This window comes from Python bivittatus, unplaced genomic scaffold (genome assembly GCF_059951505.1).
Source record: "Python bivittatus isolate LINGU-HERP-01145 unplaced genomic scaffold, Pbiv_v1 ctg000340_np1212, whole genome shotgun sequence".
In the NCBI taxonomy this organism is placed as follows: Eukaryota; Metazoa; Chordata; class Lepidosauria; order Squamata; family Pythonidae; genus Python; species Python bivittatus.
The window spans coordinates 9,398,847-9,457,869 of NW_028277056.1; the positions used below are offsets into that span (position 1 = coordinate 9,398,847).

The 59,023-nt window shown below is 40.6% G+C and overlaps 1 long non-coding RNA gene across 1 annotated transcript; it reads left to right on the forward strand.

Annotated features, from left to right (window-relative positions):
- The first annotated feature begins 296 nt into the window (after positions 1-296).
- On the forward strand, positions 297-30,302 carry LOC112541705 (uncharacterized). The gene is made up of 3 exons (XR_003085675.2): positions 297-2,823; positions 3,246-7,010; positions 28,051-30,302. It is a non-coding gene; the product is annotated as an uncharacterized LOC112541705 (long non-coding RNA).
- The last annotated feature ends 28,721 nt before the right edge of the window (positions 30,303-59,023 follow it).

The window sequence follows — 59,023 nt, forward strand, 5'->3', positions numbered from 1 at the left end:
CATAATGCCTCTAATTATTGCTCTAGAGAGTCCTGGAAATTGTCCAACTTGAATTCTTCTGGCCAGCAAATATAACATACTTGGAATTCTTCTCTGCCTTGCCTCTTGTATAGTGTGCCTTGATGGAGGGCTATCGTTATGCATAAAAACACACATGCTCTCCTTGAGAAGGGAAGCATTTAAGGAGTGAAAAACATAAGGAAGATTGACAAGGCAACCAGCCCAAGGAGGATACTCACGTTGGAGACCTCAGGAGAACTGGGCAGTTCTCTGAAGGTTAGTGCCATAAAGGAGGAGAAGTGCTGGGATCAACATATTCATCTAACTGGTGGTAAAGTCATGGTGGGGGGTGGGAATGTGGCCTGGCTATTTCACATATAGTCATTTGGGTTATTTGTCGTAGGGATGGGTGAGGAATGTCATTCTGGGTTTTGCTCCATTTGTCAATTTCGCACATTTGTCACACTTGCTTGTCAAGCTGGGAAGTTATGCTAATGATTTGTAGGTGTTTTGGGTTGTATTTCCCAAACATGAGAATTTTTATTTGCAATCTTATTTGCAAAATGTATGTATCAGTTTTGGTTTCACCCCCTTTTTTTTTTCATTTTTGTGCACCTGTCACGTACAGTTCTTCATTTTCTCATAACTGTAAATTTGTCAAACCTGAAATGTCAAACCTGAATTTTCTGATTACATGCATTTTGGTGCACATTTTCCCCAATATATGCCACTTTATTTATAATTTTGCCAACACTTTCCTTAATGTAATGCATACAATACATGATTTTCATGAACATATGCATTTTTATACAGAGTTCCCTTAATAGATCTATCATCAAATGGTAAATTGCACTGGAATTTGGAAAGTGAAAATTTCAAATGAGAGCTACATTTTTATTATTTGAAAATATGGCATTAAATAAATTCACATTCAATGCAAATACCCAAGTTTCTCCCTCATCACTAATTATTAGCAGCACTGCTTCTAGATATTAGAGGATTCTAGAGAAAGCCACCTTTAAGATTCCACCCTTTGGGGAATCTAACTTATCACCAGTAATGTCACCTGCTCCTTTCTTCTGCTCCTCTGCTCTCATCCTGTAGATGTGGTTTATGATGGTTTTGTGTCTATTGATGGCTGATTTGCCTGAATGCCAAGCTTCCAGGAATTCCCTAACATTTTTGGATTTAACTTGGTCTAGGATGTTCACAACTTCCTAGTTGAAACTATGGTTGAGTCTGTCCATGTGTTGTGAGCCATCAATAGACACAGCCACCAATAGACACATAGATCAGGCATCAGTAAATCACAGACACACAAATCAGCCAATAGACACGTAGAAATAAACTATTTACACACCTTTCAAAAGAGACAATAAAAAAGCTAAGAAGGAAACAAAAAGTCTAGAACACATCCTCTCCAGCAGCCTACACCCAGATAAGCAGGGATTAACTCCAGGCAAACAATCAAGCAGAAAACAATACCCTAATCAAGGGAATATCAAGGAGGAAACCACACCCCCACCAACACCGGCAGGGCAAGCTACTGTATAGAAACAGGGAGCAAACCCCACACTCACTAGCACTGATGATGAAGGGAATGAAACATCAGGAATGAAACATCTGCAAGCAAACAACCAAACTCAGAGAGCACGAAGGACTCCACATTTCCATCCTCAGCCCCAATGCCAACCCTTGATTCCTTTCGCTCCAGAGAAGGAAGAAGACAACCCGATGGCTTAGAGCAAAGGAATCTGGCTTTGCAATTGAAGATCTTTTGAAAACCAAAATTGCTATGTGTGGTTGGATTCACACATTGTGCTAAGCCAAATATCACCTTCTGCTTATTGAACCTAGCCATTGTGGTTTCTAAATCCATGCAGGGGCAGGCAACCTTTTTGCAACTGGGCACCACAAATTTATTTCCAGCACTGGGCACAATTGCAATGTGGTTTAGGTCACTGGAGGAAGAATTAGGGCTTGTGGTGAGAACTTTGCACTTTCTAAACAAATAGCCGTGTTGACCCTAAGTGGAGATCTAATGCTTCGTTGTTGTGTAGTGATAAAGAAGATGGATTAAGATCAGAGAAACCCAAGTTCAGGACTTTTGTTAGCTTCCTGGGGGATTGGGGTCCAGTTTCTATCTCTCAGCCCAACCTGGAGAAAAGGGGATGAAGAAAGGGAGGATGTCTTTCTCAAATATATTTTTATAAAGCACAAAATATTACACCAAATAATCTGAGTGATTTATTGATCTGTACCCTGCAGGTTACCACCTTATAAGTAAACATGATATGAAAACCAGATCATAGGGACTGTTTAACAAACCATAATTAAAACAAACCATGACTTAGATCTCTGTTCTTCTCCCTAGCCACACAATTGGAGGATGCCACAATTAATGTAGCATTTACAATTAATTGCAATTAATTAATCAAAATTAATGCAATTCATGCAGAATTGGTGCCACTACATTATATGTAGTGACACTTTTTGTGCCAAGAGGCTAACAGCATTGTCCTGGAGTTGAAGCTTTTAGGGAGAAGAGGCAGGACTTGTTAATCATCAGATTTTGAGAGATGATGGAAAGAGTCAAATGCAGGCTCAGTCCTGCCTAATCCAACCTTGAGAGAACATAGATCTGCAAACTGGAATCTCACTCTTCAGAAATGTTCTAGTGTTTTCTTATAGTTCAAAAAAAAAATTCTTGTTTTACAGCAAGGTTAAAGACCATGAACTCACAAGTACTGTGGACATACGGATGAAGATCCTATCAGTTTGAAGTAGACGTTGGTTACAAGGAGAAATATAATGAACTGAGGGGTAATGTGCACGAAATGTAAACAACAAAGTGGTCAAAAGAGTTTTAACTTAACTGGAACAGACAGCTGTTGCTCCTTGTGGATCACGGCTCAGTAACTGAGGATCCCAGGACATCTGGGGCCAGCTGAAATTTCTGGGATCTCATTGGATCAGGTGGCACCCAGGCTTGGCTAAGCATCAGAGGATTTTAGAATTTAAAGAGTCCTGGTGTATATTAGTTACAACCATGCTACTTGGGGGTATCCAAACTTGGTAGAATAGATTAGAGGGTTTGAAATGAAATGCTGGTGATGGGGACAGACACTGTCCTTTACTCTCTGACCATCTACATGAGATCAAAAGACTGCATGATTTACCCCATGTCACTTCTGGTACGGGAGGAATATAATTTTACGATGCCTCTTACTATTCTTGTTTCTCAGTATGAGCTTCATTACCAAGAAGGAAAGAAGATGATGAAGAAGGATACGTATCACCTGTATTTGCACACCTCACTGGACCACAAACTAGCCTACAGTGTTACATGAACTCAGTCTGTACGATTATTTTATGGATTCAATATGGCATGCAGACTTAGAAAACTGGATTGAATAAACCATGGTTAAATTAAGCCTGCAGATTATTTTAGTTGAATGGAATTATATTTATATCTTTATGGTACTTTTTAATGTTTATATAGTAGTTATCCTTATAACAACCTAACAAGGTAGAACAATGCCAACTTCCTAATTTATCAAAATGCTGGAGGGAGAGAAGCTGAAGAATGAAAGTTAGTTGCCTCTAACAGCCATGGAGAATTTGTGGCTCTTCAAATGTTGTAGGACTATATCTCCAAGCATCCTTCAAAGTTGGCCAAATTGGCTAAGTTGGCAGGAACTGGAGGATTTGAAACTCAGGAACATCTGGAAGCCCATATATTCTCCACCCTTGGCCAAAACCAGGCTTCCTCTGTCTTAGGTACTCTCTAGATGTGGGGACTTCAATTCCAAGAATTCTCATCAATGCCTACTGGCTTAGAGTCATGAATACCAACATTAAATATAAATGCAGGATTTTTATGTAGAGGTTGGCCCAACCTTCCTCAGTTTAGTGCTGCAGCTCTGAGAATGGTGGAACCTTCGCAGGAGGACAAACCTGCTTTATTCCCTGTATTATATAATTACATAGTTTATATATAAAACTATATTTTGCAATTAAACCATCCAGTTAGTCTTTCTACTTGCTATTTTACCTAAGCTCCAGGCTACATTCTTTTCATCTGGATAGGCAACCTTCTTCCAGAACCTGGGACCAACATTGCCTGGATTTTCTTGTCACTTTCAAAAGCTGCCTCTGATTTCAAAAGTGGTTTGCCATTGCCTGCTTCCTAGTGACTGAGAGTGACTGGCCCAAGGTCACCCAGCTGGCTTTGTGCCCAAGGTAGGCCTAGAACTCAAAGTCTCCTGGTTTCTAACCTGGTGCCTCAACCACTACACCAAGCTGATTGTCCAATGGTACATACTTAGGTAAAAAAAACAGGTAGAGAGACTGTCTAATCTTTGGAGTCAACTTCAAAAGTTGAGCATCTCCCATTTTTGAAATGTACTTTCCTAGGTAAAAAGTATAAATTTGAGCATACTTTGGGGATATATTTGGAATGATTGCAAGGATAATGGATACTTTTATATAAATAATTTCTCAGCTGGTTGGACCACCGGAAAGCTTTCCTTTGCAATTTGGCCAGACACACCATATTCCTTTTATAAGAGCAAAGACACCAGACCTTTTGGGAACTGAGAGATATTCACTACTGCAAGAATTAAAGAACAGGCTGTGCTGATTTTCCTTACAAAATTATTAAACTACCAACAGTTTGGTTGTGCAACAGAGATGGAATTTGCCCATTCTTTTTAATATGGAAACAAGAAAAAAAGTTTGTTAATCATCTATCTTGTGGAATCTTCCCCTTGGCAAAAGATCACAATGAAATAATTTTTCTGGGGAGTATTATTATTTTAGAAAACATATTTGTAAATCATTTAGACCAGGCCTGGAGTTAAGAGGAGAGGGCATAAAGTACCATTTTTTTTTTTTCTGGGATTGTGCTTGGATTTTGTCAATCACCACAAAATTAATATGCAAATAATATCCAAAATTGACCTAATCCTGCTAATCCTCAATTTGCCACCTGGATTAAAGGAAAACAGTGCCATCTTTGGTGGCTCACAAATAGCATCAGGAGTTACAATTCACAAAGTGCTTCCTTTTAAAAAGGTTCCTTCTGCAGTTCACAATTTCATTTTATGATTTATATGGTGCTGATCATGGCTTCTGGCATTTAGGCTCTGCTTAGAGCTTAATAGTGATTTTCAAGCTTTTAAAACAAAATCATATATTCAGTTATTCACAATTTATAATATACTGGAAAATGGTAATTTCTATGGCACTTCCATATAATAAAATCAACAGAAGCATACTTACATTCATTTTCATTTTTTGACAAACATTCATTCTTCACACCAAACCAGATACTACACCAGTGTTTTAGTTTCTTAACATTTCTCCACCCAATTCCCCATCTTTAGAAAACAAATGTTCAATCCAACCATCATACCATCTTTGATCCCATACCTCTACCATCCATCATGGCTTTGAACAATCAAGTTTTTTACAAAATGCTTTTCAGGGAGATGGAGAAAGTGTGGATTAGACAGCCAGCCTTAGTTGTACTCCTATCACAAACAGCATTCTCTTCTAACAATAATGGTTCTAGTGATCAGTCCGGGCACATTTTAACCAGCAACTAAAATCCAGTTTTACGTCAAGCATGCTCAAGCCATTCTATGCAAGGTAGGATCTATACTCTAGAGAATCCATTGCAAGCCAAAATACAGTTGACCACTTCCCATTAACTTCAGGGTGAATGCAGTGTACTGATACACACTCAGGCTGTTTCAACACTGACAATGAGATTTAGGGATCGAAGCTACAAATTTGTCATCCAACACAAAGGACAACACAGAGAGAGCACAGGAAAAGCAGTCACTGCCATTCCCATCTCCTCCCTTAAGTAATATCCTCACTGTACATAATGCTGGAGCTGGTCCTGCTAGTACCAAACTTTGTCCAGCTTTTTATTATTATTATGGTTGGTCACATAGTCAGCCAGATGTTTAGACTGGATTTGGCATTTTTATCCACCCATCGAGTCCTTCCCAAGGACTTGGGATAGGCAGAAGTTGTTGTTTGATGGTGTTAAAGGTATTGTCGCAGGATGTAAGCTGATGCTCCAAGTCAAGCTGCCTTTTGCAATTGACTGATGGTGACTTTGTCAATGTCGATGGTCTTTAACTGGTACTCCAGATGTTTTGGGATTGCACCCAAGGCGCCTATAACTATTGGTACTATCTTTGCTTTCTTTTGCCACAGTCATTCTACTTCTATTTGCAGGTCTTTGTATTTTGTGATTTTCTCCAGCTCTTTCTCTTCTCTTCTGCTGTCTCCAGGTATTGCAAAGTCCACTATCCAGACTTTTTTGTCCTTCTTATCAACAGTTGTTAAGTCTGGGGTGTTGTGTGGCAGGTGCTTGTCTGTTTGAATCCTAGAGTCCCAGAGCACTTTAACTTCTTCATTTTCTATTACTTTGTCTGTTTTGTGGTCCCACCAGTTCTTGCTTGCAGGCAAATGGTATTTCTTGCAGATATTCCAATGCACCATTGTGGCTACTTTGTCATGCCGTTGTTTGTAGTCAGTCTGTGTGATCTTCTTGCAGCAGCTAACTAGGTGGTCCACTGTTTCTTCAGCTTCTTTGCAGAGGCGGCATTTGCTGTCTATTGCTGTCTTCTCAATTCTGGCTTTATATGCATTTGTTCTTAAGGCTTGTTCTTGTGTAGACAGAATTAGCCCCTCTGTCTCTTTCTTCAACTTTCCTGCTCTTAGCCATTGCCAGGCCTTGTTGTTATCTGTTTTGCCTGCTAGTTTTTTTGTGTACTGGGCATGTAATACTTTGCCTTGCCATGTCTCTTTTCTGTTCTTCATTTGGCCTTTCTTGTAGGCCAGTTTGGTCTCTTTGGTATTCATTAAGCCTTCATGGTATACTAGCTTCAGTGCATCCTCTTCACTGTCCTTCAGATATTCTTCCAATGCCCTTTTTTCTTCTTCAACTGTCTGGTGCACTTGCAACATTCCACACCCCCCTATGCTCCTTGGTAAGTAGAGTCTGTCAATGTCGCTGCATGGGTGAAAGGCATGATTCATTGCTGTTATTTTTCTGGTATTCCTATCTAGGGCTTTTAGTTATTATTAGTATTAGTATCGTTTTCTGGTTTGCACTATTCACTCACTCATTCATTTATTTATTTTTTTAGTTCAGACATATTTTCCATCTGGCCCTGAGGCCTCTTAGCAATGCTCTTCAGTTGGCTAGATAAGGGGATTTGGAATTTAAAACATACACACACACACACACACACGGGAGGGGGGGGGAACACTTGGCCCCTGAAATGTTTCCTCATTAACCTTATCTTAAGCTTCTCTATCCCAGCCTTTTAAGCTCTTCTATTCTCCAGCAGTTCAGCATTTAATAGCTCTTGATAAAGATGTCTGGTTGGGAATGTATTTATATAGTAAGGTAGTTATATACAATGACCTTAAATGGTCATTAGATTTCTCTCAACTACCTTTCCCTGATGATTAGGACAATTCTCTTTTATGGTTTCCTTCCTTCCTTCCTTCCTCCCTCCCTCCTCCCTTCCTCCCCCTCTCCCCCTCCCTCCCCTCTCCTTCCTTCCTTCCTTCCTCCCCCTCTACTCCTTCCTTCCTTCCTTCCTTCCTCCCCTCTCCTCCCTCCCTCCTTCCTTTCTCCCCCTCTCCTCTCTCCCCTCCCCTCTCCTTCCTTCCTCCCCCTCTACTCCCTCCCTCCCCTCTCCTCCCTCCCTCCCTCCCTCCCTCCCTTCCTTCCTTCCTCCCTCCCTCCCTCCCTCCCTCCCTCCCTCCCTCCCTCCCTTCCTTCCTTGATGTAAAAAGACATTTCCAGCTTTAACCCATCCACTTTTGAAGCGCTTATCAAGGAGAAACAATAATATGTGGTTTTCAGCCTAGCGGCCAACAAAAGAGTCCAATCACTGTTCTCTTGGCACAGCAATGTCTCTTTTGCATGGCTGCCTTTTCTTTGGGAAAAGCGAATCAGCCTGTGATCAATGTACCTAGGCAGGGGACCTCAATACGCATAGGAGTAACAATTGTTTTATCCAAAGGATAGGCTACTTTATGACAATACCTGTGTCATATTTGAATGACAGCTACAATGCAGCTCAGAGAAAAGAGTTTTTGAGCTGGACTTAAATCAGAAGGAGTTTTGTGAGCTGAGCCTTTTAATAAAGTTTGTAAGTCAGAAAAGGTGCTACCTGACACCTGATTTTTAGCTACTATAGACCCACACAGCATCCCTCCTACAAGGAACTGAACTTTCTAAAAAGTCTCAAAATTTAAATTAAATTTAATGAATTAACATTAAATTAATATTAAAAAGGCTTAGCTGAAAATATCTACATTCAGGATGGGTGATTGCAGGAAAATCATTCAGGTTTTTTTTTACACTGCTGCCTTCAGTGAGCAGTGAGTTCATTCCCAGAACTCCCAGAATTCCCTAGCCAGCATTCTGTTTCCTGGGAATTCTGGGAGTTGAAGTCCACACATCTTAAAGTTGCTGAGGTTGGGAAACACTGGTTTAAAACATTAATTTCACTGCATCTCCAACCATATAATGCAATAAAGTCATTTCTAAAATATTATTTCTTGTTGAACAGGATATAATCTAAAATGTATTGAAATTTTTGTTTTTTTTTAAACACATATCTTCTTTTTCACTCATCTGTTAATGACAGTTCTGCAAGCCAGCATGCAAAGGATTGTTGTAGATTACATGGATTTGAGATGTTTTACTTTCCAGATTCTTGGAATTATTATAGTGCTATTAAATAAGGATTGAGCAAGTCAGAGGTAATCTGAGTCAGACCCTAGTCCAACTACTGACTGGCAAGGTTTAGTACCATTCCCACGGGCCTTCTTGAGCTTTGCTCGGCAATGCAAGGGGTTGAGCCAAGAGCTTTCTAAATGTGAAGCAGATGCTCCATCCCACTGATCCATGATTTCATAGCACCAACTGCATGGAGATGAACTCTACAAGTAGATGTTAGAAATGACATTAATGCAATTGAGTACCAGAGGCTGGGGGTAAACATGCAGGAAAAAGGCATTACCCCCATGAGTGATATGGATGGGGGCAGACATTTTTCTAATAACACACCCTGTTGGAACACATCAATAGGAAGACCACCAGGATACATACATCCTGGAGAAGAGGTAAGCAAAACCACTATTTTTCAGTTATTTTAATGCAGTTGTGGACATGGGCACCCCTGTCCGTAACGGATAATACCGAAACCAGTTGAGAAGACAAGGGACTTCAAACACAAAAAAACTTCCTGATAGTATACATCATTTGCTACAGAGTGGTGGGGATGAACGTCCTTGATCTTTCAACCTGCTGTGAATGCTTTAGTTTGGATTGGGGTTCCTACATAGAATGGGGGAGTTTGATGGGACAATCCCTATGGCCTCTTCCAAACATATAATTCCATAATAGAATAGACTGGCTCAGAAGTCAAGGATTTACTTTTCTCCAGTGTTTTTATGCCTGACTACATAACCCACTTACCAAGGATGCTTTGATTCGAATTTCCTGTATTGCAGAGGTTGGAATTGCCTTTCTCTTGATGTTCCTCCCTGCTCTAGAATCCTGTGATTCCTCCATTTCCTGGAGGCCCTTGGCTAGCCTACTGTTGGCTAGTTTGATCCCACTAGACTCTCACGTTCTCGAAGGACTTGCATGAGATGGCAGAATTATATTATCTACAGTGGTCGTGGAAATTAATGGCAAAGAGTCCCAAAGGCAACCACCCTAAAATAAAGAACAAACATAAAGGGGTGTCTGTAAGGCTGAGGTCAAAGAGGTCAAGATGGCAGCCACTACCATGCAATCAAAGCCCTGGCTCTTTTTTCAGGTAATAGGTCATATGTAAAACAAGGGGCAGGGCTTTAATTGTGCAGTAATGGCTGCCATCTTGAGTTTTGTGACCCTTATCACAGATGTCCCCGCCACTATGACTCCAATCAGTTCAGCTACATTTTCATCTTTCCATTTCCCTAAAAACAGTTTTCTTGATGTTGTCTTGTATCACAAGACAAGATTCGTGATGCAGCATTTTGCAAGCATTCCTTTTTGGTGCTCTGTGTGTATGGGATGTTCTATTTTATTCAATAAACTAGAACATTATGAACTCTTTATATAATTGTGAGGAAGGATATCATCCAAGATATAATCTTTCCCAAACTAGTAACCCCAGATGCATTGGACTTAGATTCCCCCAATCCTTTACGTGAAGACCTGTCTCTCTAGAGAAGGCTCTAATGCTGGGAAAGGTGGAAGGAAAGAGAAGAAGAGGTTGACCAGCAGCAAAGTGGACAGACTCAGTTACAGTGGTAACTGTAACCACTGGAAGATTTGAAGGACCAGGTTGGGGACAGATCGTCATGGAGAAAATCTGCGTGGTCATTAGGAGTCAAAAACGAGTTGATTGCACATAATCAATCTTCAACCAGCATGCCCAACAATTATGTATGAAAAATATAGGTCTGTGCTGCTGGATTTTGGGAGCTGAAATCATATGTAAAGTGGCCGGTTTGAAGAGAGAAAGCCTCAACTGAACTTAATGGGACTTTCTTTCAAATAGGCACAGAGACCTTTGCACTGTCATTGTCTGAATCCTGAAATTTGTGAAAACCAACAGATGGCTAGGCAGCTGATTCTGTAATGCTTCACTAGACCAGGGGGATGGGAGGAAACATTTACAAAAAACCAGATTTTCCATAAAGATCCCCAATGTCTTTATTATATCCCCAGAACTCCCTCTTGTGGTGACTGTAATTTCACTCCTGTTTTGGCAGATGGGGAGGGCAGCATGCTCAGACTGGCTTAAAGAGCATCCAGGAGACTACACTTTATATATCTTGTTCTTAAATACTACCTTTATTTATTTATTTGGGAATAAAGAAAGATTTTTCTGTTTTGTGGGGGCCCAATAGTGGTTTTTCAGCCTAGTACAGATGGGTTTCTTTGTTTTCTTTTCAACAAGAACATTTATGGAAAGAAGGATCTGACACAGTGACTCTTACATAAAGAATCCATAATTGTAAATGTTCTGGTTTGCAAAACAAACTATATCCATCAGATGAGTGAAAAATGTGGGGCACACAACTCCTTCCCACCCAGTCAACCCACTTGATGGCTTCCTAGACCAGTGGAAGAGACCCTAATTCCTCTATCTTCCCATCGGTGCAGTTTATTCTCTGCTGTAAAGCTTGTGCCTCTTAATGCTAGGGTGAGAGTTTGTGGCAGTAGGTCTGTGCACCTAATATTTTTTTCCTGCATGTGTCATGCATATCTCCCATGTTTTCATCATTTCTTTGGTGTGTGTGTGCGTGTGTGTGTGTAACATGCTCACTAAATCTTACTTGTTTCAGTGCTACCACGCCTGGGCTGCAAAACTCCAGATAATCAGGAGATGACAAGGAAGAGTTAGAGGGTTCTATACCTCTTCGGTTGGCATCTAGTGGTCATCTAGAGTCTTGCAGGTCTCAAGACCTTATTTACAATCACTATTTGCCACCCAGCCCAGCCGTTAGACAAAGAGACAGTTGCCTTGGGCACCAGACAGTGAGAAGTGGCAGTCTGCCTGGCATAGCCTAAGGCAACTGTAGCCTTCAAGAATGGTGCCAGCTTGCCATTCTATCCTTTTTGTATATGGAATGGGGAAAGTTCCAGTTTGTTCTTTGCAGTGGGAAAGAATATGACTAGGCCCGAATCATTTGCCTGTTAATCTGGGAGCAAGCCCACCTGAGTCAACGGGACTTATATCCTGAATAGAAAGATACAGTATTTGCACTCTAAATCTGAATCTAACCCACTGATTTTAATGAGTCTGCTCAAGATACAACTATATTTGGATCCAACTGGAGAGTAAGCCTCATGAAACTCAGTGAGGCTTTCTTCTGAGGAGATATTTATCTGAGCTGCAAACCAGCAGAGGATTTATGAGATACATAGGGGTAAGCAATACAATTTTGCTGTTAAAAAGTGTCTGTGGGTCCAGAGAGATGTGGCAAGGAGCAACGGCACAGAACATTTATGTCAGAATCCTTGCGATCAACCAACTGTTTTGCTAGTTTGCTTGCTTTGTTTCCGCCATTACAGTGATGGCGGGGAGGAAGGTTGAGAGGTTGACTGTTAGGCGCAGATGGACTGTTATCTGGTTCTCAGGAATGCCCAAGGTCGTACCAGCATGAGACCTGGAGAGAATCCTCGACATGCGCAAAAGAGATTCAAAGACAGAAGGAGGGAGGTGAAATGGGAATGAGGTAAGAATGAATTTTGGCGTGCGCAGGACTCAGTACCAGCTATGCTTTAGAACTGTGCACTACTTTCCAATCAATGAGCTTTTCTTTGAACCTGCATTGGTTTCAGTGGGAGTTGCTTTCATTGGGAACTGAGTACCACGGTTCTTACAGTTAATGTAATTAAATAAGAGGCATAGTGTAGATGGCACCAAATTTGGCGATGAAAATATTCAAAGACTGGGAGAAAAGCCAACCACACACTAGCTGATAGTAAGAGAGAAGAGGCTTCTAGAAGACAAAGAGAATGAATTTCAAATGTGAAAGGTTTTTTACTGGGAGCTTTCTTTGATGGCTCAATCCATGGAATAATTCTGTCCTGTTCCAAAAAGATCTCCTTTTTAAATTATTCATTTTGTGGGTGAAAAAGCTCATGAATTTTATGTAGCACTTAAAAAGAGCTGCCAGTTCACCTGGAATATGGAATGAATTATGATTATTCTCCAATTCCATTAATCATCTGGCACAGCTGATGCTAGCTGGTTTTCATCTTCATGTTTTAAGCTTGATCAAAGGGCTTTGGAATTGTAAAAGTAGTGTCCAATTATATATGAGGTGCCAAACAATGCTGATTTTTTTTTCTTTTACAACAGGACTATCATAATTTGCTCCAAATTTAGGCAGTCAAACTTCTTTTTAAATTCTCATGGCATTTGTACTTAGTGCCCCAGTAACAACTGCTATTAACTGTTAACTTCTTCCAAAAGTTTGAGATTTCTACAATCTCTACTTGCAAATCCCAGTATTTTGTCATCTTTTCCAATTCCTTGACTTCCTTAATTATTATTATTATTATTTTAATAGTATTTGAATAGAGCTTTGGAGTGTTCAAAGAACTTGCTGTGCTTTCAGGGGCTGTAATTCTTATCGTGGTCTCCAAAGTTAAGTCAATATTATCTTGCATATTGTGAAGGAGGGGAAGGACAACGAAGAGCTGCTTGCTTTTAAAGCCACTGAGTGATGGTGGAGTTCAGAATCAAGATGTTCTGATTCATTGCTCAAATACTTGGGAACTGCACTATGACAGCAGGCTGAAAACTGAGCCATTTTTCAATCTGTTGGTATAAATGCCTTTCCCTTCATCTTCAAATGTGGGAGAACATCTTTCATTCGTTAGCTCAGACTGTAAAGCCAGATTCCAAGCAAGCACCTAACAGGAGTTTGAAAGAGATTATCTTGGGGCAAAAATAATTTCTGGAGCAGGATTTAGAGTTGCTGCTAGGTTACGGTTGATACTTTCTAATTTATCTGCTGCTTTGCTGCATCAACTTATCCTTCCTAAGATTGCTTTCAATCTGTTAGGCTTCTCAGATCACTGCTGGTAAAGGGTGCCTTAAAAAAGCTTGCTTAGGACCTCTCAAAATCTGGACCATCAAGTATAAAATTTTATTTATGGTCAGAGCTCAATATTCTGTGTAAAACATCAAACAACCACTATGTAATAAACTTAGATACTAAAAGAGATTGCCTTCTGACATGGCACAAACTTTAATTATGCCTAGGGTTTTCTGTCTGCAGCTGTGTTTGAACAGTATTTCGCTATCTTTTTTGTGATTTTTAAGAATACATCAGCTAAGAGAAAAAAAAGAGATCTACAAAGATGACTGATGACTATATGCCATCAAGTTGTTGTTGACTCTTAGAAACCACATAGGTAGATTTTCTCCATGGCGATCTGTGCCTAATCTGTTCTTCCAGGACTCTCAATGGTGCACTCATCACCACTGTAACTGAGTCCATCCACCTTGCTGATGGTCATCCTATTCTTTCCTTCCACCTTTCCCAGCATCAGAGCCTTTCCAGAGAGCTGGGTCTTTGCATAATGTGTCTGATGTAAAATAATTTGAGCCTAGTCATTTGTGCCTCCAGGGAAAACTCTGGGTTTATTTGATTGATGATTCATTGGTTTGTTTTCTTGGCTGTCCAGTATTCTCAGGAGTCTTCTCTAACACTCAAGTTCAAAGGTGTCTGTACTCTTCCTATCCTGCTTCTTCAAAGTCCAACTTTCACTTTCATAGAGTGTCACAGGGAATACCATGGCTTGCACAATTCTGATCTTTGTAGGTATTGTTAGTCCTGCAAGGTAGTCCAGACAAGAAGCACAACCAGGAGTACGAGCTCTATCTTTATTGTAAGGTTACATTAACAGAATCTTGCAAAACTGAAAACATTTCTCCCCTCCTTCCCTTCTACTCTCCAGAAAACTAGGGAGGGTCTCTTCTGAAACATTTCCCACGTCCTCCCCCCTTCTGTTGGCTGAGATATATTTCACATGCCAGTTGTCCAGCCTGTGGCTGTCCCTCCTGTCTCCCAAGGTCATTCCCACATACCATTACAGCTATAGATGCATGTTAATTCAGAGCCCCATGTAGGGTACAATGGACAAGGGTACATCAGCAGAGCCTGTGATGATGGCAATTCATTAAGTCAGACAAAAGCAAAATTTCTTCCTAGGAGTACTTAAAGGTCTGTTCCAAAGGATGGTGTCACAGGGGTGGGGAGCAAGCCTTGCACGTGTGGTGTACTTGAATACATAAATTTGGGCACAATCTCTGTTGCAGATTTTCAATGCAAAATTCTGAAACACATTAATAGCAACTGAACCCCACTGAATCCAGACAGTTAGAAACCTAGTTGTGGTCTCAGAAAGCAAGTTTATTTACCGATGTTAAGGATGAGAAGAAACCATGGTGAGGTGCCACCAAAGACAGTGGTCCCCCAAAGCAAGACATGAGTGTGAGGGTCAGAATTAGACCAGAGCATTCTAAATCCATTGGATTGTTCTCCAAAGACGTTCTCTTCTTCCACCAACATCAGTGGGTTCTGATTCCTCAACCCTACTTTGAACGCTGCCTCTTGCTCTCCTGAATCATTAAAAAAATGTATCCTTGGCAGAAAGAAAGAGCCAAACGCACACCACTCTGACTTTCCCAGGGTGACAGAGAAAGCCTCTCCACTATTACTAGGTTTTGCATGTTTGGAGATTCTCCAAACTGCCACTGAAAAACAGAACCAAGTTTCAGTCAAGAAGTTTCCCATGTCCCACCTGTATCTCTAACTTCAGGACCAGACTGGCTATTCTTTTTCTTCAATTCGCTGGGCATTCATCTTGGTCGGATCCTCACCTGCTGAAGGATCACCAAGTCATACTTGCTCTTCAGATTTGCTCCGCTCTAGTCTCCTTAATGGCACCACCTGGGAAGATTTACAGCACCCAATGCAGATGTATTTCAGAAAACACAAGTAGGCGCTCCCGGAAATGATCACGGTGACAATAATGATCACTGTAGCGCTAAAGGCTGGTGATACTGTGCCTTCCAAGACTGAGTGGAATCCTCCTGTTGCTGAGAAAGTCGGCAGTTCGGTGTTCTCTCCTAAGGACAAGAGAAACACAACACTGTCTGACTGTTGCAATAGGACATTGCTCTCTCCCACATGGTCTCCACAGTTCTAGGACAGTAATAGGCAACTGAGGTGAGGGCCCTCAATTCAGCCTCTGATCCCCCTGGTGATGAGGAGGCCAATCCATGATGTCACTGGGTCATTGGGTCACCAGGTCACAGCCAATTTTTTTGGGGGGGGGTGCCTTTGGGTTTTTAAGGAGGAGAATGGAAATGGGAGACTTCTGGAAGGCATACAGGGCCTATATCCATCCTTATAATTCCCCCAAGAGGCTGAAACTTGCCCTGAGAATAGCAAGTTTTGCGGGGCTTTTAAGAAATTATAATAGTTTCCCTTCCAGAGGTCTCGTGCTTCACTTTTAATTTATTTTGTGCTCAGAGTCTCATATGAGTGGGTGCTGTAAAAGCTGAAGGAGGAAATGAATGATGAATGCATACATATATACATACATACCAAAAAAGTTTATCTCTGGAACTTGCTGATTTTTGACCACCCATTCTTAGGGTGCTAGGCCCACAGACTGTGGGTTATCCTCTCCTAGAATAGAGTTACAGTAAATTGAATTTAGGATCTACTGGATCATGGAGAAAATCTGTCTATGTGACTGTTAGTAGTCAAAAACGACTTCATGGCACATAAGTCATCAATTAAGGTCTACTGGAAGAGAAGAACATAGTAGGGCAGAGATGTGAAATGATTTGTTTCTGGGAGTTAGACTTTTCTTAATGTCCTTTGACAACCATTGGACGTGTGGTTGGTGATTTCATGACATCCCCAAAGTGATGTTTTTGGATGAAACATGAATTTGCACAGAACAACCATAAAGTCCAGGCCAGGTTAATATCTGAATTGACTGATTATTCACTGATTAGTGACTGATCATTAACATATTTCCCATGTGATATCATGAAATCCCCAAAGTGAATGGGGCCAAAATGTTAGCTCACATTAAAACAAAACAGCTATGGTAGCCCAAGATCAGCATTAATGTGATTGAAAGAAGAACATGTCAAACATATCTAGAATAGTCTTCCCAAAGATGCGGGATCTTCAGATGTGTGGACTTCAATTCCCAGAATTCCTCAACCAGTAACATTGCCATGGCTGAGAATTCTAGTGGTCCATATCTGCAAGTGCTCAAGTTGCAGATATGGTTAATCTAGATCAGCATTTCTCAGTGTTAGCAACTTTAAGATGTACGGACTTCAACTCCCAAAATTCTCCAGCTTAAAGTCCACACATCTTAAAGTTACTGAGGTTGAGAAACGCTGATCCAGAGTGACTGATTTCAGTTGATGTAGCTTTACTTCTATTTAAACCCCAATTAAATCAACTTTACTTTTGTCCTGCTGCCCCCCCCCCCCACATTTTAAGGGGGTGGCACCATTGTGCAATTCAAAGAGTAAATGGTCTGAACATGAATTCTGGAAAGTTGCCAAGTGGGCAATGTTTGGGGGAGAGAGCAAAGGACGGTCGAGCACTCCCTTTTGGGAGACTGATCTAGACCCTTGTTGGGAAGGTTAACAGTGTGAGATGGTGGGAAAAGGGACAGGAACTTTTCATCCAGTAGACATTGTAGGAGGAGAACCAGGTTAGCCCAAAATCAATAGTTTGGAAACATCTTTTCAGACTAGCACATTTTAATAAAAGGCATATGCTTTTTGTGAGCAAATGCATCTGATGAAGTGAGCTAGAGTTCACAAAAAACTTAATAAAATGTCTTAGCTGAACAGATGCTCCCAGACTCCTCCTGATTTTTGATCCATACAAATCTCTATATTTATCTCTACCTTGATAGCCTTCCTCCATTAGGCAACCACGTTCATTACTTTCACAGCTGGACTTGCTTTTAACCTAGACAGAAGGGGGAAAACAGGAAAAAATAGCCTTTTCCTGAGCTTTTTGGAACTCCAGCGTCTTGCTGACCCCTAAGCTATGTTTTCCGAACTCAGCCTCAGATCTTTCCACCAGCCAATTTGTTCTGCAGGTCCTCCTTTCCAATCCTGCTGAGTTCTCGGTGGCAGATTCTTCCCAGGACTGTCTCTCCATCTGTGCCTGGATTCACACACCTACACTTCCTCCATTGCCCAACAGATCTGTGTTTTTAAAGATTTTCACCAGAAGGCAGCTGTGCCTGCTCTCTGGTGTCTTAATTAGGTAGGACACTTCTTGGTGTCTTTGTGACCCTTTGCATGGTGTCGGCAAATAGACAAAAACCCCTAACTTTGATTTTGAGTACAATGACCATATGTCCTTTATAAGCCCTTTGTTTCAAAAAGCGGTCCTTTCAATTTATTTTTCAAAAACTCACTTTTGTACTTTGTTTTGGTCATTTCACTTTTACTGTACAAATGGTACCACTTCATGTACAGTCCGATGGCAGAAATCCTTTTTATTACTTGCTTCTTATAACTTCATAGTTTTTTCTGCTTTTTGGATATTTTTATTAGAATATGCATTTTTGCAAAGTTTTTCTTGGTTTTACTCTTGACTTTTCCTTTGTAAAGCAACATTATAAACATAAACAATTTTTATTTTTTTTATCCTTATGAACCTCTTTCCGATTTGCCCCTTTTTTAGGTTTGTCCTTTATTTTTTCCAAGAAAATATGGTCACTGTAATTTGGAGATTAATCTGGGACCTTGAGACGAATTTGCAACATCCATGTCCATCAAGGCAGCTCTCCCTAACACAAACCCTCTGTTAACCCTCTGCACTTAGGCAACAAGTTCAATGGGAGGAAGTTAGTATAACTCCAAACAACCCAAGGGCTGTTTGGGATCAAAACTAACCCACTCTAATTTTCAATGTTGAGCAGGTTAGGTCAGTGGGCAGCCTAACTTCCTAGTGCACCAGTTAAGCTTCAGTCTTGTGCAAACACAGCAATGGCATCAGAAAAAACTCCGCCCTGCAACTGGGCAACAGAATCCGATTCTGAAAATTAAAAGGGAGCCCAGCGGTGGTGCAGCCCTCAAAGATTCAGAAAAAGACCAGGGTGTGCAAATCAGCAGAAGGGCAAATAGAAGAGTGTACTGAATATAAAGAAAGCAAAGGGCATGACGAGAATGTAATATCCAAACGGACAATTTTCAGGGGTGGCAGACTTCATTCCACGATGTAATCTTTCCCCAGAGTGAACAGAACCACGCCAGATGACATTGCAAGAAGAATTTGATTTTCAGTTCCCTGAGTACAGCCTCTAAGTGTGTGTGGGTGTGTATTTGTGGGTGGGGTGGAGAAGCAACCTTTTGGTGTCTGGAGGCCACAGTCGGCAGATTAATTATGAACATTATGAAAAGTAGTAGCTGTTGGTTGATATAGGCAAGGCTGGATTTTTCTTTCCTTCTGGAGATAGGGAGATTTGGGTTGCAAACAGCATTAAAGCAATTGAAGGAATTATACTAGTCTCCTGCCCCCGTATGCCAGGAAATTGTATTTCTAATTTCCAGCCAGAGGGTAGGCAGAGTAAAGGGGACTCTGCAAGCTGCAAATAAAAGAGTGTTTGGGCTGAAAACGTTTTTAGATAAACTACAGGCTGGAGAATTGGTGAGATTGCAGTGCGCTTTTATTTATTTACCTCCTGCCATTTTACTGAGTGCTCAAGGCAGCTTTTGTGGGAATCTCCATTTGTCCCCAGAACAACCATCCTGTGAGGTAGGGTGGGCTATAAAAACAAGTCACCCAGTGAGTTTCTGTGGCAGAGGGTGGACTTGAACCTGGGTCTCCCCAACTGAACACTTTAGCGATTAGACCATCCTGGCTCAAAGTTAAATATATACTCACAAATTCAACTTTTGTTGAAAAAGATAAGCAGATTGGATTGGGGGAAAAAAAAAGATTTAAAACAGGGTTGTGATTACAACTGGAGTGGCTATAGAAGTCGAGAGAGAGAGAGAGAGAGAGAGAGAGAGAGAGAATGAACTTCCATTTTTATGCAAATTAAATAATTCACTGATGACATGGTAGCTGGGGAAACCTGCTTCTATCTAGACTACCCATGGCTTGTAGTCATTTGAAAAGATAGATCAATCCAGATAAACTGGTAAACTGCAGAACGATGTGTAACAGGTTGATAGCAATAATTTTCACTATTACTAACATCCTAAAAGGTGCACTAGACATGGGTTGATGGATCCTTGGATTCTGCAATCAGAAAGTGGATCCCAGTCCTGCTTTAGAAAGTCTTCCTGACTTGTTTTAGAAAAAATGGTAGGCTGGGGACAAAAATAATATTATGCAAAGTCACAGAATGCCTCAGAAATGTGTGGAGTTATGCTAATGGGCGACGTGAAAAAGGAGGCTTGGAAGAATGGTGGGTGAAAAACTTTATAAACCGAGGAGTCTCCAGAAAATGAATGGAAATAAGAATAAAAGTGAGGAAATGACCTGAACTGCAACTCAGATGAAGGAATGCCGGAAGGCGTACTTTACAGTGCTGGTGATATGTCACTGGAAGTGAAGCTAATGCTGTAAATGTTTATGTCCTGAGAAACAAAATGATGCAGATGAAATAAAAAATGTTTGAAAAATAGTACGGCTGAAGGTTTAGACACATAACTGGAGACTTGTTAAACATGGGTGAGATTTGCTTGCAGAGTGGCTGTGTGGGTTGTTTATTGTGATTGTGAAGATGGCATCTGCGCCTGGCAATGAGAAGAATGCTGTTATCATTCCCCTATTCAAAGGGAAAAGGCAAAAACTGCAGGGGATTTAGCTTATGAAATTAACTGGGAAGGTGGTGTTTAGCAGAATTCAGACTGAAGGGGGACCAGAGGTCAGATTGAATGAAACTGGGGAAATGCAGTGCAACTCTACACTGGGCAGAGGGTGTGTCTATCAAATTATTGTTCAACAGGCCACTGCCCTAAGTATGAATGTTAAAAAGAAAGTTCATTCTGTATCTGTTGATTTAGAGAAAGCATTATCTTAACGGGAATAGGCTTGAATTATTTCATATTTTATATGAACACGAGGGCTGCTTGCTGGATGTAATAAGATGTGATAGAAGAGAATCATGCATTTGAGTAAATAGAATGCTCGCTGAATATTTATCATTGCACAGGGATTGTTTAGCATATTTATGGATAAAAATATAAGGAATGTTTATGCCTGTGATTAGGGGTATATTGAATGGCAATGTGAACATTCGTTGATGGAGAACCTGAGTAATTTTCTGCAAACAGATGTGTGGCAGCCAGAATAATTTACTCTGATGGTCTCAGGGTTAAAGGGTTTGTGTGTACGTGTCAGCCTTGTGAGGTAGTCCAGACAAGAAGCACATCCAGAAGTACTAGCTCTAACTTTATTGTAAGGTTACATGAACAGAATTGTGCAAGTCTGAAAGGACATGGCTCCCCCCTCACCTTTATAGCTTGAGAAACTAGGGAGGGTCCCTTCTGAGACATCTGCCATGCCCCCATTCCTGCTGCAGGTTCAGCTGCCTCTTATCTAACCATTGTCTACTCTGCAGCTCTTCTCCTGTCTCCCAAGGTCATGCCCACATGCCAATACAGTGTGTGTGTATGCCAAAACTAGGCTCAGTGTCAAGTAGTCCCCAAGAAACTTGTGCCTGATTAAAATGCCTGGATACAGACACATCTGCCTTGTAAGTGAAAATCTGTAAAGGCAGAAATCTTAAGCAACAGAACAGGGAGTTGTTGGCCATGTCTGGAATTGTTTTGTACAGCATGGACTGGAGGGACCTGGTGTGTCAAGGAACAGATGGAAGACGAATCTCCAGTTGGAGACAGAGCAGGGGCTAGCAAGACCCAAGGGAGAATTGTTGAGAAAATCTGCTGGTTGAAAAGTCTGTAGCTTTTGGAAGATTTGTCAGCAAAATCAGTCTGACAAAGGTGCTGGAATATAAGAAACCCAGGAAAGAATTATTTTTCCCTCTTCCCACCCCAGGCTATGACTCACCCCAGAAGTATTAAGAGAATCTACATGAGTCAGTGTGTGTGCGTGCAACAGATAAGAGACTCTAAAAAGCTCTATTTGGAATTGTCTGCGTAAAACTGTATTGTATGTATTGTTTGTTAAGCCAAGGCCAATTTAGAGGAGAAGAGCGAGTGTGTGTTGCTAACCATAATTAATTCCAAATTACCACGGTTTAGAACTGTCGTGATTCATGAGCTGAAAATGCAACTGATCTGCAAGCTCTAGTAATAAATGTCAAGGAGCAGAATGGAAAAATGGGACTAAGATGACATATAAAGAAGACCAAACTAATGACAATCGGTACAGCTACCACCCTGAGAACTTCAACTAACAATTCCTTTCAGACTCAACTATCAACAGTAAATGAACCAGCAGTCAAGAAATATGCTGCAGATTAGCACTTGGTAGGGCAGCCACGAAGGCCTTGAAAAAGATATTCAAATGCTGTGATGTGTCTCTACTACAAAGATCAGAATTGGGCAAGCCATAGTATTCCCTGTGACACTCTATGGAAGTGAAAGTTGGACTTTCAAGAAGCAGGACAGAAAGAGTCTTGATGCTTTTTAAATACTGGTGTTGGAGAAAATTGCTGAGAATACTGCGGACAGCCAAAGAAACAAACAGATGGATCATTGTACAAATCAAGCCAGAGTTCTTACTCAAGACACAAATGACCAGGCTCAAATTATCATATTTTGGACACATTACATGAAGACCTACACTTTGGACAGTCTATGATGCTGGGAAAGATGGAGAGAAAGAAAGGCAGCAGCCAGACAGATGGATTCAATTACAATGGGGACAGGTGCACTGTTGGAAGACTTGAAGGACCAGATTGGGGTCAGATCCTCCTGGAGAAAGTCTGTTTATATGATTCCTAAGAGTCATCGCTGATTTTGATAGTGCATAGTCAGTTGATCAAATGAGTGGTGAGAAACAAGAGTTGAACCCTTTCTCTCAAATTCCCTAAATGGCACCATGCTAAGGAATACAACATTGCTCTACTCTTGAAAAGTTGTGGGCAAAAGAATTTTGGCTGATCAAATCCCTTTTTTTTTCATGATTACATGGTGATGCATGCTTATCAAATTCATATTTGAAAAAGAAAAATGAAGTGGTTCATTCATCAGAGAAAATGGTCTATTAGATATGGTCTAAGTGGTCTGTTCACAGAATAGACTATGAATAGTCTATTCATCTATTCAAAGAATGGGGACATCCAGGTTAAATAATAATAAGCATTTTAAAAAGCACTTTTCCAACTATACACCTATAATATAATGAGTGTGTGCATATGTAACAAAGAGACACCAAGAAGGCAATAGCTGGGTGCTTTCAAAAGAATGAATACATTTTGAATTCCAGCATCAGGCACTTTAGCAAGCAGAGATGCAAAAACATTCAGCATTTAAATAAAAAGAGGGAGAAGTAAAATCTCATCACAGATTGTTGCAGAGAGACTATAGAACTGTAATGAAGTGTGTGTTTAGCAAAAATGTTGCCTGTGGAGAAGGAGGAGGGGAAAGAAAGGAATGAAAAGCAGGCTCAGAGTGGTCATTTGTATCTGCAGATGTTTCAAAAGGGGAAGGCAGTCAGAACGATGTGAGCATCAGGAGATCAGTCCAGCAGACCACAGTAAGATGACATTTGGAAGGCGGCATTGAGAAGATCCCTGCAACAGGGAAGGTCAAAGGCTAAGGCTGAAAGGAGAGGTTATTGTGAGACCTGGAAGACCTATTAGGGCAGGGTTTCTCAACCTTAGCAACTTAAGACATCTGGACTTCAACTCCCAGCATGCTGGCTGGAGGATTCTGGGAGTTGAAGTCCAGACATTGCCAAGGTTGAGGAACACTGCATTAGGGGAATTGGCTGAGCTCAAACCTGGAAAATCAAAAACCTGTAAGAGAGGAAATTTGATATTGGAAAGAAGAAAGGAAAGCAGACCAGAGGCTGCTGAGGGTATGCTCAGGTTAAGAACACGGTGGCCTAGTAGGGAAAAGAGAATCCTTATTCGCACAAGACCTTCTAGCCCATGTGGAATCTGGACATGTAATGAGATCCAAGAGGGAAGGCTTCTTTTGGGGAGCTATGCCAAGAAAACATCATTATCAGGGGCCCTGGGGGCGAGCCTCCTCAGAGATAGTCCTTCTGTTCTGGAACAGTTTACCCCAAGAGATGATGACATCATCCCTATTAGTATACTGGAGGTCCAGGAAGACCCATCCTAAGACCCACACAGCTGGGCAGGATCCAGGAAGCAAGATCTACACAGACTTCAATAAGGTGACTTTGACACTAGCATTTGGGCTCAATGCAGAATCTTGGGAACTGCAAGAGGAATTTCCAAGCTTCATTTATAGTCAGTTCATTAGGGTGGAGTCTCTCTGAATGCTTTGAAGTGCTTCTTCCCTGGTTTCTTGCCACCTAGCTGACTGCTGGTTATGAGATAAACTGTCAACTGACTCATCCAATCAAGATTCATCTCTTGATGGTTGATGTCTGCTCTCCCTACCATTCCTTTCCCCACCTGGAGGGCCTATGGAGAAGGAATGGGAGGATGATCTTAAAGAAGTGGGATCATGAGGATGACTCATTGGGTTCATTGTTATTTTTTTCTTTGTTTTAGATTATATGTTTTAATCTTAATTACCATACTGAGGTTTGTAAACTGTTCAGATTTCACAGGTTGATGCAGCCTGTGCAATCAATCAATCAGTCATAACATGCTTAAGTAGGTCTTGGAGAAAGGTAAGGGTGGCTAGAGAAATAGTGAATTGGCTTAAGTACTACTTAGCTTTATATATTCCTTTTTTTAAAAAAATCTTGTTATAATGCATTTATTAAAGTATGAAAAGGAACAGAATAAACAACTACATAAAAGAAAAAAGAAAGCAGAGATATAGTGGGTAAAGAATAAAATATCAGTAAACAGAGTGGTAAAATTTAAAATTCATTATTTCATTTATTCATTTGGTGTATAGAAACTAAGTTCATTACACCTTCTTAAGAAATAACTAGAAATCACTATAAAACTCTAAACATGATATTAATATTGTTGTCACCACAATTTGTCATTGTTCTAAAGATGGATGCACTTAATTGTGTAAAGGGGAAAGAAAAAAAGGGGTGGGGAGGGAAAAAAAAATTGGGACACTGCATATATAGTTTTAAATTTTCTTCCATTGCATCCAACTGATGATTGCATCAACATATTTATGAACACTGAAATTGCTTCTAATTGCTGTCTTTACATAAATTATTTCCCCCTTAAAAACCATTTAACTCCTTTAAGTACCTCAGTTTGCCTTGTTGGGTGATATACGATATACTGGGCAATCATTCTTGCTTAAATAGCTTTATGTATTCCTGAACGTAATCAGAATAGAGAAGAGTAAAGGATAGAAGGCAAGGTGACGTTTTTTCTCAATCAAAAAGCCTTCTCCATTTCATAGACCTTCAGGATAGGTTCACACACCAGGCTATTTTTTTAGTATTCCACTAGTAAAATAAAATGAACAGCCTTCGACAATACAAAATGAACAGCATTTCTCAACACTGGCACATCATGCAAACTCTATTCACATGTTTTCCATTCATGTATTTTTATTCTAGCAATCACACAACCTCTTTATACACACCTTATTCATGTCACATCCACTAGCATGTTTCCCACACCTGAAAAATGCTCTCCTGTTGCTATTAGGGTTTAGAAAAGTCTCTACAACAGGGTTCCTCAACCTCAACAACTTTAAGATGGGTGGACTTCAGCTCCCAGAATTCCCCAGCCAGCCATGCTCTGGGGATTCAATTCTGGGAGTTGAAGTCCACCCATCTTAAAGTTGCTGAGGTTGAGGAACCCTGCTCTACAAGATCCACTGGAGGCATATTAAAGTTACATTTTAGAGGGGGGTGAGGGATCAGTGGAAGTTTTCAAGCTGGTTTGCCCTTTCCTCTCCAGCAACACCTTCCCCCGATCCCCTCAGTCATTCTTATCTTATTACTGGTTAGCTGCTGATTGAATATTAGAGCTTTTTAGGGCTAGGAAGAAAGGGTAAGACAAGACCTGAGAAAGGAATCAGTAGCCTGCATAGACAGATGAGGATCCCATGTCGTCATGGGGAACATTTGGTCCAGAGGTCCCTGTGTATGAACACAGCTAGCTGTGATTTATTCCACAAAAGATGCTTGAATGAACCTTGGCTGAACTACATCATTTGCACATTAAGTTAGACCCCTGGTCCACCTAGTTCAGAATTGCCAACCCAGATTGGCAGTGACTTTCCCCTGTTTCAAGTAGGAAATCTTCTAGCTGAATCTGAGAATGTCTACATGATAAACAGGTGTTGTCCTGATGATCTACAGTCCCCCTGGGGATTTGGTGGATTGTTATAAATTTGGGGCAACTCATGTTAATTATAGTTACTTAATCTATAGGCTGCTTCAGTAAAACGTCTATTTATATTTGGGCGGAAGGGACACCTGTTGAATTTACTCCACTAATTTATGTGAATTGCAGAGCCATGTAATGGACGTTTTTAATTTTGTACCAATTTACAACTTGCATGTAATTTTGTTGGTGGTGATGGTTTTGTGCTTTTGAGTCCTAATGACTGCCTTCTGTTCAGTCGTTAAGCCGTGTCTGACTCTTCGTGACCCCATGAACCATATTGCGCCAGGCCTTCCTGTCCTTCACTGCCTCCCTGAGTTTGCTCAGTTTCATGCTCATTGCTTCAGTGATGCTCTCTAACCATCTCATCCTCTGCCGTCCCCTTCTCCTTTTGCCTTCAATCTTTCCCAGCATCAGGGTCTTTTCCAAAGAGTCCTCTCTTCGTATTAGGTGACCAAAGTATCTGAGCTTGAGCTTCAGTATCAATCCTTCCAATGAGCAGTCAGGGTTGATTTCCTTTAAGATTGACTGGTTTGACCTCCTAGCAGTCCAGGGGACTCTTAAGAGTCTTCTCCAGCACCATAGGAGACAAGTCCTGTGCTCCTGGACAAGTCCATATAGTTTTCTTGGCAACATTTTTTGAAGTTGTTTGCCACTGCCTTCTTCCTACAACTGGGAGAGACTGGCCCAAAGTCACCCAGCTGGTGTTGTGCCCTGGATTATTGATCATAATAAAGAATGCATGTACGCCTTCATGCCTAAGACAGGACTAGAACTCATGGTCTCCCAGGTTCTAGCCCACCGCCTTTAACCTCTAAACCAGTTTGGGTCTTTTCTTGTTGATGCAAATGACATAAAAATGTCAACTACAGGATTACACAAATGATATCAATTATGGCAGTTGTTCAAACTGTTTCAGAAACAGTGAACTTTGTTGTAATTTGAAATGAAATCCATTCTATTCAAAGTCTGCTGAATGGAGATCTGGAGAATCAACGTTTTACCGCAATTTGTATTTGAACAAGAAATGAGCTACGATTTTAAGAAGGCCAAAGCTAAATGGAAAACATGAAAGTAATAAGGACTATATCAGCTTTGCAGACAGGAATGAAATCTGTATCTATATCTATATCTATGCACATTACAGATCGATAATGTTATTTTGGGTTGGTTTGTTTTTCTCTTTGTTCTGCTTCATTAAATAAAGGCCAAATAAATAAAAAGTCTACAGACTGGAACAGGCAAGTCTGGGAAATAAAGAGAACATCAATAAAATGAAATGTAAGGTTGCCACCAATATAACTTTCCTGGAAATGTGCTGAGGAATTCATGGGGAAGCTGCTTAGTAAGCTGCTTAGAACAGTGTTGTCCAAACTTGGCCAGTTTAAGATGAGTGGACTTCAACTCCCAGAATTCCTCATCCAGCATGGCTGGCTGGGGAATTCTGGGAGTTGAAGTCCACTCGTCTTAAAGTGGCCAAGTTTGGACAACACTGGCTTAGAAGGAAAATGGGTCTGCCTAATATCCTCATTAGCCAGATGTCAGCCTCCAAAAAAGGGTGAAAACCACACTTAATGGGGAAAATAAATGTGGCATTGCCCAAAATATTATACAAAAAGAAGATAAATTAAGCACAAGAAAGCAGCCATGTTTTCTGATAACCAGCAAGGGCAACATCATCTTCCCAGGTGAGAAGGCCTATTAAAAGAGAGACCAATTTGCTGAGGAGAACATCACCTCCAGGTAGACAAGCCACAACAGGGCTTCTCCCCGAAAGCCATCTTGGGTGTATACGTCTATGTGAGTATGAACATGTAATATCGGCAATGCTTTAAGTATGAAATCCAGCTTGCGATCACAAGTATGAGCAGGGAACATACATCAGATAACCTGTGTATTTAAGGGAAGTCATATTTTGTATAAACAATTTTCTATCTAACTTATAGCTATAAAGTTGTGTTGCATTGAATTTGGTTTACTATTTGGCTCATGTCAATCTTTTTCTATAGATCCCACAATGCAAATGCGATCTATCGGCACCTTGTGGGAGGACACCTGATTCCCCCCCCCCAAAAAAGTGATGGCACTTTAGTGTTGGGCCTTCTCCAGAAGCAAAAGAGAAGCACCATCGCTCCCCTTTCTGCCTCACCCTCCTTGGGCTACACATAAGGATTCTGCTAGTCGGTTAACAGAAGGTTTTCCATGTACCACTATCTGCAAGGGAACAAGATATCTGCTGGACACACATTTATCCCATGGACTCTTGATTTCCAGGATAGTAGAAGAACCACTTTGAAAGATCTCCATCTTTTGACACCATTTATCCAGCTCTGCATTCCACTTACAGTTCAATGCCTGTCACGGCTGAGTCATTTTTCTCAAACTGTTTCAGCATTTCAGGATGAAATTGTCACTTTGGCTAATTGCTACACTGATGTGAATCTTCTCTATTGTTCCTGGGGATATGTGATTATCTGAAAGGCCTGGGGAGCAGAAAGTCAAATACCCAAATGAAAATGTTAGATGATTTTCCTTCCTTCTTTCCTTCCTCCCAAAGCCCAGAGTGTTTTTTGAAACAGTAACAATAAAAATACAGTAAGGACTGTAAAACAATAATATTCAAAAAACAATTAAACGACTAAGCTATTAAGGAAACACATATCTATCAAATGACATAATTATCATTTATTTAGTAAGATCATGGTTCTGGGACAATATTTATGCAACTTGATGGCCTGCAGATCGCCTTGTTGACTGTACATTCTGGAGTTGTAGTTGAAATATAACTTGAAAGTACAGTGGTACCTCGGGATACGAACTTAATCCGTTCCGTGACTCTGGTTGCAACTCGAGTTGGTCTCAAGTCGAGGTAAAGTTTCCCATAGGGTTCAATGTAAATCCGGTTAATCCGTTCCGCCCTCCGAATTTGGTCGCAACCCGAGGCGAATTTCCCCATAGGGTTCAATGTAAATCCGGTTAATCCGTTCCGCCCTCCGCCCGAATTTGGTCACAACCCGAGGCAATTTCCTCTTCAGAGCCTGACTCCCGCCAAGCCTGCTCTGCATTTTCTTTGGAGCCATGCTAACACGCACACCAAAAACCTTCACAAAACACTGCAAAACACACCACGAGCCTCACCGAACATCTCCTTGCTACCGCGACCTCGCCCACAGGAAGCCGTGACTGCGTGACAGCAGGGAAAATGGCCGCGGATCCGGTTTGTAAGTAGAGGCAAGTTCATAACCCGAGGTAAAATTTTCCTGCCGAAGCTGGTCGTAACCCGAAATGTTTGTTAGTAGAGGCGTTCGTATCCCGAGGTACCACTGTATCACCTTGGGAAGTTTAGTTGAGTTGAGATCAGCATAATATGAATCATGCTCATTTAATGAATGTGAAGAGTTCTTTTCACTTTTCCTAAAGGTAGTATTTCAGGGGGAGTTCTTTGCTTTTCTGCAGTTGTTGCAGAAACACACAAACGAGCAAGTCTGTCTGGGGCTAGGGTTCTTTCTCCCCCTCCCTGGATCTTCTTCTGGTTCACTGCCAACTAGCTAGTATCTTTTCAGTGTAATTGTGTTGTTTCAGATCGCTATTATTGGAGACAATGAACATCAGTTCTTTGTAAATAATGGCATAGCAGAGGCCATAACGTTGAAATCAAAAGTTGGCAACCCATCAGCTTCTAGCTTTAGAATAATCCCTAGATATTTCAATCATTTCAAAGATGGCAAAGTTTTGCAAATGGGAATTGCAAAAACATGAAAGAGGACAATGGATGAAAAAGGAACTACTAACCCAGTTGGGTAGCAACGGGCCTCATCATTCTACACTTCCTTGCTCAAACTGGGATAGATGTGAGTAGAAATGGTGGGCTCAAGTGAGACAGCCATTGCATTCATACTACACACTAAGCCATGGTTTGCTTAATTCAAGAGTATTGGATTTGCGCAGGTAAACCACAATATTAGCAGGCTTATAACCAGAGTTACGAATGCAAACTAGAGAGTTACTCTACCAATGGAACTATTCATCATTTGCAGACCATGGTGAAAGTTACTATTTATTGGTGAATGCATTTAGACTGATATGTCATCTTTTAAAACAGGGCAATTTTTCAATGCTTGGGGGCTGTGTATTACCTGGAGACCTGAAAACCGTAAATAGGCATGGCAGTGATCCAAATTTGACAGGCACACATCACATTCCTTGGTAAATTTTCTGTTTTTTGTTTTCCCTAGGTTTTTGCTAATGAGAATGAAGGTCCCCTCCCCTCCCCTCCCCTCCCCTCCCCTCCCCTCCCCTCCCCTCCCCTCCCTTCCCTTCCCCTCCCCTCCCTTCCCTTCCCTTCCCTTCCCTTCCCTTCCCTTCCCTTCCCTTCCCTTGGGTTTGGGTGCTTACACTAACAGGATATCTGAAGACAGGGACTCCATAAAAAGATAAACTTCATAATGTTGCTTGCTTTCATATATCCAGCCGATTCATGTGCAGATTAAAACAAAAATCCAAATCTACTGTAATATGCGAAAAGATGGGGCCACCACAGAAAAAGCCCCATTACTTGTTGCTGTGAAACTTCTCAGTGACTGACCAAAGGACACTTCTCTTATTTACAAGGAGTTTCTTTTTGTGTATAAGAAAGGGGGAAAAAACTTATTCTAATGATAATTAAGCTCCTGGCTGATAGATCATGCAATACTGAGTGGTTTAAAAAAAAAAAAGGTTTCGATGGGGAGCTAATTAGATAAAAGTGGTTGAAAATAGACATTTCTACTGTGACATTTTGCAGCTCTAACTAGCATTCAGTGATTCTTTTTGTGGCTTGTTCTTAAACATTGGTTTTTAAGACATATTTTAAGATGCAACAGTAGACATTTCTACTGTGACATTTTGTAGCTCTTATTAGCATTCAGTAATTCTTTTTATGGCTTGTTCTTAAAATAAACATTGGTTTTTAAGACATATCTCCCATTCAAAGCCCAGAGGAAGGAAGGAATAAATTAAAAATACAAATAAAAACCCAAGGCAATCAGATGCTAGATAAAATCTGCTACAGTTCTCTAGAAGTCAAGAATAGAAAAAGATGAGAGGCAGGGGGCAGAGAGGGGTGGGAAACTGCCTAACAAAGCACATCTCCCAAGCAGTCAAAGTTTTGACTTTCACCTTTGAAAAAGAAAGGAAGAAGATTGACAGGAAGAAAACCTGGAACAAATTGAACAAATGAAGCAATAAAAACCTTTTCTACCATAAAGTGTTTCTAATTTAATCAGCTGGAAACCACAGTCACTCTTGATCTAATGCGGACTGTGTACTGGAAAAATTTGTGACATGCAGCGTTAATTTTTTTTTTAAAGTTACTGATTTCTTATGCAGCTAAATTCTCTGTATAGGTCTTGGAAGCTATCAGCTGGTTGCCATAGTAAGTAAGCCCCCCCCCCCAAAGTTCTGTTACTGAGTTATATCCAAGTTTCTTAACTTGGCCCCCACCCACTAGAACTCTGGGTATTGCCATCCAACCCTTCTAGAAGGACGTTGCCTAGTTGGAGCCCTCTAGATGACCTGATTCCAAGCATTCTGAGTTGGCATAAATATGATATGAACTCCGATGAATCCCTTCTGCTTCAAGATCAGGCCAAAATCCAACAAGTAATGCATTCCATGGCTCCAGGGCTAGAGAAGACACCTTCTGTTGTATTTTGTCTACCACAAAGCTTGGCTGAAGCATAGAGATCCTGTTAGGAAAAAGTGGACAATACAATTTCTCTATTTTCCAGAGGATGGAGGACTTGAGGATGGAAACATTATTTTTATTTCCTAGGAGGGAAAAAGGATTACAATGGACAGAACCCACAGGACAGTCATATGAAGGTTGGAAGGATCCTTGAAGATCAGCTAGTCCACCAATGCCATCTACAACAACAGCATCCTTAACAGATAACCATCCAGCCTCTAAACACCTCCAGTGAAGGAGAATCCATCACATCTCAACAACCTACCATTGTTGAACAGATTATTAGGAAAATCTTCCTGATCTCCCACCAAAATCTGCTTCTTGTAAGTTAAAGGCATTGCTTCTTATTCCATGTTCTGGAACAATTTTGAATTATTTTGCTCCATCTTGTACAGGTACTTGAAGAAAGCTGTTATGTTTCCTTAGTATTCTCCAGGCTACACATATCAACATTTAGGCCCCTTACCATTTAGGTGGTTCTCTTCTGGACAAGTTCCAGTTTGTTAGTATCCTTCTGTTAGAAGGTTGGTGCATGTAGACATTTTTAAATATTAAGACATTTAGATGTTTAAACATTTATCTTTATAATAAAAGCAGGCCTAGCAAAATGCCAATATTCCCTTTCCTGTATGTATGGTTAACTGTATTTTAGATTATCAAAAGGTTGCATTCTTGAGGATGAGACCTTTAACACTTTTCAAAATCTCAAGGATGTGTTAATTGCTGACATGGTTTGCCTCTTCCTGACTGGAAAGGCAGCAACTCATGTAAGCAGATAAACTGTCTTGACCTGATAGTCTCTTCTTGTTCAGATGACCCCTCACAAAGAAAGATAAGCGGTCCTGACCTTGTTTCTCAGGGATGTATGTTTACATATGGCTGTTAACACTCAAGGCGATAGAAATTAGTTTACATACAGAAAGGAAGAACCTTATTTGGCATCAGAGAAAGGGGTCCTGGGTAAGGGGAGGAGTATGGATCAAGGTAACTGGCTTTGATTGGATCAGAAAGTCATGACATCTTAACGTGGGTTTGAATGTAACAGAAGGTATATAAGGTACTGTGGGGAGGGGGCCCAGCGCAGCCGCCCACCTAACTGCCTGCTGTCATTGCTTCTGCACTTGGGTGAAGAATAAATCTCCTAACTTCATGCAATTTGTCAGTGTCTTTACTCCCGGCTCAGAAACGGACTTGGTAAGATAACTTTTTCTTCCAACACTTCTTAAAATATGGTGTCCAAAAATGGATGGAATATTCCAGGTACAGTCTGGCCAAAACAGGCTGGAACATCAACATCTTCAGATCAAAGAAATCTCCAACTGAGTACTGCTTCCAGATGGTTTGATGTGGATTGTGCCACTACTAAGAAGCAATTAAGAGATTTATACCTAGCATACAGAAAGGCTAATTTACAACAGCTTCCCCACAGGGACTGTGATTGTAAGATACTATTACATCAGAAGAAACAGAAAGCAGAGAGAAATTCATTATTAATAAATGTTTCTTTGTACAAAGATTCTAAAACTTTTGGCATTTAATTTCCATTGCTGTATACCATCTAAGATCTAGCAAAATTATTTCAAATCAATTTTTATGGAACAGGTGCAACCTATTGTGAGTACAGTTAGTCCTCACTTAATGACTGCCCTGTTTAACGATCGTTTGAGGTTATGACGGTGCTGAAAAAGTAACTATGACTGGCGAAATCACGAACAAAGTGGACTGTGGGGAAAAGTGACATCGTAAGTCCATTGTGGTTACATGATGTGTCGCTTAATGACCACATCGCTTAGTGACAGAGTTGCCAGATGCAATTGTAGTTGTTAAGTGAGGACTACCTGTATAGCAAACTATATCAGATCAAAGCTGTTTACCCGTTCAGTGTCTGAGGAAGAGATAGTTGAGTTTATTTAAAAGTAAAATCTGGTAAGGCTCCCATCAAACTTCTCAAATAAAACCTAGATTAGTGGGGGCCTATTTACTGCCTGGTTTAATCCCCCCAGGCTGGAACAGAGCTATGAGAGTTCTGTTATATAAAAAGGGGAAAAGGGAAGACCCTGTTAATTAGAGGCTGATTAGCTTGCTATCAGTCTTGGGAAAATGCTATGCTATTAACTTCCTACTTGGAGGAACACTCTGTTTTAACAAATGCTCAAGCTGCTTTCAGAAAAGCCAGATCCACAACTGATCTGTGTTTATATTAGCCTATCCGGCAGGAAAATATTTTATTTTCCTGAAAAGCAAAATATCTGTTGCTTTTATAGATTTTAAGGCCACCTTTGATTTTTCTTTAGATTTCTTTTATCCTGCCTTTATTTTTTTTATAAATAACTCAAAATGGTAAACATACCTAATACTCTTTCCTCCTCCTATTTTCCCCACAACAACAACCCTGTGAGGTGAGTTGGGCTGATAGAACCCAACCTTGGGTTACAGTACATTAGAGAATTTGGTTCCTGAGAGACTTTGCTGCATCTTATGTATTTAATACAGGCATTATATCAAGACAGTATAATGCAGGTTAGATGCAACAGAAAATGCTTATTTACAAGTGATATAGTAATGAATAAGGTTGTATTCTGCCACAGTGCTATTTAATATCTATGTCCGTGATTTGGAGATCACATTACTTCAAGGAGATGGCCACTGTCTGTTATTAGCCAAAAAGGAAAATATGTGCTTTGTTATAGGAAGGTGATGCTATTCTTTCATGTTCTAGACTGAGTTTGAAATACCAACTGGAGTCAGTAATCAAGTACAATCAAATGATAAAAACTAACATTTTCATTTTTGAGGAAAAGTTCAAAAAGTGTATCTGGAAAATTCAAGATTATATGATTATTCAAACTGGGAATTTTGGTTATAAGTTATCCATGCTAGCTGAATCAAGTAATGGTTTCTTCAGAACAGGTTGTACCCACGGCCTCTTTCAAGACAGATGACATAACCCATTCATGCAAAGAAGCAGTCAACATTGCCGAAACCCAGCCTCCTTTTATTTTCCTGGACCAGTGTTTCTCAACCTTATTAACTTTAAGTTGTCTGGACTTCAACTCCCAGAATTCCCCAGCCAGTATGCTGGCTGGGGAATTCTGGGAGTTGAAGTCCAGACATCTTAAAGTTTCCAAGGTTGAGGAACACTGCCCTGGATGCTTTTACCAACCAGAAAGGACCTGCATTAACGTAAATATAATTTCCAAATCGTGGAAATAATGCTTCCACTCTCATCTGCTTTGGTTGACCTTACCTCAAGTACTGTGTCTAGTTCTGTGCATCATATTTTAAGAAGGATTTAGAAAAATTAGAATAGATTCACAGAAGGGCAACAAAGATGCTCAGGAGACTAGAAACCAAATCTTAAGAAGAGAGATTAAAGGAACTGAGTATGCTCAGCCTTGGGAAAAGACAACAGACCGGAGGTATGATAATACTCTTCAAATATCTGAAAGATGTCAGGTAGAAGGTCAAGATCTGGTTTCCCTCAATCCTGAGTGCAGGACACAGAGTAATGGATTGAAGGAACAGGAAGGCCAATTTTGATAAATGTTAGAAAACTTAGTGGAACTCAAAGAGATGGTGGGATCCCCTTCACCGGGTGCATTCAAACGACAACCATCTATCTGGACAATTTAATTTGGATTTCTGCACTGAGCAGGGGTTGCCTCATTGGTGCCCTTCAACTCTATGATTCTGTGTTTTTCTGTAAATCTTCATTGCTCTGCAGGGGGCATTTTCAATGGCAGATTATCCTCTACATTTGAACTGGTTGAAAGCAAAGCCCTGATATGCTTTGCTAAGTACCTGAGACCCTGCTGGATCATTTATTCCCTCTTGCAACAGGAACAATACCCATTCTATATATTGAAAAAAAAATGAATAGTGAATTATGTTTGCCAAGGGGTCTATGGAAGGTCTGATTTATTCATAGCTCCTTTTAAAAAAACAGATGGTCTACAGAATTGTGTAAACACCTAAAAATGTAGGTGCATTAATATGAGGTGTTAATAAGCCATCTCTTTATGGCAGGTTATAAATAAAGTATCATTTATATCTGCTGTGTCTCCTCGTGCAGGGTGCTACATCCTGGTTTTCCACCTGGTGTGCTAAGGTCTGGCCTAGATCCTGAGCTCCCTGTATCTCCTTCCATACCACTGAAGACTTACACAGCCACCACAGACAGATGGGACAATAAATCCACCCTATTCCTCCAGGGACCCACCCATGAAGAACTCAGTCTAGACCAGTGTTTCTTAAAGTATGGTCCTAGGACCCCTGAAGATCCCCCAATTATTTGCCAGGCTACGTTGAAAAATAATATAATATTAAAATCCCATCAAACAGTCGTGAAAAGCAGCAGCAGCAGCAGCAGCAGCAGCAGCAGCAAATGCATCTGTTTTCATTATCTTGATAAATGTAACCCATACAAACAAAAGCTCTTTTGGGGTCCTCCATAATTTTTAAAAGCGGGAAGGGGTCCTGAGAGAAAAAAGTTTAAGAAACACTGGTCTAGACAATAAATCTTTCTCAATATTCTGCCAAGAATAGCGGCAACCATCTGCTCCCAAGGATTAAATGCCATATTGTTTTTCATTAATTGAATTGAATTTATTAAATTTGTTATAGCTGCCCACTCCCTTATTCTTATTAATTTTAATTTGTTATGGCCATCTACTCAGGCAGATTCTGGGCAGCTCACAAAGTCATCAGAATAAAAGTCCCCAGTAAAAAGAGTTAAAAACATGAAACAATACAGACAGCCTGGACCAAAACAACTGTGACAGGATCCCACAACAGGGACCCACAAACACATTAACCCCAGGCCTGGGACCAGAGCCAGCCTCAAGGGCTTTCTGGAACCCCAGGAGAGTGGGCACCATCCGTATCGCTGGCAGATGCTCTTCCAGACTTTGGGCAGCTTACAAAATCTATAGAACAATAAAAACAATTCAACACACAAAAACAGGTAGCCCAGACTAAAACAACCAGAACAATAATCCGTATAAATGCAGTGTGCAACTACAGCTGTTCATTGTCATTCAGGACATGTGTATCTGTGTGTGCGCGTGTGTATAACCACAGCATGTGAAGACAGGCGTGTTTCCTTCTCCAACCAGCCATCCAAAATGCCCCCAAACTGAATTCGATTCCCAGGAAGTACATCTAAGCACTTTTCCTGGCAGTGTTAAAGCAGTTTACTATTCAATCCAGCCAGATCTGAAATTCCCAGATGGTCTCCCATCCAAGTACTAATCAGGTGTAACCCTGCTTAGCTTTTGAAATCAGCCAAGGTCAGCTAGGCAATGCTACCCACTAAGCTGAACATTAACTTTTGGGGAAAAAATTCTTTCCCTTTGATTGGCCCTCTTAAGGCACACAGGTTTCCAGAGTTCACAACCAAACAGCATGGAGAAAACTTGTGCATATATGTCATTCATTCTCCCTGTTAAGGAAGATACTGGGCATTTCACACCTGGCTAGAAATTCAAGGAGAAAACAAGAGGCATTAATCCTGGAAAAGGAGATAGAGATTAATGGTTATTTTACAATTATTCTGCTTTCAAGGGCAAACATACCCATCCTCAGCCTGCTTCTTTCAGACAGATTACACCAGAACTCCTGTAATTCTCAGCCAATGTCCCTGATTAAGCAAAGGTAGTATTTGGGAAAACTGTGTTACAACATCTCACCTTAAATGACCTCAGGTGGACAAGTAGGACACCTTAGGCTAGCAGCTCTCATGTTAGCCCTTGAACCCTTTCTGAATAACCCTTGGAGTCTTTGGCCAAATCATAGTCATATCATATAATTAATTGACAATCGTGTCTTTAAAAAATGAAAAACCAGAACTTCCTGGCTCTACACACTTTGTATCACTGCCTTGCTCACTGTAGATCACCATCCCCATGTTAAGGATCTCCGCCAGCCATCTAAAGTTCTAAATGGCCCCAGATTTCCCCAGAAGCAACATAAGAACCCTGTTTGTTGCAAGCACCTTAAGAATGTGGAAGTTATTGAATTGCACAGCTGGAAGGATCACAGAAGTCCTCCAGTCTAAATCCCTGCTCAGTGCAGGATCCATTAGAGTGCTTCTGACAGATGTTTGGAGGAGAACTTACCACTGTGTCCCACCAGCTAACAGCTCTTGCAGTCTTGAAGTTCCTTCTAATGTCTATCCTGAACCTCTTCCTTGTCCTTCTAATCCTTTGATTCTGGTCCTGCCCTCTGGAGCAATAGAGAATAAGTCCACTGCCTCTTCCATGTGACAACCCAGATTTATTTATTTATTGCAGTTTTTAATAAACAGTAAAAAGTAATACAAACTAAACTAGAAGAAAAAAGAAAAATAAAACTTCAGAAGGTACAGAAAAAAGAAAAAGAAAAGAAAAAAGAACAGTAGAAGAGAAAAGAAAAAGAAGGCGGCAATGAAGATGATAATAAAGAAGTGGCTTCCAACCTTCATCACACTGAGCATAAACTAATATAGTAACTTTTCATCCTCTTTTAAAGTTACAAATTAAAAAAAAAGAACTTTTCTCCCCATAGCCTAACTTTTATCTATACGCAATCCAGAAATCGTCATCTTTTCAGTCCTGGTTCAGCAAAAAGTCCATTAGGAGTTACCAGAAATATCAAACATATAATTTATCCTTGATCAAATAGTTCAACTTTATATTCCTTCTTTTTGCTCTTCACAATCTTGCTCTTTAAATCATTCCAATGGCATCGCAGGATTAGATCTCTCAAATCTTTGGCATTCAAGAGGAGTCTTCAAAGCTTTCACCAGGTTTAAGGTTAAGGTTTCACTACTTTGTAAATCCCATAAAGAGGCATCGTCCAGGATTTCTAGTTGCAGCTGTTTCATGTCCTTTTCTTGATTTGCCTTTTGCACTCCCGTTTTGGTAATCTCAATGTTGTTGTCTTCCAAGCCTTCAAACTCTATAATGTCTATGTCAGGTAAAAGTTTTTTAAAGTTTTTCTCATCATCTTCTAAAAGGTTATCCATTGAAATCTGTATCCTTTCTGAGATATTAGTTATTAGTATCTCAGTCCAGTTTTCAAAAAACTCTTAAGAAAAAGTTATAGCCAACTTAGCCATTTTAACTGTTTTCTGCCTGGTCCTTTAGTTCCCTCTAGTGTCCAGTTGCAACCTTAATCAATCCTCAGTTCCTAATATGGGTTTAGTTCAATTCCAGTCATTTTCCACGAGTATATTACTTAATTATATACTTGTTTTTCAAAGCTTACAGCAAAAACAACCAATATTCCAAATCTCCCTGGTCTCCCAATCCATTTAAAACTTTCTTAAATCAAAATCCCTTTGTTTTTGCTTTTTGTCAATTGCATATTATTTTAAATTCTTAAGTCTGTTTAAAATTTCTTAAATCCAAAGAAGATGGTAAATCTCACCAGGTCAAATTCATTCAGAGCACTCATGGGCGAGCTCCCATTCTCTCCTTCCCTGGAGAGATTCAAAGGATCGGTCTATTTGCTGGTCTTTCGTTCTTCACAGGGGTCATCATTTCTGCTCATTCGTGGAGACATCTTCAGTCAGCCATGACTCACACCAGAAACAACAACTCTTCAGATATTTGAAGACTCCTGTCATATCTCCCTTCAGTTAACTTTTCTGTAGGCTGAACATACCCAGACCCTTCAAAGTTTCCTGCCCAATACGTTGTAACTAGGGTGGGTGACCAAGACTTCTTGGCAGTGTGTTGAATGATTTCTGTCTCCTTCTACAGCTCCCACACTGGGGGAAGAACATGAGGCCCATCTGTGGTCACCCAATGGCAGCAACATGGAAATGAAAATGTGGAATCTCCTTTCTCAGATACCTTTGCAAAGCACAGGCATTCTATGCCAGACAATTGACAACAGGTAGCTATATTAGTCTTCTGCAGCAAGACCAAATAAAAGACTTTAGCTTACAAAAGCACCATGGTACATTTCATCAGATGGATTCAGCTGTTCTTGGAGGGAAGGGAATGGAAAGGAGGAAATGGCAGACAGAGGCAGACTTGTCTTAAATCAGCTTCTCTCAAGATGGGGCCATCCATACAGTATGTGGGTGACATCAATTGGCTGAGAATTATAGAAAGTTGAAGTTGATCATTATCATTATCTAAGCTAGGAAAACACAAGTTTAGATAATGATCATGAACAAAGCAGTTGCTGGTTGTGATACTGGTTTTTTTGTTTTTGTTTTGCATTCAATTACCTTTTGAAAATAGCAAATTAAGGGGGTTTAAACATGAAATATTAGAGGGGCACAAAGAAGCCTCTTCTCTCCTTGGTAGCATCCCCATGCTTCATCACTTCTTTTATCTTTTCTGCTGTGACAAATGCATTCATTTGAGGAGAGATATTTAAAACAAGATGCCCTTCTACAATCTTCTAGCCTAGATCCACTTCTGTTGGGGAGGGGAACATCTCTGAGAGATAACTGGAATTAGTTAGTCCTCCTTCTTCCCAATTCAATCTTCTATGTATATCTGCTTTGTCATCGCATTGATGAGGACCCTATTGATAACAACAGGAATTAAAAAGAGCATTCCCCATGAGAGACATTAAAAAAAAATCAGAAGGCTATGGTTTGATACTTTGGGGAAAAAGTTATCTACCAGTATGATTTCCCCCATATACAAATACCCTATAATTTGATGCTGGATCTGTGTCAAGCAATTCAGCAAAAAAAAAAAAAAAAAAAAAGGAACAAAAGCTTGAAAAGAAAAATAGTTCGATGCAGCTGGAAATTATTATGGCTTTTCTAATAATCCTGATCTGGAAATGCCCATAAAACAGTTGTTAGTGCCACAGAATGACTGGGCACCTTAAATACATCGATCATTTGTATGCTGGGAACTGAACCACTCAAGATTCACTGGACTTGTCAAACTCATATACTGATGTACAGAGCTCTTTTCTGATTAATATTGTATACTTTGCAATCACTGAAAGGTGATGGTTTTTAGAGAATGGCAAACCTGTTTTAAGCTCAGAATCAAACAGCACCACTTGAAATATTCTGTTAAAATGGTTCCATAAGAGCAAAACTTCAAATGACTTTGTTCCAATCTGAAAACCAATCCTGAGAATACTCCCACGCCATTTAGTGATTGGAATAGCTTATTTCACAGTTGTTTTCTGACTGAAACAATCCAAATGCTGCCCTTGAAATGGCTAAGTGTTATTCTGAGTATGGAACATTTGAAATAACCATTTCAAACTGAAAACACTTTAAGCTCAACATGCTGGGCATACCCCAACTGCTTTCACAATCTTGCCAATGATACAGTCAACAGTTGGTTGACCCAAACAGTCCTGAATCCCAGAATAGGGTGTCCAGTTCCTTTCTCAACCTAGAGATCACTCAGAAGTAGGTGTCTTAGCACATTTTCTGGAAAACTCAAACTTGGGCAGATAGTGTGACAGAAGGGAGAAGGTACGTACTGTTGGCCATCCTGTAACATGATCTCCCAGACATACAGCTTGTACCTGTAGCTCATAATCTTTTTCATGCACACAGACAGGGAAGAGGAAGAAGCCATTATTATTATCTTCTATAGTATACCCCCTACAGCAGGGGACATCTTGATACAGAAAGAGGGATGTGGGATTTAAGGCCACTTGAACATAAGGCGTCGGGAAATACCACTAGTGGACAACTTACTTTTGCACACAGATGGTGGGCACACAAATATCCAGATCTTTTAAGGCTCCTGAGAAAAGTTTAAGAGTAGCAAAATAATTTTCAGCCAACTAAATGGTTTTAATTTAGTTCTTTCCCGGCATATTATTTGCCACCGCTTTTCAACTGGCTTCAGCAATAATAGTATTCGCATGTAGCATTAGTGCAAATTAGAGTTTGCTTTAAAGGAAAGCCCAACACTGCTTTTATTGGCTTGGGTGAGTTGCTATAATTAATTTTTAAAACAGGCACTTGTCTCATGCTGTGAGACTTGGAGTCACTGCACTCACTAGCCCACTGCTTATTAGGATTAAAATGTTATTATATTACCACCCATTCTCTGAGAAATGTATGAGACCAATTATGTTGCACTTGGTATGTATTTTTTTATATTGCTCCAAGTTATCAGGAAGGGGACAAATAACAGTAAAAAACCAAACCAAAACTCACTTTCCTTTCTCTATCTACTGTAAGTAGAGAATATCAATATCTTGCCGGTCACAATACGATGAAGAAAATACTATTAATGTGTATCCTTCTGAATTTATGTAGTTATGAAACACTGCAAAGTTGGTCCCATCTTTTCTCCCCAACCTCTCCTTTCCTCATTCACTTCCCAATCTATTGACACCACTTTCAATTTTGTTAGGCTATGAGGGGTCTCACAGATCAAGCAAAGACATAGCGTGGTTTGCTTATTATGGTTAACATGTTATGAGAATCTAGCCACGTGGATTGTAAATCAGTCAATGGTTTAGTAGAGAGATGGGCTTCCAGAAGGCCTTTTATAACTCCAAGAGCCTCTCTGGAATGAGCAGGACTAACATTGTATTTTATTTTACATTTGGGAGGTTTTAGGAGCCAAGTTCTAAACTTCCCCGAAAGCTATTTTAAAACCCCCCCAATTGCCATGATTTTTCCTATGTTGGACAGTAGGATTAAGGGGCAAAATGGATACCATCAGCCTCTGCAAAGCTTGAGGCACCCACTTCATATATTAAAACCCTCCCAAAACAATTAGGGAATTTGACCAAAGCTGCTCAAATTATACAACTGGTTTTTGTTTTAACTCCTTTCACTTGCCTTTTAAAAAAAGATTCCCATGAGTGGACACATATATTCCTGATTATTGCATCACTTTAACCTTCCCAGTCCTTCAGTCTTACATTTCCATAGTACATTACAGTATATGTTGTTCCTTCTCCATCCCCAAGAGAAATTATGACCTGCCACTTGGTCATCTCTTGCCTTGATTAATGCAACCTTTTCATTTCTAATCTTTCATTGGTCTATTTAAATTAACTGTTTTAAATGAGACTATGTTTCCTTGCAAGGGATGAATATCTAAAGGCAGTAAAAGAACTGCAGATGCTATTGCAGATAGGCTATCTTTAAGATATTCTGAAGAAAAGGTATCTTCTCCCAAACTGGAGATATTGGTCTTGGACAAAATTCTAGAAGAGGTTGTTAAGTGGCTTGTCCATCAGCATCCAGAAAATAATGCTTTGTTTATTTATACCCAATATATGGGTTTATCTACAACAGGAGCAGGATAACTTGGTGTCCTCCAGAAGTTTTCAATTTGTCCATCAGCCCCAGCAAGCAAGGCCAATCACAAGTGACTGTGGGAATTGTTGAAAAAGATCTGGAGGACACCAACTTGCCTATTTTTAGTCTAGAATAACTCAAGATAAAACTCAGCATAAATGAAATCCCTTATTTGTTACCACAATACAATCATGTTTAAAGCAAGAAAAGCCAAATTTTGAAGTAGAGTATGTATAAAATAATATAGGTACCTTAATAGACTCAATAGTCTATGATGCTAAAAAAAGCTACTTTTCAGCTGCTAAAATGTTGGTGTTATCTTATGGTTATGCTTCTACGCTATTAAAACAAGCGTACTGAATGAAAGTTGAATTAGTGCTGAGATCTGGAGGTTGAGTCATGGCAACTGGACTTCTTTTCTTTTGGTTAGAAATGTTTTGCTGCTTGTCCAAGCAATTTCTTCAGTCTAGAAAGTTGGTTGGGGAGACCCCATAAATGTCTTCCAGGGTGGCTGAGTTTCTCCCTAACATGATGGGCTCGTTGAAGGGACAATAGGAGATGTGATTAGCAGAGTTTTTGGGATGTGCATGTCTTACTCCTAATCCCTCACTCATCCCGAGTGGATCATCCCAAGTCCATCACTCCAATCCATCACTCATCCCAAAATACATCACTCATCCCAAGTGGCCCAGCACAGGAGGAGCAACAACACAGGACCAGAATCAGCAGTTTACCTTCATCTAAAAGAAAAAGGACACTCATTTGAGGACAATAATGTTCACATTTTGGATAGAGAAGATAGGTGGTTTGAGAGAGGAGTGAAGGAATCCCTTTGTGCCAAAGTGGAAAATCCTTCCCTCAATAGAGGTGGAGGCCTCAGACACAATTTGTCTCCCATTTTTCATGCTGCTCTTTCATCAGTCCCCAGGATGATTAAGACCACTTCACAAGTTCACCAGGGAGGCAGTGCTTAATGACCCACTTGGGAATGAGTGAGGGATTAGGATTAAAATTCAACTTTTAATCAAGAGCTAATGGCAAAGAGCCAGAAGATTTGTATTGGGATCCCTGCCTTCTACATAGCAAATGCAGCGCTCACAGCAAGAATAAATTGATCCAATTACTAAATGCAGGTATGGGATCAATTTATTTTATTGACTTGAAGCATTTCATAATGGAGAGGGGTCCAGTTCTCTTCTACTTCCTTCTTTCCATGTATACTTGTCTCCATGACAACACTGACTGATTAAGTACCACCAAGTTGGTGCTGACTTTTAGCGAGCATGTAAACAGGCTTTCCCCAGGATGATCGGGCCCTTCAGGTCTTCCAGTGGTGCACCCATTGCTGCTGTGATTGAATCCGTCCATCTTGCCAATGATGATTCTCTTCTCTTTCTTTGTACCTTTCCCAGCATCACAGACTTCTCAAGATGAGCTAAGTCTTTCCATAATGTGCCCAAAATACGATAATCTGAACCTGGTAATTTGTGCTTCAAGTGGTAACTCTGATTGATTTGTTCTATGACCAAGACAACATAGCCAAATTAATTAAAGATGGACATAATATTAAAGATTCTCATAGTCTTTCCCAGTTGAGGATTTTTTAAAAAAATAATCTGCCTCTGAGATACTGTATGAAAACTCAGAAAAGACAAAATGGAATACAGAGATTACATTTTCAGCTATATTTTTTAAAGGAATGTCAGACTGTGGGCCAGTCCATGTATGTCAGCCTTTTATGGTCAGCCAGGTCAAGAAACAGACACCACAGGGATTCCAGGAATGCTACTTTATTGTTGTAGGGTGTAGTAACAACATTTTGAAAGCCTGTCCAAGTTTCTCTCAGTCCCATTTTATATTAGACAAGATCAAGGTGGGGTTATCTTGAGTTTCTTTTTCATCCTTGCTTCTGTCTCTGGCCTGTATAATTGTTTCTTCAAATCTCTCCTTAACATCACTTTCATTCTCTCCTGTACTTTCCCCAAAGCCTTCTCTAAATTCCTTTACAATATACTTCCCTACTGAAATCTTGCTATGGTCACTGACCACCCTAAAATAATGTAAAACTATAAGATAAATGTCACTAATTTAAAATCTATAAAAAATAGTAAGGCTTAATACAGGGTAATATTATTCAGTATATAAAAATAGCTATATGTTATGTTAAGAGTAATACAGGTAGTGCTCATTTAACGACCATTTCTTTAATGATGGTTCGAAGTTACAACAGCCTTGGAAAAAGTGCTTTATGATCTGTACTCACACTTACAACCATTGCAAACTGCCTCACCACCCCCATGGTCACATGATCACAATTTGCAAACTTTTTTACGATGATTGTCAAGAGAATCACATGGTCATTAAGCAAATCATGTGGTTGTTAAGTGAATTCTGGCAAAAAAAGTCCATTGGGGAAGCTGGATTTGCTTAACGACCATGTGATTCACTTAATGACATGATTCACTTAACGAACATTGTAAAAATAGTCGTAAAATTGGGTCCAGTCATGTGGTGACTCACTTAATGACCACCCTGCTTAACCAGTTTTTTGGTCCCTATTGTGGTTGTTAAGTGAGGACTACCTGTAAAATATATTAAACTTCTATCCTGTATCAAAATAATGGTGTTGATATAACAATAACAATTAAAAGGCTAAATAGCTGGAGATAATAAACAGTGATACCATTGTATGGATATGGCCTTTAACTAATCTAATTTACAAATCAAATAAAATTTTATTTATAATCACAGACCAAAGTAAGATATGAAATAGGTGTGCAATAATGATGATAACTACAATTAAAAAGTGAGATGTGGTGGTAAAATGTATCTATTCCTCAGTAGTCTAGAGCTCAACTAGCTATTCCTGTGTTTGGCATGCTAAGAATGCAAAGTTAGCTACAGTGTGTATTCTTCTGAGGTCTTTAATAAAATTATTGCATGCATCCACACGAATACATATTCAAATTCTGACATTCTCAAAATCCGTGTAGCTCTGTGATGTACCAAAGGCTCTCCCCAAGCCAGGCTTCCCTGTTGTATGGAGCCCATTTTCTTGACATGAGCTGCTAAGATCCTACTGGTTTTATAGTTGTCTGCTTCACCTGGTATGCTCAAAGGCATTTAATCTCAGCTCCCTATAGCCTACCAAGAATTGTCAAAATGAGAATGTTAAAACCTGCTGATCCAGTGAAAGATCTTCCTCTGAACCATGGACCACAAGCCTGCTATTTCTTCAGCTAAAAAACACCCACAACAACACAGACACTGTGGAATCTGGAAATTCTCCTCTGCTGCCATTCTCTCCCTCCCTCCCTCTTCAAAAGAAAAGATCTAAGGTCCATGTGCAAAAAGCAAAGAAGGAAAACTAACGATTGCCCATTCTATTCGAGTACCTGGCAACATCTTCGGGTCTGTGGCTCTTCTTCCATGTAAACATAATTAAGAATTGTTTAAGAGGGGGAATGTAGTGAAACAGTTTGTTACGCTAGTAACAGGCAGGTGGAAGATTAACAGACTGTTTGTGTTAAGAAGGCAGCCAAAAAGCTATTTTGAATACTACTTTAAGGCAGCAGAAATACTGAAAGAACAGAGAGACAGCTGACAGTAGGCAGAGGGGAAAAGAGGAAAAGGAGATAACCACTGAATTGGGGGGGGGACAGAAAGAGGAGGAGAGAAATCCTGGTGACAACCCTGAATATTATCAGAAGATTTGTTGGTGTACAGAAACAACTTATTGTTAAATATATTTACTTATTCGTAATCAGCTGGTCCTCTGAGTAAATGAGATATGGCAGATAATTACTGCCCCCACCCATACCAGTGAATTATATTAATCGTTGTAAGCCGCCCAGAGTCACTTTGTGTGAGATGGGAGGCTATATAAATATGATAAATAAATAAATAATAAATACCTAAATTACAGGAGGAGGAGGAGGAGAAGGAGGAGGAGGAGGAGGAGGAGGAGGAGGCGGCAGCAGAAGAAGCAGTAAGAGAAGATCTAACATCAGTTTAAGAACTGGTGGCAGCAAGATTTTAAAGTAGGTGTTTACTCCCAAAATAGCCTAAAAGGGACCCTACCCCCTCTGATAAAATACTCTGGTTTTTGCCATAGAGAGCTTTCATAGTTTTCATTGCAAGCTCTGGTTTACACGGTTGCAGAGACCTTCAAGGGGAAGATTAGAGGGTTGGACAGATCATTCTTTGATTCAAGGGGCTACTGACTTATACCCATTCCAATGTACACCCTTCCTTTAAATTGCCACTCCTCCATTTCAACAGTTGGAGGGCTGTCACCTCTGGTCTGCAAAAATGCATATGACCACAAGCAAAGATACACTGCGACCATCCTGGTGGTTGTCCGGATTTCTGCAGACCAGATGTGGTAACTTTGATCGACAGGCTGTTCTTTTTCCTGTCTCAAAAGTAAGCACAGGGATCAGCTGCTGACTAGGATCTCACTCAGAGCAAGGGAGATTCTTTAGCCCTCCTTACGTTACATTGCACACGGGTGCAATCTGCATTCAGAAGGAACCCTCCCATGCAATGAAAGGATGCTTTTTCTCCTAAGAAAGCTGCACCCCCCCCCATTAGAGTCAAGGAATGAGGGAGGAATCATTGGGGTTCACCTGGCTGGGTTCCCCCCACTTAGTTCTGAGTAATATAAATGTGAAGGAAAAACTATATGCTACTTAAAAGGAAATTATCAAAGCATCTCATACTATTTTAAGGGGTAAACTAATATGATTCAATTAAGCAAATACAGGCCAGATGTTGGAAGCATTTGCAACATCAACTAGTCCAGAGGTGCGTAAAGGGGGGGGGGTTGCAGTCCCTGGAGCTGTGAGCAATGGAGGCATCTCAATTTCTTTTTTAAAAAAAATGCCTTCTTGCATGATAATCGAGCTTGGATTTTTATGTATTACTAAAACTATGAATTGTTTCCTTTTCCCGCCTTCTTTCCATTATTATGTTACAGACTGCTATTTTGAAATGAACCTTTTTTTCGCTCACCCATCTGCTGGTTTTACAGAAGGGTTAAATCTCTCTGCTAACATCTCACTATGTTGTTGAAGCTTTTGTAACCTGTTGGGACTAAAATGGGAAACGTTTATGGATTTGGGATCTGAAGGCAGCCAAAACGGATAGTACATTTTTACACGGTGTAACAACTGACGTGAAACAGCTGATTGTGTGACAAAATTGTATCAGAAATGGGTAATCCGCTGACACGGATCACCAGTTTGGCTTCTCTGGAAAATATTTCTGTGCCTCAAGCATTACCCCTTGAAGATAGCACGGTGTTCAATAGTAAGTCTGCAATCTTAGAGCACTGTTACAAGCGCACGTGTAACATGAACTTCAGTATTTTTATCTGTTTTGTTTTATTAAAAGGCTCTATCATTATCTTTTTATGAAAAGTGAACGGTAAATTCATTTTTTGCTTATCTCAATGAAGTTATTGGTTTTGTTCAGGGGTGTGGGGACGGGATGTCACACCAATTCATTTAGCATTTTACAGGACTGCAGAATTGCAAAGTTGGAGAACTCCTCAGCTAATCTATTTTGATCAAGTCTAATTAATAAATGCCAAAAGCATTTTGAACAGACTGCTCCTTAGGAACCCCTTACAATAAACAAGGTGTTTATGGGGATCTCAGCAGAAGGTGAGAGATCCTATTTAAAAAGAGGAAATACTGTCAGCTTTATTGGGCATTGATTTTTAGGCAAACTTTAACATCCCACTTTTTAAATATTTATACCCATCCAGGACAGGAACCTTGCCTGCAAACCCCCAGTATCGAGATGAGTGCTGATTCTAAAGTATTAATAATACATACGTTATTCATTAATAACAACATTACGCAGAATGGCTCCTGGAGAGTTTATTATCTTTTTAAGGGCAGCGTCTACCCCGCTATCGAAATAAAATCAATCCGCTAAAGTTACATAAACACGGTTTGTGATTTAAAACAAAACTAGAAGCCGGCAGCTCGCCCACCCCGCCGCCCTGTCTCGCCCGGGCGCAGCTACCGACTGAAGCCCCTGCGTCAAGGTGGCTCCAGCAGCGGGTCGGAGAAGCTCGCCAGCTCCGGGTCGTCCCCGCGCTACTCACCGCGCAGGGCAGCCGGGGCGAGCGCCAGCAGCAGCAGCATGGGCAAGCGGCGCGCCAGCCCCGCGGGAGCGCCCGCCCGGCTCGGCTCCTCCAGCATGGTCCGCCGCTGCTCCGAGGAAGGCGCGAGGAGAAGCGGAGACGGGCTGGCGGCGACGCTTCGGGGCTGCGCCTGGCGGGCGGAGGCGCGGCGGAGGCTGCAGCGATCGTCCGGAGCGCAGTGCGCGAGCCGGGGCAGCGAGCCGAGAGCGGGGCAGAGCCAGCGCCTCCCCCGCTCTACCTGTGCTATAAGCAGGACCCGCCTGCCCGCTCCCAGCCGAGTGGCTTCCTAGTGATAAAAGGAGGCGGGGTCTCGCTTCTGGCACCGCCTCCTAATTTCTCCTTCCCACCCCCCACCCCGGTTGGGGAAGAGAGAATGGGCTCCCTTGCACGCCCACCCCTTGCGGACATCTACCTGCCCAGTGATGCACCTCGTAACTTTACCCGGCAAATGCCTGCCTGCATCCAGGCGAGGCATCTCATCATCCAGACATGGCTTTTCGTCTCTGGAACTGACGTCCTGCCTTTCTGTTTATACAACGCTCACTCAAGGCAACTCACCGCCTAATCATAAAACTGAAGAATAAGGACAATATAACTAAAATCAAGGCAACGACTATCATTAACATCCATTCAACCAGCAGTGAAATGTGCGGGGGAAGAGATGGCGTTATACCGTTTTCCTAAATTCTGGGAGAATGGGGACCAAGTGCATCTTGTGGGAGAATTCGGGTAGCCTGGGGGTGGGATGAGGACATACAGGAGAAGACCCACCAGATCTGCCAGCTCTCCCTTCTTTTCCCAGCAATTAAAAAAAAAAAGATAATTATATACCAGTTAATGAGGAAGCACTGGATGTGTGGACACTTTAATTTAATGCCTGTAGATCTGACAAGTCCGTAGTTCTGACCTGTCAGATCTACAGGCAGTAAGGTTTGAGAGAGAACAGCCTGTCACCAGTTCTCTCTCAAACCTAAAATCAGAATTGATCTGAAGATCATGGGATGTACTGCTTTCAAATCCTGGGAGAACTGGCTCAAAAGTGTGAGTTCAGAACTCCAACCCTTGAGGGCATCCAATTAAAGACTGATTTAAAAAAATGATAAAGTGCCATCAAGTTGGTGTTAACTGTTAGCAACCACACAGATTTTCTCCATGATGATCTATCTCTAACTTGGTCCTTCAGGTGTTCCATCCACTGTAATTTGAGTCCATCCACCTTGCTGCTGGTTGTCATCTTCTCTTTCCTTCCACCTTTCCCAGCATTAGAGCCTTCTCCAGAGAGCTGGGTCTTCACATGATGTGTCTGAAGTGGGATAATTTGAGCCTGGTCATTTGTGTTTTGAGTGAGAACTCTGGGTTGATTTGTTCAATGATCCATCAGTTTGTTTTCTTGACTGTCCATGATATTCTCAGGAGTCTTCTCCAACACCAAAGTTCAGAAGTGTCAATACTCTTCCTGTCCTGCCTCTTCAAAGTCCAACTTTCGTTTCTGTGGAGTGACACACTGGCTTGCATGATTCTGATCTTTCAGATTAAAGAAAAACTCTTGAAGTCTTCCACTTTTTCCTTTGTCTACCCAAGATTCGCTCTAGCAAAGCGCATTCCAAACTACACAAGTATTTCTCTCCCAAATCCCCTTCACTTGACAAATAGCAATTTCTGTCACTAAAAGGGCTTTATATTTGCTGCTATAATGCCAGCACGTGCTTTATTATACCTTTTATGCTTTCATCCATGTCCATACCAGTACTCAGAATTGTCACTTGTCGATGGTAGGAGAGCATACCTAAATTGCAAATGTCAGTTAAGGCCAAAAAATGAGAAATCTGAAGCTTGAATAATGTAGTGTCCTGGCAGTCCTTCAAACATAAAAATAGGGGTTTTTCGGGAATGCAGTCACTTAAAATGGGGGGGGGGAGCCATCTATGTGCAGTTTATGTTAAAATAAATGGATTAAGCTTTAAAGGATCACAAGACTGTTGCTTTTAGAGGTTCTGGTGATGGTTTTTAAAGAATTTCCATGACGTCTAGGCAGTTGGGTAGCGGCTTCCTCTTCTATGAGACTCCATTCCATCTAAAACTCTACCTCCCCCCACCCCCAAATTATCCTTTAACAGTCACTGAAAGTTATTACATGGGGGAATCTTGATAGATAAGGCTCAGGACTTGACAGTTAATGGTAAAATGAGTTAATATTTATTATGTATTTAGAGATTAATGCCAGGCCAGAAATAGATTAAAATAGTTTTTTGAACACTGCCCCCATCCCACATACAAGCAGTTTATGCTCTGCCTTTGCTTGGTTACCCTACAAAGCTGATCAACCATCTCATACAACTATAGTACAATCCAACAACTTCACTCAGTTATAGCTAAATGTCTTCACTCAAGGTACATTCATCTCTGAGCTGACTTTGTCAGTCTTTGCTAAATTCTAATTTCCTGGTTCATGGCCAGGTCTAAACTATATTGCTTCAAGGAGAGATCCTGGGGGGAAGGAAGGAGTTTCCCCAAGACAGAAAAATAAATTGAGAAATTCAAAAGTCTTCTAAATAGTGGCTGATTATTGCAGAGATCCTGCAGTAGATGCTTCAACAAAGCACAGCAAGACTAAAAAAAAAAAAGTCAAACTAAAAACCAACAAACAAGCAAACTATATAAAGGTTCAGTTGTTATTTTTGCTTATCTTTCCTTCTCTTTTCAGTGTTGGGCTTTGGGTGACAATGTTTACATAGCCACGGCATATTCACAAACATTGTTAGCTACCCAGAATGGCTATGGTGAGATGGATGGCCATATAAATGGATGGATGGATGGATGGATGGATGGATGGATGGATGGATGGATGGATGAATAGGCATGTATTTTGATGCTCAGGGGAAATCCAACTGTTCAGAAGCCCCAATAAAATATTAAGGGGGAAAAAACTTCTAAGGGGGGGGGGGAATATCCTAAAACAGCAGAGAGAGGATAAAGACTAGCCAAATTCAGAGGCTGCAGTGAAATGCTAAGCAGGGCATTCCAAGGGGGAAGGGGTCAAAAAAGTCAAGAGGGTGTCCCTGTGTAACCAAAGCTTGCCTTCTCTTTATGTGCATCACCTACACATGTGAAAAGAGGTAGGGATTCCATCATGCAGTCATGTCGACCATCTTGACTTTTTTGACCCTCCCTCTTGAAGTTGCCCTGATGCTAAGTGTGGAGGGTGATTAGTAAGGAAAATGGAAAGGAGGGTCCTGAAATGGAGCTCTAGATCACAAGATTTTGAATTAGCAATACGCGTTTCAGTTGGGGTGAAGAAAACCTTCCATACAACTTTAGTTATTCTTATGTTCCAGGCATAACATAACCATATATATAACCAGTTTGGTGTAGTGGGTAAGGTGCTGGCCTAGAACTCGGGAGACCTTAGGCACGAAGCCAGCTGGGTGACTGTGGGCCAGTCCCTCTCTCTCAGCCCAACCCACCTCAAAGGGTGGTTGTTGTGGGGAAAATAGGAGGCAGGAGCATCAGGTATATTGGCTGCCTTGAGTTTTATTTTGTTGTTCAGTCGTTAAGTCGTGTCCGACTCTTCGTGACCCCATGAACCATATTGCGCCAGGCCTTCCTGTCCTTCACTGCCTCCCTGAGTTTGCTCAGTTTCATGCTCATTGCTTCAGTGATGCTATCTAACCATCTCATCCTCTGCCGTCCTCTTCTCCTTTTGCCTTCAATCTTTCCCAGCATCAGGGTCTTCTCCAAAGAGTCCTCTCTTCTCATTAGATGGCCAAAGTATCTGAGCTTGAGCTTCATTATCAACCCTTCCAATGAGCAATCAGGGTTGATTTCCCTTAAGATTGACTGGTTTTACCTCCTAGCAGTCCAGGGGACTCGTAAAAGTCTTCTCCAGCACCACAGTTCAAAGGCATCAATTCTTCGGCGCTCAGCCTTCTTTATGGTCCAGCTCTCACAGCCATACATTACTACTGGAAAAACCATAGCTTTGACTATGTGGATCTTTGCGGCAAGGTGACATCTCTGCTTTTTAATATGCTATCTAGGTTTGCCATAGCTTTCCTCCCAAGGAGCAAGCGTCTTTTAATTTCATGGCTGCAGTCTCCATCTGTGGTGATCTTGGAGCCCAAATAAATGAAGTCTGTTACTGCTTCCATTTCTACCCCTTCTATTTGCCAGGAATTGATGGGTCCAGATGCCATGATCTTAGGGTTTTTTTGAGTTTTATATATATACTAAAAAAAGGTGGGATAAAAATCTTATGATAATAATTTTCCCCATAGATGCTGTCTTCAGTCTTCAGGGAGTAACTTTCTCAGAACATTATTTCTACTTTCCCATTGGGAAGTTGATGCATCTTGAATAGGAATATAACTACAAATCTAAGGAAGAAGCTTTAATAATGTGCAATGGTGTTGTGTGGGTGTACCCCCCCCCCCAGGGTACTGTTTGAGTTAAGTCTATAAGAGGATCATCAGTATTCAAGAGAAATTTCATATGAAAACATTGGTGTACTTCTGCTGGAAAGCTGTGTAGTAATTATGGGCTTTTATCCCTGGAATAAAGCCTCTGACTTCAAGCTGCAAATCCTAATTTACCCAGGTTTTTTATTATTATTATTCATTAGTCTGAAACTGAATTATGCTCAGTTTCAAAGAAACATTTGACTGACATAAAATTGAAAGCAAAATGTGGCAACAAAGACATGCTTTTACTTTGAACTGGCTAGGTTCATTTACACCAGTCATAGTTAATGACAGGTTTAAAAGTTGCTATATTCTGTGATGTTAACAGAAAAAAAAATCAACAAAATTTTACATTTCATTCTAATCTAATCTAAATGGGACCTATGTCAACGGAAGATGCATGCACAGTGATTTTTGACAAGAGGGGGTAATGCAAGCATATTATCATTGACATAGGCTAGGATAAAGGATAATATCGGTTTGTTTAATGATCAAGGTACATGTTGCATTCAAACATGCAACAATATTCCAGTGTCCCTTTGAGGTGGTTACAACAGAGAATCCAAATGTTCCCTTGATCCTTTCATGGTCTAGGCCAGCATTTCTCAACCTTGCCAACTTCAAGACGTGTGGACTTCAATTCCCAGAATTCCCCAGGCAGCATTTCTGACTGGGGAATTCTGGGAGTTGAAGTCCACACGTCTTAAAGTTGCCAAGGTTGAGAAACACTGGTCTAGGCACATAATGTCCTGGAGCGCAGAAGGGAACTTTCATTCTAAAGCAATAGAATGATAAAAACCGCAATCTGCGTCTGAAGTAGAATGTGAAAGTGTAAAAAACCAAAGAAAGAAAAAAAATGCAAATATATCTAATATTAAAGAACACAAATAGATTTCACATCTTTTTGCAATTCAACCCCGCATTTGTAATATGCTCTTTCAATGTATCTTATACACACTGAGAAAGAACCTATAATTATTCTTCCCTTTTCCAATATTCAGTTCAGTGGCAGGATCAACCAATTTTTTTCTCTCATAGCTCTTCCCTATCAGCTAAACCCGTCAGTTCAATGAGATTTATTTTTTCCCAATGTGCTATTTCATCACACATATTCCTCAGAGTAGAGCTTCCATCCTCCCCTTCTTAAAAGGCCAGATCCCTACTTATGAGACATTAAGAGAGTTGGATACAATTCCGCAGAGGGATTTTGGACACAAGCAAGCGTACAACTCTTTAAAGCAGCTATGTCAGTTCCTGGGCCGCATGGCATTTGCAGAGGACAATTGTACTATCTTGGGAAAAGTTGGACTTGCTTGAAAGAGTTGCAGTCAGGTGCTACTTTCATTTTCCCATGTGCTTCTGTAGTGACATGGCTGGGCCCACAGAGTGAAAGGCTGGGGGGGGGGTCTCAAATCTCTTTTCGTAGAAGCCCTTTGAGTCTACTTACCATGGCCCCCTTCCTGCCTTAATGTAGTTGCTTGGAGGTTAGTGGGGCAGCCATCTATCTCACATGGCGTCCTTCTCATAATCCCAGTCTGTAAGAGAGGGCTCCCACAACATACACTGCCATGTTGACAAAGAGAAGGGTAAAAATGAAATCACAATGCATTTTCTATACCAACCTCCTGACCCTGTATCGTAGAGGCACGTGGCTAGTAAATTCAGCCGTTCCTTACCATTTTTGGAGATAACTCAATCTTGCAAGAAATAAACAAAATAAAACACTGTTAAAAAAAATACAAAGAAACTGGAAGATAGGATACACGAAACCCAACTTACAAAAATACATGCGATGATCCTGGCAGACCACAGGATGGTACTGGCCCACTGTAACAAGGGAGCCAGGGCAGTGTCTCTGTTTCCAAACTGGGTTTCAGTTCTCAAGAAGTTAATAAAAAACAAAATAAGGAATCTGAAATTATGCCGATTGCCCTACATATGCGGAGGAATCAGAGCAAGAGAGGCTTAACTAGGACAGTGAGAGGAAAGAAATTAAAACGTGATGCTGCTTCTGACCTTTTCTTAGAGGTAACCTGAATTCTGAAGGAAAACCATCTGCTTCTTTTCTCAGGACCTCCACTGATTTCCTGGAGGTAATTCCAACTATTTATCAGAGCTAGTTTGGAAATGGTACAGCCCACTTCTTTTCCCAGCTCAGCTACAGCTTGCTCTACTTCCCTGGAATTCTTCCTTTGACTTTTAAAAGAGCAGTGTTTCTTTTTCCACTATCTAGCAGGGGAGGAGTTGAGGGAGACTCCTGAGTATACCTGTTGCAATTCATGGTGGAGAGAAGGTGTGCCTTCACCCTCAGAGGCTGGCTGGCATTTAGCCTTCTGGCAACTCACTGACTGGCCCTATGTCCGTGGCAGCCCATTTGAAAGTGGCCACCATTGAGTAAGAGGGCCAATGACACTGACAAAGTTCAAAGGGATTTTCCTTACATTTTAGCTTTGCATCCTCCGATTCTGTCCCCCTGGCAAGAAGATCGAATTCTGGCAAAGTTGCATTTTTAGCTGATGATCTGTGAGCTGAAGGCTTCATTTTCCAAATGCAATGTTTAACATTCAGCATTGGCACAGAAAATGGCTCGTTAGAGATTCCCAATAGAGAGTGTAATTGGCAAAGGGTTATGACAGCTGAAAAACAGCTCCTTCTACGTGGATGTCAGTCAACAAATACCCACCAGGATACGCCGCTGTTCAGAAAGAGATGCTAAGAAATGCAAGGGAAACAGGAACACTTCCTTGCTATAAGGAGAAGTACCTATTAAAACATCCAAATTATGGCTTCAAACAGAATTACTTGTTTATCCTCTTTCCGGAAAGAAGTCGCCCCAGAACAACATTCTGGAAAGAAGTCACCAGTTTTTTTGTTCCAACAAGGGTTTCATGAATAACCTCTATTTACAACTTTTAATTTTTTTTTTCCTTTAAAGCAATTTTGATGGAAAGTAAGCCTCCCCAATACCGAAGTAGTATAGACAATTCACTTGAAAAATGCAAACCCAACATTGCATACGAGTTTTTCCAAAAGTGTTTTCTTTGCCTTTCCTGGAATAATCACAAAGGTGAGTGGATTACAGTCAGAATATAAGAACTCAGGGTTGGCTAAATAGTAGTAGTAGTAGTAGTAGTAGTAGTAGTAATAATAATAATAATAATAATAATAATATTAATTACAAAAGGCCGCACAGCTTGGATCTGCACAAATATTATGCCAATACATTACAACATCCTACATTCTTGGAAATCACTCAGTGCAAATGAAGGCCAACACCAGTTAAAGAATTGGCAGCTATGATTTCACATTGTTGAGTATACAGTAATAATAATAATTATAATAATAATTTATTACATTTTATGCCGCCCGACTTCCAGCAACTATGGGTGGTTATGTGTAGATGTTATTATGGGCCAATGCTACTGAGGATAAGCGTTTGGCCATCTGAACAAGAAAGTCAGTGTTTTCTTTGGAAAGTGTACAAAAAAAGGCATTTTCAGTAGAGTCAAAGATACAGAATGTAGTTTTGAGTGTGTTCTGTCGGTTTCTGAGAAGTTATTACCGCTGACAGTAAAGTTAAGTCTGAAAGTAATATGCACTGGAAAGTTTAATTGAAACACACGTACAATATTGGCATATTCACAGGCTATAATTCTATATATCTCCTTTCACCTCCTTAACTGTTCCTGATCACTTATTATTGCTAGAAATTGTCTGTTACTTTGCCCTGGTAAGAATGAAAGAACATATTCCGGGAGGTGGGAGTAACGCTAATGCTTTCTGAATCCTTTAGAGATCATACGATGAGAGAAAAGGCTGACACTGGTTAGCAGAGCCGCAGTCAGCCTCAGTATATGTAGGCGTCAGTGCTCTGTACAGTGTTGCTCTGAATCAACAATGATTAAAAGAATTCTTGTTAGCTTCAGGCTCCTTTTATCAGTAGAAGAACCGCAAAGGAGTTTGATGTATTTTAGATTAAAGTTACAGTGTCAGTTTCTCAGTCTTCAAAAGGTAAATGATTAGGAAGTGTAAAGTTTGCAACTGTCTTGTATTCCCTTTAGCCTCAAATGTTCACTTTCTTTCCTTGCTTGTGAAATCTGTGACAGTTGTTCTATGATATTGGAACCAACACACTGTGGTCTATAGGTGCTACAGTCATTCTCCTATATGCATCCTCAGGATAGAGAGCTACCTGGCCACATAAGGGAGGGTTCTGTGGACTAATATATGCTATAATAGAAGAGCAGCTTTGTAGCTCAGGGTTGAACTGTGGAGTCCTTGGAGTTCTCTGAGCTTGGTTGTTTTCTTGCAGATGTTTCATTACCTGAGTAGGTAACATCTTCAGTGCTAGAAGGGAGTGGGGTTTGCTCTCTGTTTATATACAGTAGCTTGCCCTGTCAGTGTGAAGGGTCCCCATTTGGTAGTTCCTAGATTAGGCTGTTATTTACTGCTTGATTGTTTGTCTGAGTTGGTCGTCCCTTGATTAGGGTATTGTTTACTGCTTGATTGTTTGCTGGTGTTAATACTAGTGTTAATCCCTGCTTAACTGTTGACTGCTGGCAAGGAGGTGTTCTGGTCTTTTTGTTTCCTTTTTATTGTCTCTTCTGAATGGTGTGTAAATGTTGTTTATCTCTATGTGCCTGTTGATGGCTGACCTGTCTGAATACCAAGCTTCCAGCAATTCCCTTGCGTTTTGGATTTAGCTTGGTCTAATCCCAGATGAAACTATGGTTGAGTCTGTCCATGTGTTGTGAGATTAAGGAGTTTTCATCATGTCTTCTGACTGCTGGTTGGTGTTCATGGATGTCCTCTGTTAGTTTTCTGCCTGACTGTCCTACAAAGTGACTGTTACAGTCCTTACACTGTATGTTATAGATGACTCCTGTCTTTTCTTCTTGGGCTACTGGGTCTTTTGGTTTACTTAAGATGTTTTGGAGGGCTTTAGTTGGTTTCTGTGCTATGGTGGTGCCTTGTGGTTGTTATAATCTGTTGGTTCTTTCTGATATGTTTTTGATGTATGGCAGTATTATCCTTTTCATAGCTTGTGTTGGTTGTGCTACAGTGGGTTGAGTGGTCAGGCACTTTTTGATAAAGTTGTGTGGGTATCCATTTTTTTGGAAGATGTTGTATAGGTGGTCTGTTTCCTTTTTCAGGTGTTACTGTAGTGCATTTGTGCTCATCTGAATAATGTTTTTACACAGCTCCTCTTGTGGAAGGTTGGGTTGTTACTTTGGTAATGGAGCACTTGGTTAGCATGGGTTGTTTTTTGATACACTTGTGTTTCTAATTTGTCATCATTTCCTCTGCTGATGTGGATATCCAGAAAGGGTAGTGTGTTGTTGTTTTCTTCTTCCCTTGTGAATTTTATTCCTTGAAGATATTGTTGATTGTTCCATGTGTCTTCTCTAGT